This window comes from Emys orbicularis, chromosome 13, assembly GCF_028017835.1.
Source record: "Emys orbicularis isolate rEmyOrb1 chromosome 13, rEmyOrb1.hap1, whole genome shotgun sequence".
Lineage (NCBI taxonomy): Eukaryota > Metazoa > Chordata > Testudines > Emydidae > Emys > Emys orbicularis.
Window position 1 is genome coordinate 23,533,771 of NC_088695.1, and position 71,532 is coordinate 23,605,302.

The 71,532-nt window shown below is 48.6% G+C and overlaps 1 protein-coding gene and 1 pseudogene across 1 annotated transcript; both read right to left on the bottom strand.

Annotated features, from left to right (window-relative positions):
- Positions 1-14,834: 14,834 nt before the first annotated feature.
- Positions 14,835-52,095, bottom strand: LOC135887690 (E3 ubiquitin-protein ligase TRIM39-like). Its single transcript, XM_065415416.1, has 6 exons — positions 51,670-52,095; positions 27,510-27,605; positions 25,458-25,688; positions 24,538-24,560; positions 24,346-24,449; positions 14,835-15,394 (listed from the first exon to the last, which is right to left on the bottom strand). The coding sequence occupies exons 1-6, from the start codon at positions 52,093-52,095 to the stop codon at positions 14,835-14,837; spliced, it is 1,440 nt and encodes a 479-aa protein (XP_065271488.1).
- Positions 52,096-69,963: 17,868 nt separating this feature from the next.
- Positions 69,964-71,532, bottom strand: part of LOC135887591 (zinc finger protein 558-like) — a 25,210-nt pseudogene continuing 23,641 nt past the window's right edge.

The window sequence follows — 71,532 nt, forward strand, 5'->3', positions numbered from 1 at the left end:
CTGTTTAGGAAAGACCGGAACAAAGGTAAAGGTGGGGGAGTAGCATTGTATGTCAATAATGAGGTAAACTGTAAAGAAATAATAAGTGATGGAAGGGATAAGACGGAGTCTGTCTGGGCAATACTCACACTGGGTAAAAGAACTACTAGAGCCTCCCCCGGGATAGTGTTTGGGGTGTGCTATAGACCGCCGGGATCTAGCCTGGATATGGACAGAGAACTCTTTAATGTTTTTAGGGAAGTAAATACTAATAGGAACTGTGTAATCATGGGAGACTTTAACTTCCCGGATATAGATTGGGAAACAAATGCTAGTAACAATAATAGGGCTCAGATTTTCCTAGACGTGCTAGCTGATGAATTCCTTCATCAAGTAGTTGCTGAACCGACGAGGGGGGATGCCATTTTAGATTTGGTTTTGGTGAGTAGTGAGGACCTCGTTGAGGAAATGGTTGTAGGGGACAACCTTGGCTTGAGTGATCATGAGCTAATTCGGTTTAAACTAAATGGAAGGATTAACAAAATTAAATCGGAGACTAAGGTTTACGATTTCAAAAGGGCTAACTTTAATAAATTAAGGCGACTAGTTAGGGAAGTAGATTGGACTAACATATTTATGGATCTAAAGGCGGAAGGCGCCTGGGATTATTTCAAGTTGAAGTTGCAGGAGCTGTCGGAGGCCTGTATCCTGAGAAAGGGAAAACGGTTCGTAGGCAGGAGATTTAGACCGAGCTGGATGAGCGAGCGTCTCAGAGGGGTGATTAAGAAAAAACAGAGAGCGTACAAGGAGTGGAAGATGGGAGGTATCAGCAAAGAAACCTACCTTATTGAGGTCAGAGCATGTAGAGATGGAGTGAGAAAGGCCAAAAGCCGTGTAGAGTTGGACCTTGCAAGGGGAATTAAAACCAATAGTAAGAGGTTTTATAGCCATATAAATAGGAAGAAAACAAAGAAAGAAGAAGTGGGACCGCTTAAGACTGTAGATGGAGTGGAGATTAAGGATAATCTAGGCATGGCACAATATCTGAACGAATATTTTGCATCGGTCTTTAATGAGGCTAATGAAGGATTTAGGAATAGTGGCAGCGTGACGGATGGGAATATAGGAGGGGGGGTTAACATTACCGTATCCGAAGTAGAAGCCAAACTCAAACAGCTAAACGGGACTAAATCGGGCGGACCGGATGATCTTCATCCGAGAATATTAGACTCATAGACTCATAGACTCATAGACTTTAAGGTCAGAAGGGACCAATATGGTCATCTAGTCTGACCTCCCGCATGATGCAGGCCACAAAAGCTGACTCACCCACAACAAAATCTTCCAGCCTGCGACCCCTGCCCTATGCTGCGGAGGAAGGCGAAAAACCTCCAGGGCCTCTGCCAATCTACCCTGGAGGAAAATTCCTTCCCGACCCCAAATATGGCGATCAGCAGAACCCCGAGCATACAGGCAAGATTCTACAGCCGGACTCTCATTTTACCCGCGATGGCCCGTTAATGCCTATTTGACTAAAATCACATTATCCCATCAAACCATTCCCTCCATAAACTTATCAAGCCTAATCTTGAAGCCAGAGAGGTCCTTCGCCCCCACCGTTTCCCTCGGAAGGCTGTTCCAAAATTTTACCCCTCTGACGGTTAGAAACCTTCGTCTAATTTCAAGCCTAAACTTCCCCACGGCCAGTTTATATCCATTCGTTCTCGTATCCACATTACTACTAAGCTGAAATAATTCCTCTCCCTCCTTGGTATTAATCCCTTTGATATATTTAAAGAGAGCAATCATATCCCCCCTCAGCCTTCTTTTGGTTAGGCTAAACAAACCGAGCTCCTCGAGTCTCCTTTCATAGGAAAGGTTTTCCATTCCTCGGATCATCCTAGTGGCCCTTCTCTGTACCCGTTCCAGTTTGAGTTCATCCTTTTTAAACATAGGAGACCAGAACTGCACACAGTACTCCAAATGAGGTCTCACCAGCGCCTTGTATAACGGAAGCAGCACCTCCCTGTCCCTACTAGAAATACCTCGCCTAATGCATCCCAAGATCGCATTAGCTTTTTTCACAGCCACGTCACATTGCCGACTCATAGTCATCCTGCGATCAACCAGGACTCCGAGGTCCTTCTCCTCCTCCGTCACTTCCAACCTATGCGTCCCTAACTTATAACTAAAATTCTTGTTAGTCATCCCTAAATGCATCACCTTACACTTCCCACTATTAAATCTCATCCTATTATTGTTACTCCAATTTACAAGGCCATCCAAGTCTCCCTGCAAAATATCCCGATCCTTCTCCGAATTGGCAATACCTCCCAACTTTGTGTCATCCGCAAACTTTATCAGCCCACTCCTACATTCGGTTCCGAGGTCAGTAACGAATAGATTAAATAAAGGAACTGGCGCGAGAAATTGCAAGCCCGTTAGCGATAATTTTTAATGAATCTGTAAACTCGGGGGTGGTACCGTTTGACTGGAGAATAGCTAATGTGGTTCCTATTTTCAAGAAGGGGAAAAAAAGTGACCCAGGTAACTACAGACCTGTTAGTTTAACATCTGTAATATGCAAGGTCTTGGAAAAATTTTTGAAGGAGAAAGTAGTCAAGGACCTTGAGGTCAATGGCAACTGGGACAAATTACAACACGGTTTTACGAAAGGTAGATCGTGCCAAACCAACCTGATCTCCTTCTTTGAGAAAGTAACAGATTTTTTAGATAAAGGAAATGCGGTGGATCTAATATACCTCGATTTCAGTAAAGCGTTTGATACGGTACCGCATGAGGAATTATTGGTTAAATTGGAAAAGATGGGGATCAATATGAAAATCCAGAGGTGGATAAAGAACTGGTTAAAGGGGAGACTGCAGCAGGTCGTACTGAAAGGTGAACTGTCAGGTTGGAGGGAGGTTACCAGTGGAGTTCCTCAAGGTTTGGTTTTGGGTCCGATTTTATTTTATCTATTTATTACTGACCTCGGAACCGAATGTAGGAGTGGGCTGATAAAGTTTGCGGATGATACAAAGTTGGGAGGTATTGCCAATTCGGAGAAGGATCAGGATATCCTGCAGGGAGATTTGAATGACCTTGTAAACTGGAGTAATAGTAATAGGATGAAATTTAATAGTGAGAAGTGTAAGGTTATGCATTTAGGGATGACTAACAAGAATTTTAGTTATAAGCTGGGGACGCATCGGTTGGAAGTAACGGAAGAGGAGAAGGACCTCGGAGTCCTGGTTGATCGCAGGATGACTATGAGTCGGCAATGTGACGTGGCCGTGAAAAAAGCTAATGCGGTCTTGGGATGCATTAGGCGAGGTATTTTTAGTAGGGATAAGGAGGTGCTGGTTCCGTTATACAAGGCACTGGTGAGACCTCATTTGGAGTACTGTGTGCAGTTCTGGTCTCCCATGTTTAAAAAGGATGAATTCAAACTGGAATGGGTACAGAGAAGGGCCACTAGGATGATCCAAGGAATGGAAAACCTGTCGTATGAAAGGAGACTCGAGGAGCTTGGTTTGTTTACCTTAACCAAAAGAAGGCTGAGGGGGGATATGATTGCTCTCTTTAAATATATCAGAGGGATAAAAAACAGGGAGGGAGAGTAATTATTTCAGCTCAGTACTAATGTGGACACGAGAACAAATGGATATAAACTGGGCGTCGGGAAGTTTAGGCTTGAAATTAGACGAAGGTTTCTAACCATCAGAGGGGTGAAGTTCTGGAACAGCCTTCCGAGGGAAACAGTGGGGGCGAAAGACCTCTCTGGCTTTAAGATTAAGCTTGATAAGTTTATGGAGGGGATGGTTTGATGGGATAACGTGATTTTAGTCAATAGATCAATAACGTGCCATCGCTGGTAATTAGTAACAATGGTCAATGATGGGATATTACAAGTTACTACAGAGAACTTTTTCCGGAGGGTCTGGCTGGAGAATCTTGCCCGCATGCTCGGGGTTCAGCTGATCGCCATATTTGGGGTCGGGAAGGAATTTTCCTCCAGGGTAGATTGGCAGAGGCGCTGGAGGTTTTTCGCGTTCCTCCGCAGCATGAGGCAGGGGTCGCTTGCTGGAGGATTCTCTGCGACTTGAAGTCTTTAAATCATGATTTGGGGACTTCAACAGCTGAGTCAAGGGAGAGAGTTATTCCAGGAGTGGGTGGGTCAGCTTTTGTGGCCTGCATCATGCGGGAGGTCAGACTAGATGATCATAATGGTCCCTTCTGACCTTAAAGTCTATGAGTCTATGAGTATCGGGTAGACACTATGAACTCAAATCCAACACCGAGCACAAATTGGAAATTAAAAAGGAGATGGATCTTGCTCCAATCTGCTATGATAGGTTTGTTTATTTTGAGGGGAAGAAATCTAATCTGAGTAGAGGGATGTTGGGGAGGCAAAATCCACCCCCATTGTGGGGCCAGGACATAGGACTCCAGCACAGCACAGCCCGTCCACCCTAATCAGTCCCTCCACCAGCCTGTGCACTGGAGCGCTGGTTGAGGCCCTCTGCACCACTTCATGCTACAGGATTCCCTTTCCAGGGTGCACTGGGGCTGCTTCCCCTCCCTGCAGCCCCAGTTTGGGAGTTAAGGTAGGGTGGGGGTTGCGCTGGCTCTCCAGGCTGTGGGTGGGTTCCACCCAGGAGGCAGACCAGGAACTAACACTCAGGGGATCCTTCGTCCTGTGATCAGGTTGATACAGCACAATTCCTCCTGCACAGACTCAACTTACAAGTCCAAGGGAGGGGGAGATGGGAGAACTCTTTACGTACCTCCTGAATGTGCTAGAAACTCCTCAGTAGTTACAGGCTTCCTGGGATTTAAAGCCAGTCCAGAAGTTGCCATTTCAGTGAAGTCTTTCAACTTTTCTCCTAAGCAATACATTGTTTCATCTGAGTGTCTGGTGTCCCTGTGTCCTCAGTGATTTTAACTTTAATGACTTTAATCAGCAGCAGGTGAGGGTGAGTGTGGAAGAAAGAGTAAAGATCACATTCAGGCTCATCATATGATGGTGCTGGTATGAAGAGGAAATATCAGCCTTCATCATAGGAACAGAGTGATATTCTATCTGGGGTCTCATTGCCAGGAGGATCAGCCTCATCTCCAGCATGTCCCTACCGAAGAGTTTCTGCTGCTTTTTTTCATTTCCCCTCCCCCCCCTCCATTATTTTAGGGCAACAGAAGTGACATCTAGGAGCAGGGGGGAGGAGACTGGAGAGATGAATTCCTCAGTCTGTGCCATTTGCAGCTATTGGCGCCAATGTCATTATTCTCCAAATGCTCTGAACAGCAGCAGCACGGGAAGGGAGAGGGCTCTGAATCCATGCACAGAAGAAAGGAAAAACAAGTTTGAGGCAGTTACTGAGCTGGTACCTCCACCCAAGACAATGAAAAGGGGGAAAATAGAGGAAGAGCAGAGATGAGGTTGAGAATTTTTCCTCTGACTGCAACTGTCTCCTTCTCCCGTGGCCTCAGGTTCCCTAAGACCCTGGCTCCCTCTGGTCCCTTTTCTTGGCCTGGCTACTTCTGCTCCCTTGCCAGGGTCCCCACTTCTAGGAAAGTCCTGGCACTTTGCAGAGATCAGCCAGCACTGGGGCCTCTGCCCCGATACAAGGTTCAGGATAAACAGAGAACTCTAGTCTGCAAGGCTCTCAGGCTACTTGTCCATTCCAGCTGCAGGAGGGGGGTCTGGGGTCAGACTGAGGAGACCTAGGAGAGTCTGTGGAGCAGCTTCCTGGGACCAGAAAGGGAAGTTGACCATGATGGGAAGGAAGCACTGACTGGAGATGCTCTTGGGGATGCAGGTAGTTACACAGGCTGCTCTGGAACTGGCCATGAGTTATCAGTTGGATAAGATCTATTGAAGTCAATGGAATCACACTAATTGCACGAGCTGCGAAACTGGGTCAGTGTTACTGTTATTGTGTCACATTGGCTACACTGTCCTGTGCAATGTGAACTGGTCACTTAGCTGTAATTTAGCTCCCCCAGACCCTGATGCTCCAGGCAAACGGAAAAAAAATCCCCATCACTTGACGGGGGGTGGGGGAATAGGTTCAAACTTATCCACAGTTTGGACCCCATCCGAGAGAGCTTGTTCCTTGGAGCAGGTCCCCTCTCAGTAACACCCCTGAGGCCACCACAGCAATTGCTGATGTGTACAAGAAATGTGAACAACACATTGTATACATTTTAGTTGCCTTTAAAGTAAGTTCCCAACTGGAAACAAGAAGGAAGATCAGCACCACATGTCAAGCAGAGCTGCCAAGTTACTGAATTGGCGGAAGGTACATCATTTGTGCTGATTTCGGCTGCTTGTTCTGTTGCTCAAAAGCAGGCAGCCTGTCACAAACACATGTGAGAGAGGGACTCTTCTGTGAGCTAATATCCAGCAGCCTATATCAAAATGCAGCAAACTAAGAGCTAAAATCAATGAGTTCAAATATCACTGCTCCTTTTTGTTGTTTTTATTTCCATGCACACCCAACCCTTATAGATAATAAAACACCACACCCCCACCCTAGAAAACAGTCAAGTATTAGACACCATCTCCTGAAATTTATTGAGAGGCTACAAAAGGTTACTTCAGGTGGAACTGCACTGAAAACCCAGCTCTCCACTGTGGAAATCCCAAATGCTAGCCACACTTTCCTACTGCCTTTTGGGATGAATACAGAAAATAGATATGATCTGGTTACCTATCACTACCCACCACTGCACAATGGCCACTCCCTTCTACTGCCTTGCAGAATGAATGTATAAAATACAAATAATTTGGTTATCTATCATTACCCCACCCTCGGCCAGGAAGAGAACTCAGGTATCCTGATCATTAATATTCTAAACTGTCTAGTAGGCCCTTGTGTAACCCACTGGCAAAGCATCTGTCAAGTTCCCCTCCAGTGATTGGCCCTCAAACATAATAGCAATTCTTCCTGAAGTTCCAGTGGTGGAGATGAGTGCAGGAGACCAGATAGGTCATAGTACAAACCCTGTTCCTGTGGGAGTGGGGACTGATTTGGCATATATTTTAGTTTTTTTTTTTAATAGTTTTTAATTCACATGATCATTAAAACCATTATGGGCTACTGATTCTGATGTGATGAATCATAAAACCCAAGAGTCCCACATTGCAAATATCTGTCACGTATTTTGTTTGCTTGTGTCACACACCAGCAGGTTTGGGGGTTGGGAGGTGAAGTGACCAAACCAGCTCTCTCCAGCCGAACAATTCTTGACATACATGTGATATAAAGCGCATGCCCCAGAGTGTAGAGGGGATAGCAACATATTACAGTAAGGCCCAGGCTATCATGAGATTGACACACACACACACACACACACACCCTCATTGCTGTTGGGGTGACACAACCAATTGGGGGTAAGGGGGAAATCCCATGTCTGCCTTCAAAATTACAACTGGGAAATTTAAAAGGAAATATGCTTCATTTCTCTTAAGTAAATGTCAGGCTTAAAAGGAGCTGAGAGAGAATTTTCATAACCAGTCTGACTTTCTCCACCATTTTATAAATCTCTGTATTCCTCTTATGTTCTCTTTTCTTCACTCCTTTCGTTCATTTTATCCAGTTTTACACATCACTTTTTATAGCACACTTTTCCCATCTATTTCTCTGTGTCTCCTTAGCTCTACTCTAGTCGCATTCACAGATCATTCCACCTCAGGTTCCCAGTTCTCTCCCCTGAGTTTTTCCTGTCCCCTCTCTGTGTCTCCTAAGCTTTTTCCCTTCTCAGGATTGTTTTGCTTTCACTCTTCATTTCAGTTTCCCCCACTTTCCTTAGGCTTCTCCCTTTACTCTTGTTTCACTCCCCCCCCTTTCTTTTCTTCTCTCCTTTCTGGTTAAACCTGCCCTGTACTTCCCTCTCCCCCTCATAGAGCCAGCTCACATTCATCCAGATGACATCTCACCACCCCCAACTCTTCCCACAGCAGCATCCCTTCCATGATGGCTTGGAGGTCACACTCCTCAGTCCCTGGGTCTCCCTATCCCAGGTTCTCTGCTGATGCAGAGCCTCCAGTTAATCCCCCAAGCCCAATTAATTAATGTTGTGTCCCAGCCTCCCCACATCTGCCTGTCCCCCAGCACAGCTATTAATTAGGGCACTGGTCCTCACCTCTGACCTTGGACCTGCATTGGGGGGAGGGATAGCTCAGTGGTTTGAGCATTGGCCTGCTAAACCCAGCGTTGTGAGTTCAATTCTTGAGGGAGCTGTTTAGGGATCTGGGGCAAAAATCTGTCTGGGGATTGGTCCTGCTTTGAGCAGGGGGTTGGACTAGCTGAGGTCCCTTCCATCCCTGATAGTCTGATTCTATGATCAATTCCGACCATGAAGCCGCCACATCTTCCCCTGCCCCTCCAGGCATATCTACTCCTTCTGCAGCTCCAGGAGTTCTGCACCTCCTCCGATCCCTTGTGCTCCTGGGAGTGAGGGGGGAGATGAGGTACTTGGGTTTGGGAGGACAGGAGTCCTCCACAGTCAAAGAGATGAGTGAGGGGTTAGTTAGATGACAGTGCTCCAGGTCATAGACTGTGGCTAAAGAAGACTATTTTTTCATCCCCAGTGGCCAGGATCCGGGCCAGAGTTTTCTCATGGCCCAGGTGGCCAGCTGCAGGGACATCATGGGCCAGCTGCAGAACTGCACGTCGATGGCATCGCGGAACGACGAGTTGCGCTCGAGTTTCCTCGGTCTGGGGTTTGCGGGTGATCCGGTATAAGCGATCCCCCACCAACTCAAAATGGGGGTATGTGGTGGCCTGAGGGGGAACATTAACCCTAGCCAATTGCTCGTATGCCCTCCTAAGGAAGGGGTCCTCCCGTTGGTCACAACTAAAGTCCATCCCCAACACTGGGGCCTCTTTTCTGGTTGGGTCCCCTGGGTTTCCCTTCTTTCTTCCAAGGTGTCGGGTTTAGGGTTGCCCATGCCTTGGTCATCCCAGCTGGGGTCCCTCCGGGCATGGTCAGCTTCCCCTATGGGTTCACCTTCAAATGCAGCTTCTAGAGGTGAGGCTCTACCAGCCACTGCTTGCAGGAGGCCGCAAAGCCCTTCCAGCCTTGGCCCAAGATGACTGGGTACGCCAACTTCGGGGCTAGCCCAACCATCAGGGTCTGGATTTCCCCTTTCATGGTCAGGGTCGCCTGGGCCTTGGGGTTCGGCCGCACATCCCCATGGATACACTGGAGCTGCATGACCCCGAGGGGTGGGTCGGACAGTGGAATGAGACCCTGGAGGATAAGCATCTGCCCACACCCCGAATCAATAAACGGGGGCTCCATTCACCGTCATAGGGATAGTCAGTTTACCCAATAGTGCTGCTTCCAAGCCCGGGCCTCTCCCGAGCAGACCCACCCGAAATTGCAGTCCATCATCGGGCACTCTTGACAGAGGTGTCTGAAACGGCCACAGGTGAAACAGGGGCCAAGTTCAGAGCGTCATGGCTGGTCTGACGCAGTAGGTGATGGGGTGGGCGGCTCTGCGGCCTGGAGTCTCCCTTCAATGGGGTCATCTATCGGTGGCCCCCACTCTCTCCGGGGCCTTCGTCGGGCCTGGCCGACTTCCCGTCCCTCCAAGGGTCTTGGGCCAGGTCAGGGCTAACTCCTCTGGCCCCAGGTCTTCTCTTCACGAGAATGGACTGGCACGGTGGTTGGAGGACGGGGCCCTGGTCCTACAGGGGTCTCTGCCACCTGAAAGTCCTCCATCAAAGCTATGGCCTTGCTCAGCGTAGTTGGCCAGTGGCGTATGACCCAAGTCCTTCCGCATGCTGGAAGGATATGCAAAAAATCCTCAAGCGTCATTTGTTCTGCTAGCTTGGCCCCCGTACGCTTTTCCGGCTGTAGCCATCGCCAGCATGCCTCTCTCACCTGCTGGGCTACCACTCTGGACCGGGCTTCCGGGGTGTATGTCTTCTCCCGTAGCCGCCGCTTAAACATCTCAGTGGTGATCTCCAGAGCGTCGAGGATTGCAGCCTTCAGACACTCATAGTCATGGGCTTCAGGCATGGGAAGCACCCTATAGATGGCCTGGGCCAGACCCGTTAGATACGGCACCAACAAAGTGGCCATTGGGCCGAGGGCCACTTAGCTGGGAAGGCAACTCTCGCAAACATAATTAAAAATGTCTCAGGGTCATCATCGGGCCCCATCTTGGTCAGGCGTATGGGCACGACAGGATCAGGGGGGCCCATGGCCCCACTGGGGTTGGGATGCTCTGGGTTCAGCCAAAGGGCCATGAGCTGCTGCAGGCATTGCTGTTGTTGCTCTCAGTTTTGGGCCCCCAACTCCCGAATCAGCTGCTGCTGTTGACTGCTGAGTTGTTGCAGCAGCTGTTGTTGCTGCTGCTGCTGGCTCTCGGCAAGCCATTTGATCAGCCGTTCAATCTCCATCCTCTACGTACCGGGGAAGGGTGGAGGGGTCTATTGTACCTTATAGTTAGCTCATCTCCTTATCTCAGGGGAGGGGACGTTCCCCACATTCTCCACCACGTGCAATGATCCCTCACTCTCCCATGGTGAGGGAGGCCACTCAGTCCGGTCCGTCTGGCCAGGACCAGAGTCCGCAGGACAGTCAAGAGCCCACAATAGGGCTGAGTGACCAACAGTCACAGGCAGGCTTTAGCCTGGGCTTGGGCGGCTCAAGCTGCCAGCCCTTAAAGAGAGTCTATAACTGAACTGGGGCCTGGGCTTGAGGAGGCTCAGGCAGCCAGCAACAAACAGTCTACATGTGGGCTGGGGCCTGGGTTTGAGGAGTCTCAGGTGGACAGCAAACAGACCACAAGGGTGACTGGTAAGGGAGGCTCCTTCTCTAGAGCAGTGTTACCTGGGGTTCTTTAAACCCAAAGCTCTTGGTAACTTTTACTCTGTGCGAGGTGGTGTCAGGAAATAAATCAGGGGAGACATGGCCGTCCGACTGATAGATGGCTGGCACAAACAGGACAACACAAGAGTGCTTTCACTTAAAGCTAAATTTTACTTAGTCTCAAGCACTTACACACGTCCGCGACAGGTTAGTAAAACACCCCCAACCCCCCATAATTACTGAAGCTAAGTGTGGGCTCTGGAGTGGCACAGCGGCAGCCTGTCTGCTGGTGGGGAACACAAGATGCATCCAGTGGGAGAGACCAGTCCCCAAAGAGTTCCCCCACCTCAAACTTTTTCCCATTATTTATACATTAGCAATAGAATGACATGTCCCTAAAAGAAAACTTGTTAAGCAAGCAGTTTCAATATTCAAGCAAGAGGTTTTCTTCTGATTATTGATTAACCAGGTGTGGTTTTTTCCCAGAGTTTGCAGCCTTGAGACCCTGTTAGACACATTCCTGAGGGCACAGGTTTCAGGCACTTTACTGGTTTGTCAAAATCTCCCCGTACACTTTTCCTTCCTTAAAGGTCACCTTTCACACAAGGAGGCCTTTACATGGTCGCTGTCACAACTTTTCTGGATGCACCTGAGTTGAAATCCAATGAAAGCTCAAGGCTCTCAGCTGAGACCAAGCAAATGATCTTCTTGTTGGCATCCCATATTTAGTACAGCAGCATAGCAATTGACGAGCGATCATTTTAGCCTCCTTTCCCATTTGAGGGAGGGGTGACAAGTTCGATATGTTCCTTTCCCAGGGGTATGAGTGCCGGTGGCAGTAACCACTGACTCATCTCTCGGGGGGCTTGCAATTGCCAGATTTTGCGCCAGCTCCAGCATGTCAACAGGCTGGTAACAAAAACCACTACTATTTGGCACCCAAAGATTACTATGATGGGGTGCAGGGCCAAATTCAGGATGCCTGTGCCAGTGGGGGACCATCCCAATAACACTTCCCACCAGTGGTGCGACAGGTCCTGGCCAATTCTTGCAAATACCCATTTAATTTCATTGGCATTATGATGCACGGTGAACCATGACTGTGCCTTTCCTGTTTTGCAGTATCTAGCTGGTTCTGTAAATCAGGGGGTACAAGCAGTGTTTGTAAAGCAGTTAAACCCATTCCAAGGGGCACACGTGTTACAATAGAATACAAAGTATAAGACACTTTTAACTGACTATGTTTAAATTTGGGTACATGAAATTCAAGATCACATCCCCTAATTCCTAAGGATTATGATTTACTTTATGAACATAACTTCATTTGTTTGCCACTACCTCTATGTTAGTAGCATCCAGCACTCCAACGTCTAATCCAGCTCTACCCAAAGCAGTTCAATAAATTTCTTGGGAGCCTTTTCTTTAGGATACCCACCCGTCCTGGCTGCCAGACAAATTCAATAACCTTCAGTAGTTCACATTGAGATAGTATTAGGGCAGCTATACCTTCACTGGGCCTTTCTTTCATTACATTCAATTTTATACAACACCCAGGTGCATTCAGCTGGGCTTGCATGCTAGAAGTTGACAAAGTAGTAATAATTGGCACACTGATTTTTGGGACAAGTGTACCACCAGTTTACATATGATAACTTACATGACACCATTTAGATACATATTATGACAACAGTGTGTTGGAGGTAGTGAGTGTCAGACCTCTGATGAGTTACGCTGATTTCTGATTCAGTTGTCATTGAGGGACTCTCAGCATCACATGGGGTATTTCAGAAATATTTTGGCCCTGGCATTTCTACACAATACCATCCCATTGTCACTTCTCCCTGTCCCACTGTCTCTCTCTCTGATGGATGGCTTTCCCTTCAATGACTGCTACTTTTTCACCATCACTCCGAGGATCTGTTTTCCATCCAACTCCACACTCACGCCCACTCTCCCACTATGGGCCTGTATACAATATCAAACTGCCTGCCCAGGCATCTGGTTACTGAACAGAACCGCCCCAGTCCAGCTAACACCATGGTAGGGTTTGCAATAGAATAAAGTTCTGCTAAATGCTCCCCTTCCCCCAAGTCTTGCTGGGTCCCGCAGATGCCCTGTGAGGCAGTGCAACTAAGGGCACAGATGGGACCTTGATCAGTTCTGTCTGCACTGAGGATTCTGAGAGCCACATGTGCTCAGTGGCTCCCCCAAAACAACAGAGAGTGCAGGGGGCCGCCCACACCCAGGGGTCGGCACCACCATGTTGTGCGACGGACACTTGGCAAAATTATTGTACTTAGTGATGGACATTGGGGGGTTGGGGGGAGGGGCTATGTCATTCAGTCATTCAACGTTTTTTGAAAACTTACCATGGACCTTAAAATTTTTGCCACGGACACTTGTGTCCGTGAATGGACACGTTGCCTACCCCGTCCACACCTCTCCCAACCCCATTCCTCCCTTCCCTGGCTCCAGCCTTCTCTGTTCCTGGATCCCTCCCTTCTGCCCACTTAGCCCTTCCCTGGGATCTCCCCACCCACTTCTCAGAGCTCCACCTCCCCATACTGGGGTCTCTTCTCTTTCATTGTGGCCTCTTCCCCCCTCCCCCCATTACATACCCCTCCCCCAAGTCTTCCTCTTGTGATCTGGGCTTTTCACTTCCTACTGCTGCAGCCCCCGTCCCACTCCACCCTAGTGTAAGCGGGGGAATGGTCCCACTATTGTGGGGAACTTTCCTGGCTTATACACTACCCGTGTGGAATTGGCTAGAGAAAGGATCTCAGTCCTCACCCCCAGTTCCTTTACACAGAAGCCTGCCTGACCTCAAGGGCTCCCCTTCCATTCTCCTGTGTGGCAGAGTCCTTGTAACCCCAACAACGCTGGGCCCAGGATTCCTCGGGGGCTTGATCCACAATCTTGTCATGGTCACTTAGGACAAAGGCTAGAGTGTCCCCACTCTGAGGTGCTCTCTCCACTCTGGACACTTCCCTGACCCACTGATCATTACATACATTTCAAAGCAAATACAATTTATTGAACAGCAACCAATTAAAAAAATAAGGAAAAAATGTAACAAGTAACCCCACTCCGTGGCATGAGGACATCACAAACAGCAGTCTCTGCAATTTAAGGGCAGTTCACAGGCTCTTCCTCACATGTCGCAGGCCTCCTGCCCTGGCTGTGCTGCAGGGATGCTGTGGGTTGGACATTTGCCCTCAGGCTCTAGGTGGCAGAACCCTTCTCCCCAGCATCGGCCCCCAGATCAGGGTTATGGTTCACTGCCAGTTCTGGCCTGCAAGGCCTCTTGGCTGGTGGGGTCTCCCTGTGCTGGGCCCACTGCCCAGGGTCCCCCTCACTCTCCCCAGCTGCTCACCGCACCCAGCTCCGGACTGCTCCAGCTCCAGCCCCATCTTCACTCTGCCTCAGCGCTGCTGGTGTTCTGCCTCCAGCTCAGCTCTCTGGGCTGCTCCCCTGGTTCTGGCTGCCGTGGCTCTGCTCCCAGCACAGCTCTGATCCCTGGGCTGCTTCTCTCATTCTGGCTGTTGTGGCTCTAGCTCCGCCCCTCTGGGCAGACAGAGGATAGGACCCCGCGCTCCTTACTCCCTCATTGGCCTGCCTGCGTTGTCAATCAGGTTGACCTGGAGCATTTGCCTCTCCCCATTGGCCCTGGGGACTGTCAGTCCAAGGTCCTGGTTTCTCATCTGCACTTCCACTTTCTTCAGGTACTGGGAGAGGGCCAACCAAAAATCCCCACTAAGTTTCAGTAAGGGGACACCAGTCCCCCTTACATCAGCAACAGCAGCCACCCCTGACATTGTATCTACACACATCTCTGCCTCTGCACGCCCACAACCCAGCAGCCTACATCCCCCCTCTGCCCCTCTCCTCTCCCCTAGCTCACAGGCTTGGTGCTGGGAACTGGGGGGGAGGCGGTGGCAGGCAGGTGATGCCCTAGACCATCCCTATGGGAACACACCTGGGGGCTGGTCAGCGCTGGGAGGGGACAGGCTCCTCCATGGGTGTCACTGTTAGGCACAGAGATTCCCTCCAGCCTGAGCTGGGACTGGGCAGATTATCAAGGGAGATGTGTTTCTAAACCCCTCTTTGTAACCAGTATAAAAATAAGGGTGGAGCGTCCCGGAGAAGGTGTCAATGAAAGTGAAGAGATGGGACTTGTCAGTCACATTGTAAAATGAGACCTCACCCACATCATAGTCCAGGAAAATCCCCACTCGTCTAGGCCTGACACTCATGGACAGTGGAGTCAAATGGGACGTGAGGGCCTTGTATTCCTCATATCTCAGACACACTGTCCAGAACCCATTCTCAGGTGATAGGTAAATATTCCCCTTCCTTGTCACAGATTCTGTACAAACCCCCAGAGTCCAGTTTGTTTTGTCTCCCACCTCCACCTCCCAGTAATGCCTCCCTCCCGTCAAATTGTTAAAGCCCAGGACAATGGGATAAGTATCAAATCTCTTAAGATTGTCAGGCAGATCCTGTTGTTTGTCTTCGTAGGTCACAGTTTTCTGATCCTCAGACAGGATGAGGCTGGGATGAGCCGTGTCTGGATCCAGAGTCACATCCACTGGGGAGAGAGTCACAGAGTCACTGCTGGGGGCAGGGGCTGGTTACTGGGATCAAAGGGAAATTAACCTGTGTCCCCATTAATTGCTGTGACACAGGGTTGCTGACAATTTAAGGGGAGTCAGGGCCCCATCTAAGGCCAAGGGGGCAGGAGAAGGAGAAGAGAGGAGATGGGAAGGGGGGCGGGTGCTTGTGAGGGACATAGGAGAGGGGAGGGACAAGCGCCAGGGAGGGGGAGCAGACGGGAAGGGAAGGGGGAGATCTCCAGGGAGTGAGGGGAGGGAAGGGGCAGGCACCAAGGAATCAGGATATGTGTGGGGGGTATAGGGAAGGGCATCGGGGAGGGGGGGAAGGGGCAGACACCAGTGGCACAGGGGTGGGTGCCCGGGTTATGGGGGAAGGGGAGAGGCAGGGACCAGAGTGGGAGGGGAGAAGCAGGTGCCAGGGGATGGGGCAAAGGGAAGCAAGTGGAGGTGGGTGCTGGGATGGAGGGGAGGGGTAAGCATGAGGGGGGTGGGGATGAGTGGCAAGAGAAGCGAAGGGAGAAGATGCAGATGCCATGGGGATATTGGGGAATAGTAGGTTCTGGAGGTGGGGAGAGGGGACGAGCGCATGACATGGGGATGGGGGAAGGGAGGGGAGTAATGGGGGTTGGGGAGAAGAGAGAGGTAAGGGCTGGCAGAGGAAGGGGACAGATGCCAGGGAGGCAGAGGGAGGAAGGGCAGGCTGCAGGAACAAAGGTGGTGGGGGCGAGGGAAGAGGAAAGACAGGTGCCAGGGGGCAGAGGGAAGTTGCTCAGGGGTGGGGCAGGAGGTAGGAATTAGGGGCAGCAGCAAGGGACCTGGAGGGGCAGGTGCTGTGGGAGTTGCAGAGAGAGGTTGGTGCCAGGGGGACATGGAGGACATTGAAGTAGGGTCTAGAGGCCACTCAGGCTGGTTCCTTGTTGTGCCACAGGCACTGCACAGACAGAGGTGGATCTTTGCCTGTGTCTGACTGACTGAGGAGCACAGATCCCAGTGACTGTGAATAGGATGTGTGCACCTGAGTCACTTCGGGCTGCACAAAAAGAGCTTGGGCCTAAGTCCCTGGTTTCAGCTCCACTGTGATGTGATCTTTGAAAAGTCATGGAAGACGGGAGAGATTCCAGAAGACTGGAAAAGGGCAATTAGAGTGCCAATTTATAAAAAGGGAAATAAGGACAACCTGGGGAATTACAGACCAGTCATCTTAACTTCTGTACCCAGAAAGATAATGGAGCAAATAATTAAGCAATCAATTTGCAAACATCTAGAAGATAATTAGGTGATAAGTAACGTTCAGCATGGATTTATCAAGAACAAATTGTGTCAAACCAACCTGTTAGCTTTTTTTGACACAGTAACATGCCTTGTGGATGGGGGGAAGCAGTAGATGTGGTATATCCTGACTTTAGTGAGGCTTTTGATACTGTCTTGCATGACCTTCTCATAAACAAACTAGGGAAATACAACCTAGATGGAGCTAAATAAGTTCGGTGCATAATTGTGAAAAACCATTCCCAAAGAGTAGTTATCATTGGTTCACAGTCATGCTGGAAGGGCATAATGAGTGGGGTCCTGCAGGGATCAGTTCTGGGTCTGATTCAGTTCAATATCGTCATCAATGATTTAGATAATGGCATAGAGAATACACTTATAAAGTTTGCGGATGATACCAATGTGGGAGGGGTCGCAAGTGCTTTGGAGAATAGGATTATAATTCAAAATGATCTGGGCAAACTGGAGAAATGGTCTGAAGTTAATAGGATGAAATTCAATAAGGACAAATACAAAGTACTCCACTGAGGAAGGAACAATCAGTTGCACACATATAAAATGGGAAATGACTGCCTAAGAAGGAGTACTGCAGAAAAGGATCTGGGGATCATACTAGATCACAAACTAACCAAGGGAGGAGAAACTGCTTCTGTAGTTGGATAGCCATTCACAGTCTTTGTTTAATTCTGATCTGATGGTGTCAAATTTGCAAATGAACTGGAGCTCAGCAGTTTCTCTTTGGAGTCTGGTCCTGAAGTTTTTTTGCTGTAAGATGGCTACCTTTACATCTGCTATTGTGTGGCCAGGGAGGTTGAAGTGTTCTCCTACAGGTTTTTGTATATTGCCATTCCTGATATCTGACTTGTGTCCATTTATCCTCTTGCGTAGTGACTGTCCAGTTTGTCTCATTACTGTGAATGGCTATCCAACTACAGAAGCAGTTTCTCCTCCCTTGGTGTTCACACCTCAACTGCTAGCAGAGCACCTCACCCTCCCTGATTGAACTAACCTCGTTATCTCCATACTGATTTATACCTGCCTCTGGAGATTTCCATTACTTGCGTCTGATGAAGTGGGCATTCACCCACGAAAGCTTATGCTCCAATACTTCTGTTAGTCTTAAAGGTGCCACAGGACCCTCTGTTGCTTTTTGAAAAAAATGGGTTTGTTTAGTCTGGAAAAGAGAAGACTGAGAGGTAACATTATAGCAGTTTTCATGTACTGTACATAAAAGGTTGTTACAAGGAAGTGGGAGAAAATTGTTGCTCTTTACCTCTGAGGATAGGACAAGAAGCAAGGGTTTAAATTGCAACAAAGGAGGTTTAGGTTGGATGTTAGGAAAAACTTCCTAACTCTCAGGGTGGTTAACCACTGGAATAAATTGGCTAGGGATGTTGTAGAATCTCCATCATTGGAGATTTTAAGAGCAGGTTAGACAAACCCCTGTCAGGGATGTTCTAGATAATACTTAGTCCTGCCATGAGTGCAGGGGTCTGGACTAGATGACCTCTCGAAGTCCCTTCCAGTCTTATGATTTTATTATTCTATTCTATTATTCTAAAGCTCCTGCTGACCCTGTTGGCACTGAAACTCACTCAGAGCCTAAGTTTGTGCAGTAAAAGTTCCCTCAGTGCCTGTGTTTCTCCCGTCTCATCATGCACAAAGCTGGCTCCTTCTAAGCATGAAGATGCCTATCCCCTGCCTGAGCCCCAGCATGATCCACGGACTGGGAGAAGACACATGTGCAGCCACTTCACTTGTGTGCCAGGCTCAGTTTGGTAGGTGTGCTCAGGGGCTGTCTATCAGATCGGGTCCCTCAGGCGAGGTCACAGAGAACAGCTGGTGGGGAAGGGCTTCCCTCATAAATGTTAGCCTAGTGGTTAGGATGTGGGGGACCCTTGGTTTAAGCTCCACCTCTGCCTGAGGGGGAGAAGGGATTTGAATAGGGCTCAGGACAGTGCTCTACTCACTGGGCTATGCTGATATGGGGCATGCCTCAGTCTCTCCTGTTGAAGATGTTCCAAGGTGGATAACTAATTAAAGAGTCATTGGAGCAGGGGCACTAGCTCCTTGCTCTCCCACCTCACAGATGGGTGGCCGAACCAACAAGCTGTAGACTCATTCTCAAATTCGCTCTCTAGCCCAATGACCTTTAATTATTTAATCCACAATGCAACAGCTTCAACAGGGGAGAGTGAGGAAGGCCCAAAACAGCCTCTCTCATACCCAAGGGGTTAGGGCAACTCACCTAAGAGGTAGGAACCAGGATCACCCACATTCCAGGTAAGTGCTCTAAGCACAGAGCTAAAAGTTATAAGGGAGGCAGGAACATCTGAAGCTCCTCTGGCTGTTTTGAGCGGAGTGAGAAAGGCATCCAATTCATTCCCGCAAGAAATGCTGTAGGTGCCTAAGTCGCCTGACTCCAGTCGAGGTGTTCCCAGTCTCTTACCATTCATTCTACAGGGAGCCTGGGCACCTAACTAAGGCTTTGTGAAATGCAGTGTTGTTCCTGTGATTAAAAATTAGGCACTGGAAGTGCTCAGCATCACAACACTTATGTCTCTTTGGGGATCCGGGCCTTTGGGTTCAAAATACAAAACATTTCACAAAGTCAAACACTCTATTTTCTCCCTGTGCCCAGCCAGATTGGCCTGCAATGTCCAATGTTTTCTTCCCAGGCTGGAGAGCACTAAGGAAAAATTGCAGGTGGGAAGCAGTTTAATTTCACAGTCAGAGGGGGCAAGATCAGAGTTAATATGGGAAGCATCGCCATAGCTCTGAATTCACAACCACAATCAAGAAATCCTTGCTCCTCCCTTGGGGTTTAGACTCCCCGGGCTTTGCCATCAGAGTGTGTGAGTCCCCTCCATGGAGATCTCTGGGCCTAGGCGCTGAGACGCTGCCCAGTGAATCTGCAGGGCTTGTGCGCTCCTCAAACAGCTGCTCCAGGCTGGGGCTGCCCAGACGGGTCCCCACAGAGTTTACCAGGGTCATCAAGGGCGGGGTAAGTGGGGCAATTTGCCCCAGGCCCTGGGCCCCGCAGGGGCCCCCATGAGAGTTTTCGGTGGGTCTTCAGTGGCAGTGCTGCTGAACACACCCAGATCAAGTGAAGGACCCGCTGCGGAAGACCCGGAGCTTCTTCTGTTCCGGGTCTTCGGCGGCAATTCGGTGGCGAGGGCTCCTTCCGCTCTGGGTCTTCGGCGGCGGGTCCTTCACTCGCTCCGGGACCCACCGCTGAAGTGCCCCGAAGACCCGGAGCGGAAGGACCCCTGCCGCCGAAGACCCCAGGCCCCCTGAATCCTCTGGGCAGCCCTGGAGATTACAGGCTCCGCAGGCCCTGATGGGAAGAGGTTTTTCTGGGACCCTGAGCTCTGACAGCATTTCTGCTCCTGGCCCAGCTCTCCGTGCCCCTGTGGTGCTGACAGGCTGCACCCTCTAGGAGAGCTGGGTTGGCCCCTCACAGCGCATGCAGGGACTTTGTCTGTGTCCATGTCCCCTTCCCTCCATTCCTGGGATGAAGAACAGCAGCCCCAGGGCCCCTCCCTTCACTCCCCAGGGCAGGGGAGCGAAAGCCCTTGGCCTCCTGGGCAGTGGGGCCTCCCAGCACCAATTTCTGGGTCAGTGTGAAAGTGTCTCCACCCAGAGAGGTCTGCGCACCTGGCAAATGCACAGATGTTCCCCGGGGATCAGGGGCCAGGGCTAGTACTCACCCGCCTCCCACCCTGGGAGCACAGGGGATCTGGGACCCACCCATGGCCTGGATGCAGCCAGCTCAACAGGTGACAGAGCTAGTGCCCTGAGCTATCGGAGCCATCAGTGTCAAGGCAGGAGCACTGGGGGCTGTGTGCACTGCTGGGACTGTTATGCTAGTGATCTCGGTGCGAACTAGCTCGGTGCAGGACATCACAGTGGTCAGTCTTGCTTCAATCCAGTCTGACCCACACAGTGGCTGTCACGTCTCTGCACTTCTGGAAGCATGTATGTGTGGGCCTGAGCGATGGGACAGGCCAAATTTCCATGCTGCAGACAAGCAGGCTTATGAGGTCCTGGTCCCTACAGAGTCTGCTCCACTCGTGAGGGCCCCAGGGCTTGGCCACAGGAGAAAGCTTCACTGGGTTAATTAAAATCACTTTGAATACTGCTGTAGTGATCCCGGAGCAAACCCCTGTGTGACTGTCCCAGTGTCGTGCGGCTCATTGGGTTTAACTTTATAGATTCATAGATTCTAGGACTGGAAGGGACCTCGAGAGGTCATCGATACCAGTCCCCTGCCCGCATGGCAGGACCAAATACTGTCTAGACCATCCCTGATAGACATTTATCTAACCTACACTTAAATATCTCCAGAGATGGAGATTCCACAACCTCCCTAGGCAATTTATTCCAGTGTTTAACCACCCTGACAGTTAGGAACTTTTTCCTAATGTCCAACCTAGACCTCCCTTGCTGCAGGTTAAGCCCAGTGCTTCTTGTTCTATCCTTAGAGGCTAAGGTGAACAAGTTTTCTCCCTCCTCCTTATGACACTCTTTTAGATACCTGAAAACTGCTATCATGGCCCCTCTCAGTCTTCTCTTTTCCAAACTAAACAAACCCAATTCTTTCAGCCTTCCTTCATAGGTCATGTTCTCAAGACCTTTAATCATTCTTGTTGCTCTTCTCTGGACCCTCTCCAATTTCTCCACATCTTTCTTGAAATGCAGTGCCCAGAACTGGACACAATACTCCAGCTGAGGCCTAACCAGAGCAGAGTAGAGCGGAAGAATGACTTCTCGTGTCTTGCTCACAACACACCTGTTAATACATCCCAGAATCATGTTTGCTTTTTTTGCAACAGCATCACACTGTTGACTCATATTTAGCTTGTGGTCCACTATAACCCCTAGATCCCTTTCTGCTGTACTCCTTCCTAGACAGTCTCTTCCCATTCTGTATGTGTGAAACTGATTTTTTCTTCCTAAGTGGAGCACTTTGCATTTGTCTTTGTTAAACTTCATCCTGTTTAACTCAGACCATTTCTCCAATTTGTGCAGATCATCTTGAATTATGACCCTGTCCCCCAAAGCAGTTGCAATCCCTCCCAGTTTGGTATCATCCGCAAACTTAATAAGCATACTTTCTATGCCAATATCTAAGTCGTTAATGAAGATATTGAACAGAGCCGGTCCCAAAACAGACCCCTGCGGAACCCCACTTGTTATGCCTTTCCAGCAGGATTGGGAACCATTAACAACAACTCTCTGAGTACGGTTATCCAGCCAGTTATGCACCCACCTTATAGTAGCCCCATCTAAATTGTATTTGCCTAGTTTATCGATAAGAATATCATGCGAGACCGTATCAAATGCCTTACTAAAGTCTAGGTATACCACATCCACAGCTTCTCCCTTATCCACAAGACTCGTTATCCTATCAAAGAAAGCTATCAGATTGGTTTGACACGATTTGTTCTTTACAAATCCATGCTGGCTATTCCCTATCACCTTACCACCTTCCAAGTGTTTGCAGATGATTTCCTTAATTACTTGCTCCATTATCTTCCCTGGCACACAAGTTAAACTAACTGGTCTGTAGTTTCCTGGGTTGTTTTTATTTCCCTTTTTATAGATGGGCACTATATTTGCCCTTTTCCAGTCTTCTGGAATCTCTCCCATCTCCCATGATTTTCCAAAGATAATAGCTAGAGGCTCAGATACCTCCTCTATTAGCTCCTTGAGTATTCTAGGATGCATTTCATCAGGCCCTGGTGACTTGCAGGCATCTAACTTTTCTAAGTGATTTTTAACTTGTTCTTTTTTTATGTGGGTCAGGAATTGACCTGAGCTGAACTTGAGCTTTGCTGCTCAAAATCTGAGTGTCATGGGGACTGGCCCTTTGACAGGCTCCTGTAAGGGAGAAGGAGCCAAACCAGACCAAGCTGGAAGTAGTTATATCCCTGTTTGGCTGGTTGGCAGCTAATTAGCTAGTGAGTTTGATAAAGGGTTAGCAGGTCTCAGCTGCTAGAGAGAGGAAGCTGCTGAGAAAAGGGGCTCCCAGTTCCTCCCAGGAGAGCTGATCAGGAGAGTTCACCAGAGCAAGGAGCCTGGAAGGAGTGCTCCTAGAGAGAGGAGCGCCCCTAGGGTAGATGGGCTCCTAGAGCCTGTCTCTACTTATGGCTGGATCGGCACTGCTGCAATCGAATCAGTGGGTCCAGTAAAGCCCCACTAAAACGATGGCAAAGTGCTCTCCATAGACTCCGGTACCCCACCTCTCGGGGAAGCGCAAGGGAAGTCGACGGGACAACACAGCACAGTGAAGACACTGTGGTAAGTCGACCTAAGCTACGTCAACTCCTGTTACGTTATTCACTTAACTGGAGCAGTGTAACTTGGGTCGACTTACCGGGGTAGTGTAGACAAGGCCCTAGATGTGACGCCCATGGCAGCAGCAGGGCAGAAGCCTGGGTGACTGCACCTGGCTGGAGAAAGCAACTGCAGGTGAGAGCTGCAGGGAACAAAGGTACAGTCTGACCCGAGCCCAGCTCCAGGAAGGAGGGCTGAGGACTCCTGACTCAAAGAGAGGGAGGAGCTAGAATGAGAGTCGGGGCTGAAACCGAGCAAAGGTAATTATCTTATTTTGGCGTTTATTTGGGCTCAGAGTAGACGCCAGCAGGGGACTTTTGTCTCAGACCTTTTGGACTGTGTGAGGTAATTTAAGGAGTGCTGAAGAGGGGAAGCTGAGGCAGGGCACTTGTTGCAGGGTCACCTGAGCCAGCTGGGGGGCAGGGCGGGTTCATGGTCTCACCCCATAATGAGTGCAAAAGTGGCACCTGTTTAACTGAACTGTTGCCACTTCCCCATGCAGACAGCCTCGCTTTCTGCAGTCTGTCTGTGTGGGCCCCTCACCACAATATCTGACCCCAGCGGAGCCTGTATCACTGAGTGGGAACCTAGAGTGAACACTGAGCACAGGGTGCTGTGCCTCCCACCTGGTTCCCAGAGTCCCTGTTCCAGCTCTCAGGCTGCTCCTGCTCCCTGGCAGCTTCCAGCTTCCCCTGACCTCACGCTGCATTTTCCCTGCACCATGCCCTGGCCTGGGGGTACGGAGTCCCCTGCTGGCTGGATGCTGAACTGGGGGTGATGCAGGGCCCAGTATGGAGCCAACAGGGTCAGTACAGTACTCTGTCAGATCCAGAAAGGCAAAGGACAGGCCCAGGGACTGGGCGGCCTCACACTGGGACCCTCACACCCATCTCCCCCTAGCATTTGCTGCTCCCCCTGCTGAGCTTTGTCTGCACTCAGACTAGGAGCCCATCCAGGTCTGGCAGCCCCTGGCTCACTCATGGGCACTATATCAATAATAACACTCACTGCCCAGCCCCTAAGGGCTGTGTGACAGCGAGGGGCCTTACCCATTGTAGATGGGGACCCTGGGGTATAGGGAGTGTGGGGCGCTTGGGAGAGGGGGCAGAGAAGGGCAAATGGGGAGGCTTGGAACAGAGTATGGGAGGCGGGGTCTCGGTGGGGTGGGGCCATAGTCTGGGCACTGTTGCCCCCGCTTCTAGGGAGCTTCCGGTGCTTGCGTGTAAGCCACCCCAACTGGAAGACTCAAGCACTGCCTGTGTCAATTCTCCTCCCCACCCACATGTAAAGGAAACCAAGCACAGTAACTTTCACTCACCGGTGAATCTCTCCAGCATTTCCTTCATGTCAAGGCAGATTTTATACACATTCTTCAGGGCAGGAGAAACAGCTTCTGGTTCCTGGAGTGTCACATTTTCACTCCTGTGAAGAAAACATCCCGTCATCACTCGGCTGCTCTGCGCACACATCGCTCACGGGAATAGAAGGAGAAATGGAAATGGAAACACACCTGATCAATGTGCTTTTCACATCCTGAAAGGAGACAGAGAGTCAGTGAGCTGGGTTAACACAACGTGCGAAAATACTGAGTGACTTTCCACACGCGATCAGATTTAATTCACAACATTTAACACATCAGGGCCAGACTCTTTTGTGCAGGATATTCAGCAGCGATCACTGATTTCAGGTGCCCCGTCTACCCTGGTTTTGATTCCCAAAGGAGCTAGGTGTCATGTGACAATGGCGAAGACTGGAAGAATGTTATTGTTTTGTGAACACTGAACAAGGAGCTTTGTTGGAACAAGAAAAGCAGCAACATCCCTAACATGCCTCTGCCTGTCCCTCCACTTCCCTGCAGAGCTTCCACCCAAACTGTCTCCAGCCTCCCTCCTGTCCAGCTTCCTGCTGTAGATCTAAGGAGACAGTGTACAGATCCTCACCCTGAGCAGCTTCAGCTCCCACTGCTTCAGCTGGATGTGTGGGTGCTCAGCACTTCCCAATATCAGGCCCCAGATGTCTCAGGCTGGCACCCAGAGATGGAGGCCCCCAGCATTAATTAATTTGAGATCTCACTCTGGGTTGTGGTTCCCGCCTCTGCCGCCCCTCCTCCCCCGCCTCTGCACAGCTCAGAATCTCTGATCATAAGCCACATTGGGCCTAGTTCCAGCACTCACAGCAGGGACCACATCAGCCCCTTGCTCCTTCTGTTCCATCCCTTTGACCGACAAAGCCCCCACTGTCTCCCTTTCCCTCTAACACAGACTGTGCGTGTCAGTGCTGACAGGGCCTCATGCCTGGGCTTCTGTTTGTGTTGGGAAACTGTCAGACTAGGCACTGGAAATAGGATTTGTCACTAATTCCTGGGATCTAGCCACTGACTGGAGAGTTTAATGCTGCAGGGATGGATGGGGAGATTGTTAACAGTCCCACCTTCAGCAGCTCAGCAGCTGGTTGCAGGCATTTCTCTTCTACCTCTGTGATCAGCTGCTGCAAAGTGGCACTCTGCTCTGAGAGCTTTGTTATATTGTCCTGTAGTTTCTGCAGAGTCTCCCTCTCCTCCTCCGCCAGTCCTTGCAGTAACAGCTGCTCTTCCTCACTCAGAAACTGGTGCAGTTTCTTAAATTGACATGTGATCAACTGTCTCCGATTCTCTACTTTTTCCTTTGGTAAAAAATGGAAAAGGAACAAAGTCCAGAAGTCAGAGCTGGGCACACAGCATGCTGAGTCTGCCTCACAGATTAGGGAGCAGGGTTGCTAGAGTCATGAGCTGCAGGGATCACGAACATGGGTAAATTTTCAGGGTAATGGAATTGCAAAATCCCCTTCTTGCAAAAAGCAACTTGGTCCCACCCCAACTATTGCCCCTGTATCCCCTTCCCACCTTCAGCCCCTCCTGCGCTGTGGGGTCTGAGCAGCAGGGTGGGCAGATTGTGTCTTTTGTTCTGAAGATCCCAGTGCTCTCACTGGATTAGGGCAGGCAGTAACCCCTTGAACACTGATGCTTGAGTCGGAGCATCTGGCAATTCCCTAAAACCCACTGTCCTGCCCCAGAAGACCCCTGTGGTAAGGGGGATCTGGGGGTTCAGTAGGGGGTCAGATCAGGGGAGAAGAGGGGCCAGTACCTGGAGGCAGAGATACATGGCGGGTAGCGGTCAGTGCCTGGAGGCAGTGGTGCGGGGCAGAGGGGAACCAGCACACAGAGGCAATTGTATGTGGGGGGACAGGGGGCAGCAAATGGGGCAGCTCTTTACGTACCTAGGAAGAGGGAGTTCTACCTGCTACACAGGCTGAGAGACCAGGCAGTCCATCACTATCAGGCAGGGGGAAGGCAGCCAATCAGAAGGGCTTTCCCAGCAGACTGGGTTGTTCCCTTTAGAGTTGGCAGGTCTCGACAGGTCCGACGAGGGGGGGGGAAGCCGGTAAAAATTACCAGGACCCGGCGGTCCAGAAGGGGGCCCGGGGCCCAGCTTCCCCCCCCGTCTCGTTGGCCCTGTTTAGCCGGTCCGCCCTTGCTGGGGGACCCGAAAAAATTCCGGGCCCGACTCCCCCTCCGCCCCCATATTGGCCCTGTTTAGCCGGTCCACCCTTGCTGGGGGGCCCGAAAAAAATTTTTCACTGGGGCCCGAACCCACTCTCGGCGGCGCTGGGTCTCGCAGCGTAAGGACTGTGACTCTGTGGGGTGGGGGGTGGGGGGGGTGTATACAAAACAGTTGTGTGTGGGGAGGTGTAATGACAGTGGGTGTGAAATGAGTGTGGGTTGGGTGTATGGAACAAATGACGGAAGTGGGTGTGAGTGAACAAATAGAATATATATATTCTATACAAATGCCAGCCTTCTACAACCTACTAGTATCTGCTTTGTGAATATTGGCAGGCCGGCTGGCTGCACACAGCCATGTAGTTATAGTTGTAGAAGACAGCAGCTAAGGATTAATGAGTCAAGGGGCCCCATGATGGCTGCAGAGGATGGCAGAGGAGAAGGGCTGTCTCTGTCTGCTCAGCTGAGTAACTCCCAGGGCTGCCCTGAGCTCTGCTCCCTTAGGGCCAAACTCCTAAAGGCCAGTGCAACGTCTGCCCACACTGAGCTCGGTGCCTTGCGTGTGGATGTGCAGAGAGTGCCTCTGAGGATCTGCACTCCTGAGGGCTGTCTGTGTCTGCAGTTACCCAGCATGGTTCGAGGGTATGATGAGGCAATGGACTCACATGCAAACACTGCACCCCCTATTGTAAGAGTGTTTCATCTCCTTCCTGCCCCCAGAGAACTTGGAGGTGAGTCTGTGCCACTGACCACAGGACAGGAACTGTCCCCTGGTCTGCTTTACTGTGATCCCCTCAGAGACATTTCCTGCTCCTGGTACCATGGCACCATCTCAGGGCAAACAGCTAGAGCAGGTTATAATGTCAGCCTATAGCTTTTTGGCCCCTCACCCTAGGAACACTGAAGGGAGAAGGGCTCAGGGAAGGATAAACCCAGACACCCACTTGCCACTCTGTGGTTTTCTCCTCCTCTTCAGATGTCCGCTCCAGGGCCTCCTCCAGCTCCTGCCTCAGAGGGCCCAGAGCTTCCTGGAGTTTCACCTGCAGGGGCAACATGTGTGATAAACAACCATTAATCTGCACTTCCTGATGGGTAGAGATTGCAGGAGGCAGGGCCAGATGAAACAGAGGCACTACAAACCCATGTTTAGGCCCCAGCTACTGGAGTCGTGATAAAATCCGGCTCTTGGCTTCCATTAAAAAGAGAATGTTTCAAACCCTCTGGGTTGCAAAGAAAATATTGAAAACATGCCTCAAATGTGACAGATACAGCGATTCCTGCCTGAGTCTGTAGAGAGCCTGAGCCCAGTGCCCTGAGAGGGGACTGCCCCATTTATGTGTATGGGACATTGACACCAAGCCTCACTGCTCCGGGGGCCAGCCAACCCCCCCAAAAGTGGGGCTTTGTGTGGTAGCAGGGGGTAGCTCATATGACTCAGCTCCCCCATCCAATCATAGACACCCTGGCTGCTGGATTGGGGGGGCTCCCTGACCCTTTTCGAGTATCTCTCTCTCAGTGGGAGGGAGGGGATTCCTGCTATTGGTCCTGTGGGGACAGACAGCCCTTGGGTGGGTGGCCCCTTCCACAGCCACTGCTAATGGGGCCAGAACCACGACAGGGCCTCTTGTCAGCATGTTGTGCCTGGAGCCCTGGGGTGCCTCAGTCCAGCCCTGTGCAAAATGCACATTTCAATAACAAAGCCAGGAGAATAACCTGGGCAGAGGCAGCAGGGTCAGAGCTACACATTCTGGGGCATTGTCTGGCTGAGACACTGATCCTGGGGGAGACTCTTCCCCACTTGTCTGCTATGCTCCAAGATTTCTCAGGAATGGAGGAGTTTAGCTGAAGTTTGAGGACACTGAGCCAAGCTGCAGCCTTGCAGAACCTAGTGCTCACCTGGGCAGGGGAGGCCTCAGAAGGGAGATGAATGTATGTTTATGGGCACTACCAAGCAGTCATCATTGGGCCCAGGATCTGGCCCCTTCTTGTGGTGTGCTGTCCCTTTAAATGTTTGAGCACTCCCCCATCCCAGTGCAAAGCCTCACTTGCATGTTAGTTTCAGTTTTTCAGCAGTGCTTCTATATCCTGGGAAATTTCCCAAAATCTGGGAATTTTTGAGTAAAATGTTTCAACTTGGGAAATTGGGAATTTTCATTCAAAAGCTAAATAATCCTGGGAAAATTTAATAAAAAGTAAAAGACTTTACAAATCTCAAAAATCCTGGGAAGTTTTCATAAAAAGTAAAATATTTGCGCTTCTTTTAAATTTCCCTCAAAATGCGTTCTTCAATATTTGTCACGTGATTTTCATAACTGGGCTGTGCTGCTCTCCCATTGGTGGTGCTTCAACGTACTATATCATGACGGCACAAGTGAAGTGACAAGTGCGCACATGCACTCACAACAAACCAACCTCAGCAACAGCTGGCTGGCGGGTAATGAGGAGATGGTTATCAAATTTATCTTCTAGGTAAGGTTTCTTCCAATAATTAAATATATTGCAATACTTACTGATTATGATTAGTTTCTCGATCTGTCATTAAATCTCTAAAATTTTGTATTTCGTGCTTGCAGTTGCACAGAGAATGTGGACCAGAGTGTTCGGCTGTTCATAAATTTGTAACGGCACCTGCCTCCAGGCAAATATTAAATATCTTCGCCTACTGTGTTAGGTGATAATATATAATATGTTCCCTTCTTTGATTTAAATATAAATTGAAATACACATTATACTAATTATCACATGCCATTATTTCAGAGATCTCTTTCCATTTTTTATCTAACGTAAAAAATGAATAAAGAGACTGGTAAGGCTGGTGAGAAGAGGAAGAGGACTGCAGGAGTAGACAAAGATCCATCCACGTCGAACGGAAACAACAGGATAGCACCCCCGACAGAGTATTAAGACTCGGAGTGAACTTCCACCAAAAGAGAAGCCATCTACTTTCAAAAAAGCCTTTCAAGACTCGTGGCTTCAAGAAGGTAAATACAAAGACTGGCTGCAGAAAGTTGAAAACAATCTTTTTTAGCTTATTGCAAATGTTGTGATGTAAAAATCCAGGCAGGTACTAGTGAGTTAGATAAACACGCTAATGGTAAAAAACATAAACAAAAGGTTGAGACAGTATCTAATACAAAGAAAACTGATGATATGTTTAATAAACAAGATTGTGAAATTAATAAAGCAAAAACATTTGAAAAGCAAGTTAAAAATGCAGAGATTAGAATGCCTGTTACTTTGCTTAACACAGTATCAGTATTCAATCTGTAGAACACTTGACTGAAGTAGTTAAAAAATGTTTCCAATTCCAAAATTGCTGAGGCTGTTGCATTAAAGAAAGATAAATATACTGCTATAAATAGCAATGTTTTGGCGCAAACTGAGATGGAGGAACTTGTAGAAAAATTGAAAGTTAATGAATTTAGATTATTCAGGTCAATTCATGTTTGCAAATATATCTGAACTGGCTAAAAGGGTTTTCACATTACCGCATTCAAATGCAGCATGTGAAAGAATTTTTTCCATGATAACTGACATAAAAAACAAAAAAAGAAACTGTATGACAACCAAAACATTCAAGTCTAGTGTAGTTATAAGGTCAGCTTTGAAAGCAAAGCAAGAGAAATGTTCTAATTTTGTAATTACTATTAAGCACTTGTATTTACATTGTAAAAATATGTACAGTAAAAATGACAGTGATAAAACTAGTAAAAATATTAATGGTGGTAATGATGTTCCTAGTGACGACTCAGACCATGAGTCAGAAAATGGATAAAACTCAGAGATTATAATAAGGAAAATTATGTAAAAGTGTTATTTGTTCTGTTTGCTTTTTTATCTTATTTTATAATCATATGTTTTACTTTGAAAAAATAAAAAGTACTTTGATGTACAGTACACTGCAGGGCACATGCTGTACTTATTAATACTTTTGTTTTTAAAATAGTGAAATTTGTGTAAAATACATTGTTTTCTATAATTTCAATCCTATTTCTCATGTGTTAAATATTTTATTTACTGTATATGTAACAACTGAAAATTGAAAAACATGTCTATACGTATAAAAATTATAATAAATGTGAAATATCTCGAACGAATAAGAATAATTTGTATATAATATATATTATATAGTTATTAAAAACACACATATTACGTTCCTTTGAGATTTTGAAATAAAAAACTTTATCTGGGAATTTTTCAGCAGATTTGGGGAATTTTTAGCACTAGGTTGGGAAAAGTTGGCATCACGATATAGAAGCACTGTTTTTCAGATGACAAGAAAACCACCAGGACAGAAGCTGTTTTTCCATCAGCTCACTTTTAGTGTAAGAGGACTGTTGTCCCCTTACTAAAACTCAGTGCGGGTTTTTGGTTGGCTAGCTCCCAGTACCAAAAGAAAGGGGAAAGGTCGATGGGAAATCAGGAGCCTGAGACTGACAGTCCCCAGGAACAATGGGGAGAGGCCAATGCTCCAGGTCAGCCTGATTGACAGGGCGGGGAGACTAATCAGGGAGTCAGGACAGGAGGCCGGGGGGGGGGGGGGGTCCTGTCCTCCATGTGAGCTGGAATTGCCTGGGTCAGACAGAGCGGGACCGAGCTAAGGAGAAAGCAGGGGCCTGAGCTGAGCTGGGGAGCAGAGCTGTGCCAGATCCAGAGGGGCCAGAAAAGCAGCCCAGGAAGCAGGTCAATGCTGGGAGCAGAGTCACAGAAGCAGCCCCCAGAGCAGACCTGTGCTGGGAGGAGAGCTCCAGCAACCAGAGCCGGGGGGGCCAGAGAAGCAGCCCAGGGAGCTGGAGGCAGAGCAGCAGCAGCAGCCGTGGTGAGGCAAAGTGGTGGAGCTGGAGGTGAGACATTGTGGTGGAGCTGGGGCTGGAGTAGTCCAGAGCCAGATGCGGTGAGCAACTGGGGAGAGCGAGGGGGACCCTGGGCAGCGGGCCCAGCGCAGGGTGATGCCCCCAGCCAACTTGCCTTGCAGGCCAGACTTGGAGGGGGATCCTAACCCTGACGGGGTGGATGATACTGGGAAGAAGGGTCTGCCACCTAGAGCCTGAGCGTGTGGCACCTCCAGAGCAAGTGTCTGACCCACAGCGTCTCTGTGTTGGGATCCACTAGGCATAGCTACCAGGTAACTCGGAAAAGTGGAAGGCCAAAGTGTCGATGAAGCTCTTTTGCTCTGGGCCTATCTAAAACCCCCAGACTCCATCTTGTGAACTCTCATCTACTTCTGTGCTAACTGCTTACATGTTAAAGCAGAAATGTATTGGTCAGCATTTTTAGCAGATGGCTGCAGTTTCACTCACACTAGCAGAAATAATAGAGATAAGGAGTAACAGAACAAGGGCCCACAAGTATATGCAGCTGCGTTCCCATATATCCCCAAGGTATTTAGTGCAAAGGGTCAAGGGATGTACCGTGTTCTCCCTTCAAAATGACAAATGTATCCGCAACAGATGTCTCTTGTATCCCCCCCCTTCCCCAAAATAATACATGTATTCTGTGTAACCTGTTATCTATAGGTCAGCATAGTGACGTAGAAAGGATGAGAACTGAGTTGTTTGTTACTGATTATAAAAAGGGCCCATGTCGCCCATGTAAGGTGTGTCTCCTTTGGCGTGAGCCGAGGTGCACCCTCTCAGCTGACTGACAAATAAAGGATCGGTACCCGTCTTCTTGTCTCTCCGTGCCTCCTTGGTGTAATTGGGTAAGCTCCGGGGAGAACGGGCCCTATTTGGCCAACAAATTGGCGACTCCGCCGGGACTTCTCTCCCTGTGGAGGACACTGACCGACGACCGGGGGCGATTCCGAGGAGTGGCCACCTCGAGCTGTTGGTTTGCTCGGGCCTCGGGTCGTCACAATCGGTCGGGGCGGCTGTGTCCTCTCTAAAGAGAACTCCTAACGACACGGAGATAAGACGGTACCAGAAGAAGGGGAAGGTCCAACAGCCGGACGCGGCCACTCCGGGCGGTAAGTGCGTTTACCTCTTGGGTTTGAGGGATAACGCCCCCGCAGTGTAAATTGGGCCCTTTGGGTAATCCCTGTGTGGGAAGGTATTGTAGATGGACAAATGTTTTGTGGTCATGATAACAAAGCAGGCAACGGCTAATGAATAATTTCACTAACTTCCCTAGTCTGTGGGCCGTACTGGACAATTACTGGGACGTAGAAAAGTCCCAGGGCTTGCTTTTATTCTTGGCAGGAATATTGTACTTTTTCATACTAATGATATGCTGGAAGCCAAAATTGTGATAACCAGGTCTAGGACTTAAACCGACTCTAGCCGCACCGAGACTCCTGCGAGGGGAAACCCTGTGACCAGGATATCTTGATCGCAAGGGGGGTCGGTCGAACCCGTGACCAGGTTTAATTAAAAGCGAGCATAATGGGGTCCGGACAAAGCATATATGCTGGGACACCCTTGAAATGTATGTTAAATAATTGGAAGGCGTTTAGACGCCAGGCTGATTATGGAATGGTATTATGTAAAGATGATCTGATATTTTGTTTAAGTGCCATTTGACTCCGACAGGCTCGGTAGTAACGGCTGCTAAACCCCAGAATCCTCCCACTGTTGTAATGCCAGAATCGGTGTCCCCTTCGGCTCCTTCACCCCCACAGGCTTTAGAGAGTACCCGCCCCTTGGTGGGATTGTATCCGTTGATTACTGAGAGTGTGGTAGCTCGTCCAGGAACACAGGATCTTGTGTCATGTTGCTTTTAATATCTGGCTGCTTTTAAGGCAGAGGCAGGAGAATTCTCAATGAATCCAAGCAAGTTCATTTCTATTTTTGAAGGTTGTCTAGCTAGCCATAAGCCTCACGAGGGAGGACTCGGGTAGCCTTATGAGTAAGAATGTTTAAGGGAAGAGACCAGGAAGGGTGGGGGCTAGTTGAGAAACCCACCCTCCTAGCTAAATTGGTAGTGAAAAAAAAGCCGGTGCCCATGGAAGGGACGGTTCAGCGAGAAAAGCAGGATCGGGCCCAAGCAGGAAGGCAACAGACAGAGAGATTGGAAAATAGGTTGGAAACTTTGAGGGCATAGTGGAAGGAAAAGAGTAAGTAATTATAAGCATGGGGATTTCAAATCCCCAGGATAATAATTGGAATGGTAAAATCTGAGTTGATTGGGTGTTGTTTTGGGAGACAAGCAAGTGATTTAAGAAAAGAGAGTGAGAAGTTAACTCTGTAGTTGCTAAAGGGAATCAAGCAGTGAAACTTGGTAGGAATGTCTGTAAGTAATTCAGGCAAGAGGTTATTTAAGTGGAATTATTCGACTATGAATACGTTAGTCTAATTTGCTGAAGAACACTCCTGCTGTATACAATCTGTGTTTTATAAGTTTGAGATGAATTGGTATTGTTTTAAAGTTGCAAAACTGAGAATACTTTTGCCAGACACAGGAAACTAGTGTTGTTTAAGGTATTTAGCATTTAATCCCTAAGGTGACTTAACGCTTTACAAGATTTAAAATGCTTTAACTAAAGACCAAAAGTTGTGGCTGCAGCAGGGTAGTCAAAGCCAGGAGAATAAAAGATTTGAATTTGTTTTTGGGTAACAAAATAGCAGATAAAAGATCTGGTAAAGAGAGAGAAGGCATTTAAGGTTTAAAAAGGGAAAGCTATTGGACACCAGAGATTGTACAGAGTGAAATCCTCAGAAGTGAGTGTGCTTGTCCTGGTTTGTTGCTTCAAAGCTTTGCACAGAAGTTATGTTACTGGAAAGATGTATGATGGCAATGAGTATGTGTTAATGGTTGGAGAAAAGGAGTATGAGTGAAGAGTGGAAGGTTCCTTTGGAAGTTAGAAGAAGCCGAGAAAGGGAGAAAAGGAAAAAGCACAGAATAAGTTAACTGAGAGGAAAATACAGCTGGCCTCAGTCCAAGGACATTGTTCATAGCCAAGACTTTGCTGACAACCAAGAAAAAGGGCGGGGCCTGAATGTGCCCAAGCAACTAAGATCTGCAAAATACTGCAAGGCATAATGAGGACAACAGAAGGGTTAAAAAGCAGCTTGGTTGGACAGTATTGGCTCAAGGATTACAAAGCCCTCCTGCTGCAATATGTAAATGACTTGTTAATTGCTGCTGTGGGTCTAATCCCTTGTCTCAGAGCTACTGTGAGTCTCCTAAACTTTATTGGACTGCGAGGATACAGGGTATCTCAAAGCAAAGCCCAAATTGTTCTTTCAAAGGTTCAATATCTGGGATTTCACATCAGGCAGAAAGAGAGACAGCTCTCAAACGAAAGAAAGGAGGCTATCTGCCAAGTTCCCATCCCCAGCAACCGTAAACGGCTTAGGGCATTCCTGGGCATGGCAGGTTTTTGCAAAATATGGATTCCAGAGTTTGGACTGTGGGCTAAACCTCTGTATGAATGTGTTAAGGGAGCGGAACAAGACCCCTTTCACTGGTCCCCAGAAGCGGACAGGGCATTTCAGCTATTAGGTGCCTAGAAGCGTCCTGTGGCATACTCCTCTAAACAACTGGATCAAGTTTCAAAGGGATGGCCAGCCTGTTTGAGGGCGGTCGCAGCTACTGCTCTAGTGCTTGGGGAAGCGGAGAAACTGACACTGGAAGGAACTGTGCAAGTGTGTATGTTCCCCATATGGTCCGAGCCTTGCTGGACACTAAGGGTGGTCTTTGGCTCACACAGGCTCAGGTTGCTCGGTACCAGGCGAAGCTGTTAAAGAATCCTGAAGTCACCCTACAAATCTGTCCCTCCCTTAATCCAGCTACACTGTTACCAGAGACAGAAAAGCAGGAACATGACTGTTTAGAAATCATAGATGTTCAGTATTCTAGCCGCCCAGATCTAAAAAGATCAGCCACTCCCAAATGCTAACTTGAAATGGTATACAAATGGAAGTAGTACTGTTGTGGATGGGCAAAGGAGGGCTGGTTATGCTATTGTGTCTCTTCATGATACCGTGGAAGCTGAAAGTTTACTGGCAGGAACATCTGCCCAGCTTGCTGAACTAGTGGCCCTGACTCGGGCACTTGAGCTGGCAAAAGACAAACGGGTTAATATTTTTACTGACTCAAAGTATGCTTTTGGGGTATTGCATGCTCACGCCGGCTTTTAGAAGCAGTACAACTCCCCTCAGCAGTAGCAGTGGTGCATTGCAAAGCCCATCAAAGGGAAGATCAACATGTAACCAAGGGCAATGCCAGAGCAAACAGGGAAGCTAAGCGAGCTGCTATCCTGAAATCACCAACAAAGAATAATGCCCAAATGCATGCCCTCATCCCATCAGTGGGTGAGCTTGCAGCCCCTCAAGACTCCCAAGAGGACGGAAACCTGGCTGACAGTCTCGGTCTCCAGGAAAAGGAGGGATGGCTTTATTCCACAAAGGGAAAAATCCTCCTGCCCAAGGGCCTGATTCGACTGGTATTGCAGAAACTGCATCAAACCACACACGCAGGCAAAGAGGCTCTTGCCCAGCTTATGAATAAATATTTTCTAACCTCTGGACTTAAACCCCTAGCATCATAGGTACAAGCTGAATGTTTAATCTGCCAAAAGAATAACCCTCGACCAGGAGTAGCAGTGCCACCAGCCACCCTGGAAACTACCCCAGGCCCAGGATTGGTGTGGCAAATAGACTTTACTGAGTTTCCCAGGACCCAAGGATACAAGTACCTTCTTGTCTTAGTGGATCGATTCAGCGGATGGCCTGAAGCCTTCCCATGTCGCAACAACATTGCCAAGACAGTGGCTCTTAAGTTTGTCAAGGAAATCATTCCTCGCTTCGGCCTTCCTCAATGGATGGAATCTGACAATGGAACACACTTCACATCTCAAGTGGTTCAAAAGATATCAAGTGCTCTGCAAATCCCCTGGAAACTCCACACACCCTGGCAACCACAAGCCAGTGGAGTAGTGGAACGCACAAATCAGACACTCAAGCGACACCTCTCAAAGGTCTGTCAGGAGGCCTCTCTTAAGTGGCCTGATGTTTTGCCCCTTGTGTTACTTTGCATTCGTGCTCTCCCTAAGGGTAGGATAGGGTTTAGTCCCTTCGAGATTATGTTTGGAAGAGCATGGCCTATGAATGGTACCCCAGTTCTGGCAGGGGAGTGGGAGATGGGGTATGGTTTCTTGTCTCAGTACATGTGCCCTCTGTCTGCTGTTCTTTCTTTTCTTCACAGGTATACCAAAGATTCACAGTCTCTTCTGCTGGATACCTCGGGTCCACTCCCTGCAGCCTGGTGACTCCGTTCTCGTGCGGACCTGGAAGGACGTGCCTCTCCAAAAGAAGTGGAAGGGACCCCACACCATCCTGCTTGTCACCCATACAGTGGCAAAGGTCGAAGGACACAAGAACTGGATTCATCACTCTCGACTGAAAGCGGTGCCCATTCCTAAACAGTGGACTGTCCAGCCTGCGGAAAAGACTGTTAACGACGATTTGGGACTTAAGCTGCTATTCAAAAGACAGTAAGGGTCACTGGGAATGCGTTGTGATCTTTCTGAACGGTCACAGCATACTCCCCGCGAGAACCCTGAGCATTGGTTTTATTTTCATTGATAATCCTAATTGCATGGAGCTTGATCGCATTTTGTCTTTAAAGTATGAGAAAACTCTGACAAAGGTTTGTTGAGTGTTCTCAAAGGGGGGATTGTTGGGATCCACTAGGCATAGCTACCAGGTAACTCGGAAAAGTGGAAGGCCAAAGTGTCGATGAAGCTCTTTTGCTCTGGGCCTATCTAAAACCCCCAGACTCCATCTTGTGAACTCTCATCTACTTCTGTGCTAACTGCTTACATGTTAAAGCAGAAATGTATTGGTCAGCGTTTTTAGCAGATGGCTGCAGTTTCACTCACACTAGCAGAAATAATAGAGATAAGGAGTAACAGAACAAGGGCCCACAAGTATATGCAGCTGCGTTCCCATATATCCCCAAGGTATTTAGTGCAAAGGGTCAAGGGATGTACCGTGTTCTCCCTTCAAAATGACAAATGTATCCGCAACAGATGTCTCTTGTATCCCCCCCCTTCCCCAAAATAATACATGTATTCTGTGTAACCTGTTATCTATAGGTCAGCATAGTGACGTAGAAAGGATGAGAACTGAGTTGTTTGTTACTGATTATAAAAAGGGCCCATGTCGCCCATGTAAGGTGTGTCTCCTTTGGCGTGAGCCGAGGTGCACCCTCTCAGCTGACTGACAAATAAAGGATCGGTACCCGTCTTCTTGTCTCTCCGTGCCTCCTTGGTGTAATTGGGTAAGCTCCGGGGAGAACGGGCCCTATTTGGCCAACATCTGCAGCACAGTCAGGGCCTGAGAAGGGGCCTGGGACTTGTGAGGAACAGACTGAACTTCCCTGACATTCCAGAGACGCTGGTTATGATGTCCCTGTGCCACAGAGCAGGGTGATGTGTTTTCTTTTAACCTTTCCCATTTTTTCCTTATTTTTAAAAATTGATTGCTGTTTAATAAATTGTATTTGCTTTGAACTGTATGTAATGATCAGTGGGTCAGGGAAGCAGCCAGTGCAGAGAGAGCACCCTGGAATGGGGACACCATAGCCCCTGCCCTAAGTGACCATGACAAGGTTGTGGGTCGAGGCCCCCAGGAATCCTGGGCCCAGCCTTGTTGGGGCTACAAGGACTTTGCCACACAGAAGAGTGGAAGGGGAGCCCTTGAGATCAGGCAGGGTTCTGGGTAAAGGAAGTGGGAGCGAGGACTCAGATCCTTGCGAGCCCATGTCACCGGGGTAGTGTATAAGCCAGGAAAGTTCCCCACAATAGTGGGACCATTCCCCCGCTTACACTAGCATGTCTATTTAGCTGCTTCTCCGCTGGCTCCAAATATAACATTTAATGGCTAGGAACCAACAATCCCTAAGTGTCCAGTTCTCCCATTGCCTGACCAAGAAGAAGAAAAAGCCAGCAAATAATACTATATAAAAAGGGGGGGGAGACAGCAGTTCATCTAGAGGCACAATATGACAGTCTGCTGCATTTTGCTGCTGCAGCAGCATGAGAAAGTCAGCTAGAGAAGGGAGAGTAAGCAAATAAAGATAGAACAAAGGAAAGAGACAGCTGCCTGAAGCTATTGCAAACAAAGTAGAGATGGGGAACTTGGCAATTCAGGGCAGAACACAGGAGGAGTTTTCTGCTGTTGCTGCCTAGCTGCTGCAGAGACAAAGCACTGAGGAGGAAGAGGGTGGTCACAGTGCTAGCAGAGACAGCCCAAGATTGCTAGCAGAGAGAGCCCAAGTGCAGCCAAAGGCAGAATTTTGCAGTTTGCAGTGTAGACACACAACCAGCAGAGGGGGTTCGAGCACAGACAGTGCAGTAACAATGAAAGAATTTATTTGTGGCAGAAAAGGTCATCCAGGAGGCTTGAAGTCCAACAGGAGAGCAGAGAAATGGCACCTTTTGTGGGCAATGATGATGAATTTGATGAAAAATACAAATCATGGGTGATGTGCCTCAAATGTTTTGAGCAATTTGTAGCTTGCAGGGCAATTTGTAGTTTCCCGACAGACAATGAATTTCAGTCTTGCTGACAGTGACTGGTCTGAAGCCATATGGACTGCCACATGACTTATTGTCTCCAACTGTGCCAAGAACTGCCAAGTACACCTCTACCTCGATATAACGCTGTCCTTGGGAGCCAAAAAAATCTTACCGCGTTATAGGTGAAACCACGTTATATTGAACCTGCTTTGATCTACCGGAGTGCGCAGCCCCGCCCCCCTGGAGCACTGCTTTACCACGTTATATCAGAATTCGTGTTATATCGGGTCGCAGGTGTATGCCACAATTATTGCCACAACGTGGGAACACTTTTCTCCTACATCATCAGTGATAGCAGAACAATTTCAGTTCCATCAGCGACATCAGGGAATTGGAAAATCAATAGCACAGTTTGTTGCTGCTCTAAGGGTGTTGTCAGAGCATTGTCAGTTCAGAAAAACATTAAGTGATGCCCTGTATGACCAATTTGTCTGTTAATTATGCAATGACCAGGTTCAGAAGAAGTTACTGACTATGTCACCGTTTACATTCAAAAAGACTGTTGAAGTGGCTGTTGCCATGGAAACTGCAAAGAAGGATTTTCTGGACATTAGTATGAACCGAGGAGTTCATCTTCTGAATTAGTGAGACAGAGAACCATGGGAACATGAAGAATTTTCATGGGGCTATAATGCACAAACTACACATGCTGAGAAGGATTGCTGGACATGCCAGGTCATTTATTAGAACTGTCAGAAGAAAAGACACATCACTATGACCTGTCACACAGTTCAAAGACCAGCAACACAGAGTAACCGTACATCCAAGAAGACACCTATGAAGACTGAACCTAAGAAATGATGGAAGTTGGAAATTCATAATGTGGAAAAGACAAGAGCTACAGGGACACTGATCAAGATTTAGCACTTCATGTTTTATCGGAAGCTGGAGTCAAGGATGGCATCTGACTGAAGGAGTTCCCACAAGAATGGAGCTTGATACTGTGTCATTGATTTCTGTATCTGCCTATCACTAGATTTTGCCACAAGTTCTTCTGGAAGAAATGTCCACTTTAAAGACTTATACAGGGGAAAAATTAGTCCAAAAAAGGGATATGCCAGGTGAAAGTTCAACTAGATGATCAATCAGTTGTTTTACCTTTTTATGTGATTGAAGGAAAGTATCCACCATTATTTGGAAGATCTTGACTTGAGAAGCTCAAGATGAATTGGATCAAGATCTTGACTTGAGAAGCTCAAGACGAATTGGATCAAGATCAAAGTGATCACAAAAGTACCTCAAAATCTTCAAGAAATACTGGACAGACATGCTAAAGTTTTTGAAAAAGAACTTGGACAGATGAACAGCATGTCAGGGAAGCTTATTGACAGCCAGCCAAAATATTGCAAGCCCAGAGTTGTACCTTATACTCTGAAGCATCTGGTGGAAGCTGATTTGGACCATTCAGTGAACATTGGAGTCCTGTCACCAGTTTCACACAGTGAGTGGTCTACACCCATTGTACCAGTGATCAGGAAGGACTCAGTCTGAATATGTGGAGATTTCAAAGTGATGCTTAATACAGTTTTATGTGCAGATTAGTAACCACTATCTCACACTGAAGATTTGTTTGCTACTTTTAGTGGTAGACAGCATTTCAGTAAATTGGATTTGCTCAATGCATACCTACAAATGGAGATTGTGAGATATTTGCAAGATGCTGGCTCAGTCAACACACAAAAAGTCTTATTTTGTTATAAAACGTTGCTTTTTGGTATCACATCAGTACCTGCCCTGTTCTAGAAAGCCATGGATGAGATTCTGAAGGGACTGAATGAAGTTCAGTATTATTTGGATGACATCTTTGTTACACAAAAGGCTCAAGGTGGGGAGGGATAGCTCAGTGGTTTGAGCATTGGCCTGCTAAATCCACAGTTGTGAGCTCAATCCTTGAGGGGGCAATTTGGGGATTGGTACTGCTTTGAGCAAGGGGCTGGACTAGATGACCTCCTGAGGTCCCTTCCAACCCTGATATTCTATGATCTGTGAAATTTGGGTTCTGCTTTGACACATTTGGAAGACCATGGACTGAGGATTTTTCAAGACAAATGTGAGTTTTTCAAACCTTTAGCTGAATACCTTGGATATGTAATTGATGCCATGGACTTAAGGAAATCACCAGAGAAAGAGGAGGTGGTTCTTGAAGCACAACTGACAGAGAACATGTTACAGTTATGTTCATTCTTAGGACTGCTTAACTGCTACAGTAAATTTCTTCCTAATCTGGTGACAGTTTTGGCATCTTTACATGTACTGTTACAAGCAAAGAAAAAAATGGAAATGGACTAAAGAGTGTGTGCGTGCATTTAATGAAGTAAAGAAACTGTTGACATCAGCTGACGTTCTAATGCACATTGATGTTTTGATTCCATCGCAAGTGGTTTGTGATGCTTCACCGTATGGAGTGGGTGCAGTTCTCTCCCACATTTTTCCTAATGGTATAGAGAAACCAATTGCCTTTGCACCACAAACACTCATCACTTCTGAGAAGAGCTATGTGCAAATACAGCTAGAATCTCTCAGCATTATCTTTGGTATTTGGCTGTTCCATACCTACCTATATGGTAGATTGTAGTTGGTTAGCAGGGGTCCCTCCCCATCTGGGTCAGTGGGAGGCCACTTCGCCTCACTAAATAACTGAGCGTCACCCACAATCAGGGAATTAGCAGAGCATGGGGCAGGGGTCGCTTGCTGGATGATTCTCTGCGACTTGAAGTCTTTAAATCATGATTTGGGGACTTCAACAGCTGAGTCAAGGGAGAGAATTATTCCAGGAGTGGGTGGGTCAGCTTTTGTGGCCTGCATCATGCGGGAGGTCAGACTAGATGATCATAATGGTCCCTTCTGATCTTAAAGTCTATGAGTCTATGAGTCTATGAGTCATTCCACGGATTATATGGCTCTGGCCTGCAGTCTGGGCAGATCCACAAATGAGTCTCGGGGCCCCAGACCCCCAGGCAGGGCGGGACAAGAAACTGTCTATACCTCTGGTCTGCAGTCAGGGCAGAGCAGCAAACAGTTATGAGCCCAAGCCCGCAGTCAGGGTGGAGCAGCAAGGAGTCTGTGGCTTTGTCCTGTACTCTGTGTAGAGCAGCAAGAGGGTTGGGTATCTGAGCTCCAGCAGATGGCCAACAAATGCAGGCCTCTTGGCCTAGCAAGGGGAGACTGCCACCTCAGGGTGAAGTGGCAGCAGGGCCTGGGCCCACCCAACTCCATCAGGCCCCGACCCAGGGCCTTAACAGTGGTGGACTATTCCGCCACTGGGTCAGCAGGGAATCCAGCTGCAACTTGCTGACCAGGTCTCCGGCAGCAATGCAGCCAGACGGGGTCGGCTGCCTCTGGGCCACTTTCTACACTCCCCTTGGGGTGTACTTGGATCCACGGGTGGTCCTCCAGTTTGTTGGGGTAGAAGTCCAGTGGCAGTCCCAACGACTCTTCAATGCCTTGGTCAGTGCATGGCTCCAGAAGCTCTGGTCACTCCTTATCTCGGGAGGGGTCAGCTGAAGTCTCCCAGCTCAGGAGTGATCAGGAGGCATATGTCCCCTTTGGCGGTTGCAGCCCAACTGAGCTCCAGGACCAGCCCTTTATACTTCCTGTCCTGCCTCCTGACTTCCAGTGGGAGGGGAGAGCATGGCCTGGCTCTGCCCACCTGGGTTCAGAGCGTGATCCATCTGCCTCTGGCTCAGTGGGAGGCCACTTCACCTCACTACACACACACACCCCTTAAGTCCATCTCCCGGTCTTCATGGCTGCCATCCTGACTCCCCCCAGGCCAGACAGAAAATCCGCATTAGTGTTATCCTTACCTGCTGAGTGTTAGACAGTAAAGGCAAATTGCTGGAGGATGTGATACCATCTCATCAATCTGGCATTGGTACTTTTCATGGTATTTAGCCATTTTAAGGGTTTGTGGTCAGTGATCAATACAAAAGGGGCCCCGAGAAGATAGTATCTGAGGGTATCGATAGCCCATTTAACAGCCAGGGCCTCCTTCTCTATAACTGAATAGTTACATTCTTGGGGGGAAGAGCTTCCAACTGATATCGAGGGTGGGATGCTCTTCTCCATCCACCTCCTGGGAGAGGGCTGCCCTGAGCCCCACCTCTGAAGCATCCATTTGGATCAGGAACTCAGTTGAAATCGCAGCTGAAAAGCACAGGTTCCCTACACAGAATGGGGGCTCAGAATGTATCTTCACATTCTGTCGACCAGCGTACCGACGTGGGCTGTCCTTGGTTAAGAGTGCCATGAGGGGTGCTGCGAAGGATGCAAACTGGGGCACAGAGTGTCGGTAATACCCACCTAAGCCCAGAAACTGTCATACCTGTCACAACAAGGTACACACCTGACAGATCAGCTGGGAAGTGAAGTTGGTCCCTTGATCCATGAGAATCTCACGGGGAAGGCCCACACAAGAGAATACCTTCACCAGTTCTACTGCGATGGAAGTGTTCCATAGTGGGATGGCCTCGGGGAAGTGAGTGGCATAATCCATCAGTATGAGGCTATCCTGGAACCCCGCATTACTCTTCAGGAGCGGGCCCACCAGGTCCATCGCAATTTGCTCAAAGGGAACCCCGAACATGGGTAGGGGGACCAAGGGTGCTTTCGCCACCCCCAGGGAGGCAGCTAGTTGGCACTCAGGGCACGAGTCCTTTACCTCCCGATGGACTCCAGGGCAGAAGAAGCACAACAGAACTCAGGCCAGGTTTTTCTCTTGTCCCAGATGGCCAGCCATGGAAACGTCATGGGCAAGCTTCAAGATAGCTTTCCGATCATAGTGGGGGACAACAACTGGGTCCAGACTTCCTGAGTTTGGGAGTCCTGAGTAACATGGTAGAAGTGATCGCCTGTAGCTTGAATTGGGTCCACTGTGCAGCCTCAGGAGATCAGTCACGGCTCTGTTGACCTGGCCTACCTGTTTGTAGGCCCGGCTCAGCGTGGGCTCATCCCTCTGGTTGCAACAAAAATCTGTAAGGGGGGGGTCATCGTGGGACTCTTCACCGGAAGGCCCAACATCGTCATTGGGACTAGGGGCTCATCAGGGTGTTCCCCTTGGGGTTCTTCAGCCTCCTCCTCTTCTTCTGAAGAAGGCTGTCTCATCCCAGGATGACTGGATAGGTGAGGTGGGAGCCAACTCCAGTGTCAACCCCCACATCAGTCTGTTAATGGTCAGAGAGATCTGGGCACTGGTGTACGATTTTACATCCCCGTGGATACATTGGAGGTATATCTCTCAACACGCTTGTGTGAGGTCAGGGGCGAATTCCTGGTGGATGAGGTTTTGCCTACAGCCTGAGTCTATGAGGGCTGTGACTCGTTTTCACCAACCTCCACAGTGGTTGTTTGCCAGCCCGAGACTCTCCAGTATAGACTTGGCCGAAGACGCAGTCCATCTCAGGACACTTCTATGGTAAGTGCCCAAGCCGGCTGCAGGAGAAGCAGGGTCCAAGCTCTAGTTGCCCTGGCCAGGGGATCACCTCCGTGGAGGGATTTGGGTTGTGGTCTCAACTCTTCTTGTCAGAGGTGTCGGAGCATCTGTGCCATGTGGGCCCAGGTCACCGAGAGGTGTTGCTGGCCCCATCGTCATGGGTTTGGAATCCAGGGTGCCGTTCGGCCTTCGGCCTGGGCTTCCTTGCCGGGCCATGGAGCATCAAGCCGGGAGTTGAGGCCAGGGCTCAGGCTCCTGGCCCAATAGGGTTCTCAGCGGCCAAGAAGTCCTCCATTAAGGTGACGGCTGCACTAAGTGTTGTGGGTCAGTGCCAGAGTACCCAAGCCCTCCCCTGGGGCAGGAGGACATGAACAAACTGCTCTAGGGTGATCTGCTCAGTGATCTTGTCCGCTGACCATTGCTCAGGGTGCAACCATCACCAGCAGAGGTCTTTTATCTCCTGAGCGATGACCTGAGGCCAAGCACCCCGCGGATAGGTGTTAGTCCAATATCGCTGGCGGAAGGTCTCCAGCATGATGTCCAAGGCATCTAAAATGGCCAGCTTCATGCATCCATAATCTTGTGCCTCATTGATTGGGAGCCCCCGATAGGCGATCTGGGTTGCCCCAGTCAGATAGGGGGCCAAGAGGGTGGCCCACTGCTCTGGGAGCACCGGGCAACCAATGTGACCTGCTCAAACATCACAAGAAATACTTTGGGGTCATCTTCAGGTCCCATCTTGGAAAGCCATATGGGCAACGGGAAAGCGGGGGATTCATTGTGCCCCTGGGAGGTTGCCCGCTGGGTCCAGGCAGCAGGGTCACAAGCTATTGGAGACACTGTTGCTGCTCCTCATGGTGTTGGGCCCCAAATCCCAGAACAGTTGCTGTTGTTTGGCCCCCAGCACCTGTACCAGTTGTTGTTGTTGCTGGAGTTATGACACCTGCTGCTGCTGTTGGCTCTTGGCCAGATACTTAATGAACTTGTCAAGCTCCATCTCTCCAATTAGGGATATCTAAGGTATGGCATACGCAGGATCTGTTACTGCAGGGGTCGGGTTGCTGCCCACATTCTCCACCAAGCAGGTACCTCCCCCTCTGGGTCAGTGGGAGGCCACTCTGCCTCACTACATAGACATGTTACTTTGCAGACGGATCATTGCCCTTACTTTCAATATTTGGTCTGAAACATGGAATTCCTTCATTAGCTACTGCTCGCATGCAATGATGGGCATTGCTACTTTTGGCTCATTCCTATACTATTCAGTTCCATAAAGGGACTCAGCATGGCAATGCTGATAGGCCATCACACAAGCCATACCCAAACTCTCATTTACCCAAAGAAACTTCGGATGAAATGTTCTATCTCAGCTTGATGGATAGGTCACCTATTACTAGCACAGGAATCATCAAAGAAACTGCTGAGGATGATGTGCTTTCTATTGTGAGGGAATGGTACTACAAGGTATAGGATTGGATTATAAGAATCCCCAGTTTACACAATTCATGTCATGTCAACGTGAATTATCTGTGAATTACAGGTTTCAGAGTAGCAGCCGTGTTAGTCTGTATCAGCAAAAAGAACAGGAGTACTTGTGGCACCTTAGAGACTAACAAATTTGGGTTGTAGCCCACGAAAGCTTATGCTCTAATAAATTTGTTAGTCTCTAAGGTGCCACAAGTACTCCTGTTCTTTTTTCTGTGAATTACAGTTGCATCTTATGGGAAATGTGAATGATCATTCCAAAATCAGTTCAGTCTCAGGTTTGGCAGCTCTTCACAAAGCCCATCTTGGAATCGTACAGATGAAGTTCATAGCCTGGAGTCATGTCAGTTAGCCGGGATTGACAAAGGTATTGGAAGAAGATGAAGTGCTATACTATGTGCCACCAAATTCAACATGATCCTGGCTAGGTTGTTCAAACACCTTGGTTGTGGACTCAGACACACTGGACACTTAATCACGTGGACTTTGCAAGATTTTTAGAAGGTTACATGTTTTTGGTCATAGTCAATGCCATTTGAAATGACCAGTAGTTTTCAGCATGACTCCTACTACTGCTGCTAAGATCATTGGACATCTTTGCACCTTGTTCAGATAATTTGGTTTACTGTTACAGTTAGTGAGTGACAATGGACCTCAATTCTGTTCTGCAGAATTTCAGAGGTTCCTAGCTTCAAATGGAATTCAGCACATATGCTCTGCTCCATATTATCCGGCTTCAAACTTACTAGCAGAACTCTTTGTACAGACACTTAATCAACCCTTAAAAGCTAACAAGTCTATTTTGAGTCAGAGACTGGAAAATTCCTTGCTCATCTACAGGCACACACCACATGCTACTACCCAGGAGTCAACTGAAACTCTTTTCTTGAAACAATCTTTGCGTACCTATTGGGACCTGCTACATCCTGATATTGCCGCACTTGTAGCCAAATCCCAATCTATGCAAACTGATTGATTATGTGAGACTCATCATCATTCTTTTCAAGTTTGAGACTTAATGTGGAGGCTACAGTTGTGGAGAGAAATGGGTGCCTGGAGAATTTGTAAAATGCACAGGACTTGTATTGTTTTTGGTAAAACTAGCCAATGGTATTTTATGGAGATCACATATGGACCAGTTGCAGCCTCAACAAGTACCGGAGTCCGGGGATGTCCCACTAAGACTTTCTGTTCCTAGATTGAATCTCCTTCCATTACAACTCCTAGTTTTAATGACTTGTTAAGAAAAACTTTGGTACCAGATCCAGGTGATTGCATACCAGATCCAGTTGATTCCTTGCCACTGACTGTTCCTGTAGTTCAGGACACTGCCACACCACCATCACAAGAGAATACAATAACGAGCTGTGCACCTGAACTTATACATTGTTTAGTTACAGTGTTGCTATTCCACAGAAGAATGATCCCTTGCCATTTAAAAGTATGCGGTTGTCCTCCTGCAATGATTACTTAGGTTATACAGTGTTTCATGTTAGACATGTAACACTGCTCTACAGCCAAAATGCTTCTGAAATAAATATAGTCAAAGTTTACTAATTCTGGGTCACTGAGAACGAAAATGATGCTTAAAATTGTTGATTGGCTCTAGTTTTCAAGATATGCTATTGGGTCAGTATATACGACCCTTGACTTGGGAATGGCGGAGGATAAGTGAGTTATAAAGGGAAGGGATCTCAATTTAAACCAGAAATGACTAAAATACATCTTTGACTGGATCTATGAATAAATCTATGACTGGGTTTGGACAGTACTTGCTTTTTAGGCAAAACAATGAATGATGCAATCTGAAGCTGGTATTGCGTCATACATGATATGAATTGCATCATGTTATTCCTAGAAGCCATGGATGATGCAATCATAACAAAGCTTACATCACTCTGCTGAACAAATTGCCCTATATCAGCTCTAGAAATCATACAGTGTCATGCTCTCTTATTTGTCAGTGTTTGATTTTGCAAAGGGACACAGTTCTGTTTAGCCAAAGTGAGCAGAGATGCCTCGTACTTGTGTGAACAGTGCAGATAACTTCTGCTATGTTTGTGGTGAAGTGACTTTTGCATCACAAAAGCGCAGTATAACCACTATGGTTAAGAAAGCCTATCACCTTTATTTTGGCTGCAAAATTGGAGATCAGGACAAGAGGTGGGCCCCACACATATGCTGCAACACTTGTGCAACAAATCTTTGCCAGTGGTTGAACAGGAAAAGGAAATCTATGCCTTTTGCAGTGCCAATGATTTGGAGAGAGCCAACAGATCATACCAGCAATTGTTACTTCTGCATGGTGCCTCCAGTTGGGAAAGGTGTGTCAAAGAAGAAAAAGTGGACTGTGCATTATCCAAACATTCCATCAGCTATACGCCCAGTACCCCACGGAGAAGGACTGCCGGTTCCTGATGCACCAGAATCATTCTCACTTGAGTCAGACGAGGAAAAGGAAGAGGATGAAACTTCTGGTCCTGAACCATCAATGTCACAGGACCCACATTTTCTCCCATCCTCCTCCTCTGAACCACACCTCATAACACAAGGTGAACTGAATGACCTTGTCAGGGATTTGGAACTACCCAAGAGTAAGGCAGAGCTGTTGGGCTCCAGACTACAGCAGTGGAATCTCCTGGCAGGTGATGTTAGGGTTTCCATGTTCCGTGACCGTCAAAAGGACCTTGTCCCATTCTTCTTCATGGAAGGTGATCTTGTAGCCTGCAACAACATCGATGGTGTGATGGCAGCCCTCAACATCGTTCACGATCCAGATGAGTGGAGACTGTTCATTGATTCATCGAAGACGAGTCTTCAAGCTGTTTTACTGCATAATGGCAATGTTTTGCCATCAATTCCAGTTGGTCATGCAGTCCATATGAAGGAAACCTATGACAGCATGAAACAACTTTTGAGGTGCATAAACTATGACCAACAACAGTGGCAGCTTTGTGGCGATTTGAAGGTTGTTGCTCTCTTGCTTGGTCTGCAGACTGGATACACAAAGTACTGCTGTTTTCTCTGCGAATAAAATAGTCGTGCAAGAGATTCCCACTACATCAAGAAAGATTGGCCACTCCGACAGTCATTGGAGCCTGGGAGGAAAAGTGTTCAGCATCCACCACTTGTTGAAGCAAGGAAGATTTTGTTACCACCCTTACACATCAAGCTGGGTCTGATGAAGAACTTTGTCAAGGCCATTGACAAAACACAAGCAGCTTTCAAGTACCTCCGTGGAAAATTTCCAAGGTTAAGTGAAGCTAAGATAAAGGAAGGTGTCTTTGTTGGTCCTCAGATTCGTGAACTTCTTCGAGATGATGCATTTGACCATGCACTGCGTGGCAAGGAAAAGACGGCATGGAAAGCCTTCCAGTTAGTGGCAATAAATTTTCTCGGAAACAACAAGGCAGACAACTACAGGTTGTTGGTGGAAAACCTCCTCAAGGCATACAAAAGCCTTGGTTGCAACATGTCACTAAAGATACATTTTTTGCACTCTCATCTAGATTTTTTCCACCGAACTGCGGAGCAGTGAGCGACGAGCACGGCGAGCGATTTCACCAGGACATTGCAACAATGGAGAAACGCTATCAGGGCAAATGGAGCCCATCAATGCTTGCAGACTATTGCTGGACAGTGACAAGAGATGCTCCATTTAATGAATACAAGAGACAAGCCAAGAAGCGCCGAGTAGACACTGAATAGGACTAAACTATGTACATAATAGTTTTTTGCCTTTTGTTTCATAATAAATTTTATTTATATAACCCTTTTGCTGATTTTTAAAGTGTTACATAAACAGGACAGGTGAAATATTATCATGTAAAGCAACCATAAACACATGAAAAGACCTAGGTTTACAATTTATGATTAAAACTCTACTATCTACACAATATACATAGACATAAAATGTAAAAACTTAAATATCTTAGAAACAGTAGCCAATCAGTTGTTTTAATTGTCATATTTGAATTCAGCACATCAAAATACATAATAAATAGCACATTTTATCTCTGAAGCAGACGACTTCTCAAAAATTGTAGACCAGTGTAATTGATAATGTATATGTGTTTGGAAAGTTTTTTAAAGCAGGGTGGACGAATGTGATGAATTGTTCCTTTAAATATTTGAGCACTCCACCCTTTCCAGTGCAAACCCTCGCTTTCATGTTAGTTTCAATTTTGCAGCTGAACAATAAAGCCACCACAGCAGAAGCTGTCTATCTGTCAGCTCCCTGTGTCTATCTATTGCCTTCTCTGCTAGTCCAAACATAACACTTCTCTATGTCCCTTCTCCCATTATAGAATAATAGAATATTAGGGTTGGAAGAGACCTCAGGAGGTCATCTAGTCCAATCCCCTGCTCAAAGCAGGACCAACACCAACTAAGTCATCCCAGCCAGGGCTTTGTCAAGCCGGGCCTTAAAAACCTCTAAGGATGGAGATTCCACCACCACCCTAGATAAACCATTCCAGTGCTTCACCACCGTCCTAGTGAAATAGTATTTCCAAATATCCAACCTAGACCTCCCCCACTGCAACTTGAGACCATTGCTTCTTGTTCTGTCATCTGCCACCACTGAGAACAGCCTAGCTCCATCCTCTTTGGAACACCCCTTCAGGTAGTTGAAGGCTGCTATCAAATCCCCCCTCACTCTTCTCTTCTGCAGACCAAATAACCCCAGTTCCCTCAGCCTCTCCTCGTAAGTCATATGCCCCAGCCCCCTAATCATTTTCGTTGCCCTCTGCTGGACTTTTTCCAATTTGTCCACATCCCTTCTGTAGTGGGGGGACCAAAACTGGACATAATACTCCAGGTGTGGCCTCACCAGTGCCGAATAGAAGGGAATAATCACTTTCCTCAATCTGCTGGCAATGCTCCTACTAATACAGCCCAATATGCCGTTGGCCTTCTTGACAACAAGGGCACACTGCTGACTCATATCCAGCTTCCCGTCCACTGTAATCCCCAGGTCCTTTTCTGCAGAACTGCTGCTTAGCCAGTCAGTCCCCACCCTGTAGCAGTGCATTGCCTCAGCTCTCAGGTGATCCTTGTTTTGGGGAAGTCACTCACCTCAGGGCCAAAGCTACTTATGTCCCACACTGACTGGATCCCCCTCCTTTGCCTGCTCCCCACAGGCTCCAATTCCCCTCCATTTGGCCCCTCCTCAAACAACTTAATGGATCTCCACAAGCCACACACACATCCTGCCTAGGCTGGGGAAAGCTGCACTGGGACATGTCTGTCTCACTGGGAGACATCCATGTAATGCAGAATCCATGGTGCCACCTTCCTGATGTTGCAAAGGTGCCAACAAGCCCCAAACCCACTGTCTGAGCCAACCCCTCGGGCCTCACCCACACACTGAAGAGGGAAGGGTACAAGTCCTGGTTTCCCCCACTCAGGTTCCCTAGGTGGCTGTGGTCACCTGGCACTGGATGCCCAGCCTGGCACAGAGATGGACATGGCTGGCTCCACTCTTCACTACCTGTCTGGCAGGGGGTGGGGGAGGCAGCCGGACCCTTCACTGCTCAGTTTGGCAGCACCTGGATCCACTTCCCTTAAGCCATGTGAGTTCCCACTCAGCCCCCAGCAGCTGGCTCTGGGGAGAAACACAATGGGGCCTTTAAGGGGTTCCTTCACCAAGAGCAGCAGTGATTCTCACCTTGTAATCCTGGGCAGCCTCCTCTATGGGGACCACAGCATGAGTGCGGTGAGCCCGGGACTCCCTGCAAATCACACAGATGGCTTCTCCGTCCTCCTCACAGAAGAGTTGGAGCTTCTCCTCATGTCTCTCACAAAGATTCTCCTTCTGCGCATTCTCTGGCTTTAACCCCAGTTTTTTTATGTTCTCTACAATATCAGCCAGCTGCCTGTTGGACCGGAGTTTCCCTTTCTGGAGTGGCTCTCGGCACTGGGGACAGAGGATCATTGTGCCTGATTCAGACTCCCTGTGCTCACTGTACTGGGTGATGCAGGCTCGGCAGAAGTTGTGCCCACAGTCTATGGTCACCGGCTCTGTCAGATACTCCAGGCAGATGGAACAAGTGGCTTCTTCTAACATTTTCTCTATGGGAGCTGCTGAGGCCATGGCTGTCTGTGTCTTGTTGATGGCTGGTCCCCTTGCTGCTTGGATCAGCTCTTCACATGCACAGAATGAGGTGAGGGAATGGGGGTGAAGGTGGGGGGGAGTGTCACAGAGTAGATGGGAAAGTGAAATGGGGTGAGATGGAGAGAACAGATGAGAAAAGTTTATTGACCTTCTGTAGGTTATTGGAGCCTCATATGTGTGTGTATATACACATATGAGGCTGTAATAAAAATCACATTGGTAGATCCAATGGATTTTAGAGCACTTTGTGACAATCAGCTCTTTATTGCTGAGGGAGAGCTATATCTGAGCAATGCCTTCACCAAATGACCACAACTTGCACCATTAACTCTCCCCTGCCTAATATGACACAGCAATATTTAAAGGATACACATGGATTTTAGAGAACTTTGAAATATCGGCTCTTAAAGAAAAAGCTCTGCCCTTCAGACAAAGTTTCCAACAGAAGCCCATTTCCTGAGACAGACAGCGTAATAGCGCACAGCAGACAGGCAACTTCAGTACTTCGCTAAGGAAAGGACTCCAAGTTAAAGTCTCTAGGTAATTGCTCTTCTCTGATTCCTGCAGCATGTTGCCTTGAGCTACCCAGTGACTAACACCAGCTGTGCTTCTACACACTCTCCTGTGACAGAACAGCAGCCCTGCTGCACATGTCTCTGCAGCACCAACACCCAGGCTTGAGACAGTTACTAACTGGAGCTAACTTTAACAATTATTAACTTTTACAGTATTGCTTCCCCAAAGGGGCACTGGGTGCCAGGCATTAGCTGAGATCAATCCTCAGCAGCTGGTATCAATTTGGGTAAAATCAGAGCAGTAGACTGAGCCCCAAGTTTGTGCAAAAATATTATAACCAGAAAATAGAACGAGGAGTACTTGTGGCACCTTAGAAACTAACACATTTATTTGGACATAAGCTTTCGTGGGCTAAAATCCACTTCATCAGATGCATGCAGTGAAAAATACAGTAGGAAGATATATATACACAGAGAACATGAAAAAATGGGGGTTGCCATACCAACTCTAATGAGACTAATCAATTAAGATGGGCTATTAAGGCAGGAGAAAAAAAAAGTTTTGTAGTGAGAATCAAGATGGCCTATTTCAAACAGTTGACAAGAAGGTGTGAGTAACAGTAGGGGGAAAATTAGCATGGGGAAATAGTTTTTACTTTGTGTAATAACCCATCCACTCCCAGTCTTTATTCAAGCCTAATTTAATGATGTCCACAGCATCAGAGACTCATTCTCCTGCACATCTACCAGTGTGAGATATGCCATCATGTGCCAGCAATGCCCCTCTGTCATGTACATTGGCCAAACCGGACAGTCTCTACTCAAAAGAATAAATGGACACAAATCAGATGTCAAGAACTATAACATTCAAAAACCAGTTGGAAAACACTTCAACCTCCCCAGACACTCAATTATAGACCTAAAAGTCGCAATTCTTCAACAAAAAGACTTCAAAAACAGACTCCAACGAGAAACTGCAGAACTGGAATTAATTTGCAAACTGGACACCATTAAATTAGGCTTGAATAAAGAATTTCCCCATGCTAATTTTTCTCCTATTGTTACTCACACTTTGTCAAGTGTTTGAAATGGGCCATCCTGATTCTCACTACAAACGTTTTTTTTCTCCTGCTGATAATAGCTCACCTTAATTGATTAGTCTCGTTAGAGTTGGTATGGCAACCCCCATTTTTTCATGTTCTCTGTGTATATATATATATATATATATATATATATCTTCCTACTGTATTTTCCACTGCATGCATCTGATGAAGTGGGTTTTAGCCCACGAAAGCTTATGTCCAAATAAATTTGTTAGTCTCTAAGGTGCCACAAGTACTCCTCGTTCTTTTTGCTTTTACAGACTAACACGGCTAAAACTCTGAAACCTATAACCAGAAAATGTTACTGTCACTTGTTTGAGGGGATGGGGCCCTGCCCCCTGGGAAGCCCTTACTCAGATAACTTTACATTTGAACCATAAACACTAGCCTAGACCTGCAGAAGGCACAGCAGTTTTCAAGACAATCCACAGCAGCATTTAGATTATATAGCACTTAAAAGACCAGCTGTTAAACATAAGCTTGTCTCAACCTTATCGGTAGGGTGCTGTCACCCAGTGGAGTAAACCAGAAACAGAAGATTAGATACTGGGTGGAGTCAGCAAGATTGTCAGCACCAAGGAAGGGATTCTTAAACTGAAGCCACACCACTGACCCCAGTCCCTGCCCTCCTCTGGGAGCCACTGGCAGCCTCCTTCCATACTGGATTGCCCTGGCCATGGATCCAAGCACAGATTTTGGAGCAGAGGCCCCCAGCACCTCCTAGCAGGGATGGTTCATTGCATGATTTTGGGGAGACGCTGAGACAGGGGCGCCGGACAGGGGGGAGAGGGTGGAGAGGAGCAAGCAGGGGGCCGGGTCTTGGGGGAAGAGGCAGCGTGGTGGCAGGGCCTCAGGAGAAGGGATGATGCAGGGGCAGGGCCTTGGGGGGAATGGGCAGTGGGGGGCAGAGCCACATTTGGGTGCTGAGGGTCCCCCCACTTTTAGGGAGCTTCCATCAGTTCAGGACAAGAACCTGCAGTTCACCTTGGTTTCAATGGGAGCTGGGGCCTCTCAGCACGTCTGAGGTGCTGGGACAGAAAAGGGGGTTGTGAACTCCTGCCCCACATCTGAAGACTCAGACTGGTCAATCTGAACCAACTCAGCTTTACTCACAATGGCCCAGATTTCTAAACGTGTTTAGGCCAGTCCCAGGAAAACAAACTTCCACAAAAATTCATAACTGTTCTGGGTATCACTTATCCCTAGCCTGACCCCAATAGGGTTCTGCTGAACCCAGTGCCATTTGAGAGCATCTGTCTCCTTGGGCTGGCACTAACTCCAACCCCACTCTTTGAATGCATGGGGCTGCATCCCCCTTCACTGGCTCCTGGGAAGGAGGGAGAGAATCCTGGACTGCCACCTCTGCAATCTGGGGAATCAGCCCCAGTGACTCCAGTGGGTAACTCCTGATTTACACAAGTCCTGTGTGTTTTCCTGTCCCTGCCCCCGGACGTGTGTCTATCACTCTCTATTTGCCATGGTGTCTAGGCTTTGCTGTTCCTGCTCCTGGTGTCTCAGGCTCAGACAGATCCCTGCACGACCTTTCTGAGCCAGAGCCCCCAGGAAAGTGACTCTGCACAAACGGCCCCTCCTCACCCCACCTCTGCTTCCAGGGGTCTACAAGTCCCAGAGCTGCTGCCCTCCCTGACCCCCACAGGCTCTGCTCCCAGTCCCGAGTACCTGCAGGAGCCGAGCCAGCTCTGGGAGAGTGAACTCCCCGGGACCGGGCCAGGGACGGAGTCTCCCGGTCCAAGGGGAGAGGAGAGGGGGAAGGAGGGAGAAGGAGAGATGGAGACTTAAAAGGGTAGCAGGGGAATGAAGTGGGGAGAGAGGTTCCCAGCTCCCAGGTCTGCCTGGATCCATGGGTGATGTGATAGGGAATGGGAGGGGAGGTATCCAGTCCCTCTGTGCAGATGCCCCAGGGCCCAAATGAAGAGATGGCGGGAGTGGGGCCAGTCAGTCCTTACCGTCTGTCTCTGGACTCAATGTCTCCCCAGCTCTGTCTGTCCCTGGGAGCTGCCAGGCCCCCTGTGCTTCCGTCAAGCTCAGTGCCGCTCTGGAGTGAGCAGCCCTGTGTCCTCTCCACCCACAGGCACCACCTATCACTGGGCCTGGGGAGAGAACCGCCCTCAACCACAATAGCCCGGCCCTGTCAGGGTGTGTCCTCCCCCCACCCCCGCTCTGCACGGGGCAGCTGCTGTGCAGACTTCTCAGATAACAGGCCAGTTGGCAGCTTCCTCACGTTTGCTTGGCCTGATTCTCCTGCTTGCCCCCGTGTGAACCAGGAATGACAGGTTTTATTTCACTTCCTTGTTCCCATAAAAGTGCTGCCCTAACAGCAACCGGGCATTTCCCTTCTGCCAACTGCCTCCTGCTGCGGGGTGAGTTGGGAATAGTCATTGTGACGAGGAGCCATGGGCCATCCTCATGTCAGCCAGTTCCTGCAGCTTGGCCTCTCCTCAGCTCCAGCCAGTCACTCCAGCTGCTCTCAGCGAGGACGCTGTGGAGGGAGCAGCGGTGCAAGTGAGCATTGTATCTCTCACTCTCACATATACACACACCCACACCTGGCTATCCCCACATACACCTCCTGTGTCTATCTAGCTACAGACTCTAGTGTCCATCACCACAGTATCTCGACTGCAAAGTTACAAAGCAACCGCCCAGTCTGAGGATCAGGATTCTCCCCTTGTCCCATCATATGCTCAGAAGTGTGAGCACTAATCTCCCCCTCCCTCTGCCTCCCCTCTAAGGCCATTGTTGGGTGGGGTTTCCGGAGCTGGGCACCTGCCACTGAGAAGACCCCATCCCCAATTCAGTGGGTCCAACTGCTGCAGCAGGTCAGGTGCATGGGAGGGAGAGGGTTCTGGGAACTCGAGCCTGGTTCATTCAGGGTTGTGGATCCAGCCCTTGCAGTGGGGTCAGTGGGAGTGGAGGCAGGCAGTGGATATGGCAGGGCGATGGGGTCTCATCCCCAATGTTAGGTAGAAGATGGGCTGCCTCATGCTGCATCATCTAAAGTTTTCTCATGGTATTTACTGGCTAGAACCACCAGAATTGTGGCCTCCTTTCCCACCTCTGATCTGCATTCCCTGCATGCCACAGGCATCTGATGGATTCCCGCGGGCCAGCAGGAAAGTGAGTAGCAGAACTCCTGGGCCAATGCTTAGGATCTATAAGCTGCAGGGCACTGTGCTCAGTGTGGATTTTAAGTCTCCAGGGAACTAAGGGGTAACAATAAACACAGTGCAATAAAATGAATAATTTCCAGGGATGGGCAGGGGGTGGTTTCCAACACTTTCACCTGTTTTCTTTTTTCCACTTGGTAATTCTTCCAAAATGGAGGCAGTTGTGGTGTACCAAGGACTGTGCTGGAATTGCAGCTATTACATTAAGAACAGGGGATGGGGGTCCCCTGGTCCTGTGCGCAGGCTACTGGACTCTGTTACTATAGCAGTCAGTCAGCAGCCAGCCAGCCCAGAGGAAAGTGGGGTGTTAGCCATGCTGAGTTAGGGCTGAGGGCAAGACATCCACAAGATGTGAAAAAGACATCTTAGACTCCAGTGTATGTCAGGTGTCTCAAATTACAGCAACGTCCTTTTTCCTGCCCTTGATATATTCACTCTTACCCCACTTACATCCATTCCCACTGCTGTTGCAAAGACCATTTTCCAAACCCATTGCCCTGACCATGTCACCCCCTCTATGAATCCCTTCACTGGCTCCCCCACCTCTATTGTAGCCACATAAGCTACTTGTCTTCAGTTCAGGGCCGGCTCTAGGCACCAGCAAAACAAGCTGGTGCTTGGGGTGGCACATTTTTAGGGGCGGCATGGCCGGCGCCAGAATGCCGCCCCTACCGCCCCTAAAAACGTGCCCCGGCCGCCCTAGCTCATCTCCGCTGCTGCCGCTGGCGCGCGAAACAGCTGATTTGCGCGCCACTGCTCGCCCTCCCTCCCAGGCTCTCAAACCTGGGAGGGAGGGGGAGATCCCGAGTGGCCGCGGCGCACGAAACAGCTGATTCGCGCGTCGCTGCTCCCCCTCCCTCCCAGGTTTGAGAGCCTGGGAGGGAGGGGGAGACTCTGAGTGGCCGCGGCGTGCACGCCGCTTCTCCCGCTCCTTCCCTCCTAGGCTTGAGAGCCTGGGGGGAGGAGGCAGGGCTGGGGATTTGGGGAAGGGGCGGAGTTGAGGCGGGGCCGGGGGTGGGGTAAGAAAAAAACGGGGGGGCGGCCAAAATTGTTTTTGCTTGGGGCAGCAAAAATCCTAGAGCCGGCCCTGCTTCAGTTTCAAAGTCCTGCATGCCCTGTCCCCACCCTTTCATCTCTCATTCAGTATTGAAAAGTCGACTCCTGCCTCCAGTCATCCCATAATCCCAGCCTGCATCAACCGCTTGTTAAATATACAGACAAGCCCCTTCCAGTTCCTGCTTTCTCCTGTGGTACCCCTCACACCTGGGACAAGCTCCCCATAAACGTCTGCAAAACTAACACATTATCCTCCTCCTCCCACACTGCAAGTACACAGAGAGCAAACAGATCCATGACTTCACAGCCAGCAAATTCATCCGGCTGTGCCACCAGCATCCAGAATCTGAGCTCTCATTGAAAAAGAACTAATGGTTGGGATTCTCCCTCTTGACCCAGCCCACTGTGGCACTGTGCAAGGGCCACTTGTGACAGAAACAACCCAGCAAGGTCCCAAATATTGGCTAACTACTTAGGCCAAAGAGGGAGCAGTAACTTATGGTGTGATTTCCTCAGTGCCCCCTGCAGGAGTTCTCCCATTCTGAACCTGCATCCCCTTCTTGTGGCCCCTGCCTCCCCCAGCCCTTTGCCCCAAACAGAGCTCCCCACAGCCCAGTCCCTCAGCTGTTTCTTCTGCAGCCCCCTAGCCCCCAATCCTTCCCCACCCCACAGCCCCATCTCTCTCACAGCACCTGCAGTGACACCATACTCCTCCTACCACCCAATAGCCTCTCAGCTGCCCAGCCCCTCTGTACCCCCAGGTCTGCTGCTCCCCTCAGATCACCCAGAGCCATTCCTCTCCTATCTGGGGAGCTGGGCTCAAAACATCCAACTCTGCAGTAGTGAGAGTACAGGAATTTCTCCAAACAATCCAGCCCAGCAAGGGCAGGGTTATTCATTAACTCTGTATTTACAGGGGGAGGATTCAGTCTGAGGGAGAGCAGCAATGGCCTTGTTAAACCAGTGACAAGTGTATTGAACACACAGTTTGAACTGGAGAGAGCAGTTGATAGACCTGCTCTCACTTTAAACAAGAGGGAGCCCTAGCCCCTGGGTGTGGATAAAGATGGGCTGGGATGACACAAACTCTAGGAGCAAAGGCTGAGTGTATTCAAGGGTCCAATCCTACAGTGTGGTGTTTTCTACATTTCCACTGAGCTCAGTAGATGTTGTGACTCACATGCAAGGATTGCAGGAGTAGGGCTTGATCCTCCACCCACTGGAGTTAAAGGCAAAGATCCCATCGATTTCAGGGGTGCAGGATCCAGCCATTCATACCAGCAAAATTTGCACATTTGAGCAGCATCTGCTGGTGTTTCCAAAGCCACAGGTCAGGGGGTTTCCCCTTCCTGCCAGGTTAGGAGTGAGTGGATGTTAAGTGAAGAATGTGAAGGGCCTTTAATAAGACAGGTTTCAGGAGTACCTGGATCCCGCATTGCTGGGCACTTCAGAAATACAGGTGGACAGAGAATTCCCCTGACAGAAGCAGGAGTAGAAGAAAGATGGTCACTTTGCTATTATTACATTGTTTGATTTTACATGAGGTTTTCTAACTTTTCTTCCTTCTCTTGTGAAGAATAAAACTTCCCAAGAGCCTGAAATCTAATGTGCCCATTTCCATCAACCTACCTTTGCCCTGATAAGGGAACATTTTATGGTGCTACCATATTATTTATTTCTGTAAAGTCTGAAGGTTACAACAATTCCTGCCTGCAGAGACAAGGAGCCTTTCAGCATAAAATAGTGTGAAGAAAAGTTACCAAGTATGGGGGTGACTCATGTCCCCTTTCCCAGATCTGCTCTCGCAACAAACCTCTGCACCAGGGTCTCCCTGCTCCCATGTGAATGGGGCTGTCATAACTATAAAGGGAAGGGTAACAGCCCTCCTGTGTACAATACTATAAAATCCCTCCTGGCCAGAGACTCCAAAATCCTTTTACCTGTAAAGGGTTAAGAAGCTCAGGTAACGTGGCTGACACCTGACCCAAAGGACCAATAAGGGGACAAGATACTTTCAAATCTTGGTGGGGGGAGGCTTTTGTTTGTGCTCTTTGTTTGGGGGGAGTTCGCTCTTGGGACTGAGAGGGACCAGACATCAATCCATGCTCTCCAAATCTTTCTGAACAAGTCTCCCATATTTCAAACTTGTAAGTAAACAGCCAGGCAAGGCGTGTTAGTTTTATCTTTGTTTTCTAAACTTGTAAATGTACCTTTTGCTAGGGTGTTTACCTCTGTTTGCTGTAACTTTGAACCTAAGGCTAGAGGGGGGTCCTCTGGGCTCTTTAAGTTTGATTACCCTGTAAAGTTATTTTCCATCCTGATTTTACAGAGATGATTTTTACCTTTTTCTTTAATTAAAAGCCTTCTTTTTAAGAACCTGATTGATTTTCCTTGTTTTTAGATCCAAGGAGGTTGGATCTTGATCCACCAGGAGTTGGTGAGAGAGAGGAGGGGGGATGGTTAATTTCTCCTTGTTTTAAGATCCAAGGGGTTTGGATCTGTATTCACCAGGGAATTGGTGAAGAATCTCTCAAGGCTACCCAGGGAAGGGAATTAGCACATTGGGAGTGGTGGCAGTGGACAAGATCTAAGCTGGTAGTTAAGTTTAGAAGTTTTCATGCAGGCCCCCACATCTGTACCCTAAAGTTCAGAGTGGGAAAGGAGCCTTGACATGATGGCAGAGCGGTGGGATCATTTTAAACCAAAAGCCAGTAAGATTTTTTTTTCTCCTTTCTAGCTGCTTAGAAAGCAGAGCTGAAGGTAGATGCATATCTTATCTCTCCTTGCCTGAATGCAGAGGTGTTAAGGTTTTTTTAACAAGGGTCTTTGTTAAGAGAAGAGTTCAAGCAGTGAGCAAACAGCTGGCAAAAGGAATTTACAAGCTGAATTGTTTTTTTTTTCTTTCTTTCTACCTCTCGGGGATAGCTAGTTAGAAAGTCTCTGTTAACTAAGCCAGCCCTGAGCTGAGTGCATCCCAGTTTCAGTGAACTGCAGAGGGGTGTGGCCCAGCACAAGAAAGCAGGAAAATGACTACCAGTGAAGCAGCTAACAAACTAGAACTGGCTAGACTGGAAGCAAAAGAGAAAGAAAATGAACATAAGAGATGGATGGAACTAAAACAATTAGAAATTAATGCAGAAAAAGCCAGGGAAGAAGCTGCCCACAAGAGATCTATGGAGCAAAAAGAAAAAGAGATGGAGGAGAGAGAAAGAGAGAGGAAGCATGAACTGGAATTAGCAAGGGTTAGGCCGGATATACCAGCCAACCCTAGCAACCCCTCTCCAGGTACCACTTTCCATCCCAGAAAATTCCCCACTACAAGGCAGGCGATGATACTGAGGCCTTCTTAGAAAATTTTGAAAGGGCATGCCTTGGGTACAGCATCACTACAGACCAATACATGGTAGAGCTGAGGCTGCAGGTCAGTGGACCCTTAGCAGAGGTGGCGGCTGAAATGCCTAAGGAACACATGAACAGTTATGAACTTTTTTAAACAAAGCCAGAATCAGAATGGGGCTAACACCTGAGCATGCCCGTCAGCGGTTCAGAGCCCTAAGGTGGAAACCAGACGTGTCATTTACCCGACATGCCTACCACATTGGGAAAAACTGGGATGCCTGGATATCAGGAGCAAGTGTTAAATCTACAGAAGAGTTGCCCTTCCTAATGCAAATGGAGCAGTTTTTAGAGGGTGTTCCTGAGGAAATAGAAAGGTACATCCTAGATGGGAAGCCCAAAACTGTAACCAAGGCGGGGGAGATTGGAGCCAAATGGGTGGAGATGGCAGAAAAGAAAAAAACTAGTAGCAGTTGGAGCGAATATCAGAAGGGGCAAGCCGAAACAAAACCTTACCACCGGGGACAACCCAAGGCCCCACCTACATCCCAAGGGAAACCCCAGACGCCTTCTCACCCCACCACACCAGTCTCCACCAACCAACATCGCCCCGGTGATACCTTACAGGGCGATGTTTTCAATGTAATGAACTGGGACATATAAAGGCCCACTGCCCCAAGAACCCCAACCGATTACAGTTCATTACACCACAATCACACCAAAGATCCCCAGGCCCAGATGCCTCTCAAATACCCTCGGAGCGAAGGGAAACCTTGAGAGTGGGCGGAAAGAAGGTTATCGCGTGGAGGGACACTGGGACACAAGTGTCGACTATCCACCAATCCCTAGTGGACCCCAAACTCATCAACCCGGAGGCTCCGGTGACAATTCAACCCTTCATGTCACACTCTGTAACCTTGCCTACAGCCAAGTTACATGTCCAGTACAAGGGCTGGTCAGGAATGTGGACTTTTGCAGTCTATGACAATTATCCCATCCCCATGCTGCTGGGGGAAGACTTGGCCAACCATGTGAAGCTAGCCAAGAGGGTGGGAATAGTCACCCGCAGTCAGGCTAAGAAGCTTTCACCCCCATCCCTGTTCCTGAGCCGTCCACCAGGGCCCCGTCTGTGTTACCAGAGACCCAGACAAAGGTGGTGGAACCGGATCCCCTGCCAACGACTGCAACAGCCGTAGTGGATCCAATCCCAGAGACCCAGCCAAAGCCAGTCCCAGAACCGGAACTGGCAACGCAACCAGCGCCAGAACCATTGCCAGCACTGAGTACAGAGTTTGCAAACCCGTCTACAACTCCAACGCCAGAGGGCACCAGTGAGCCTGAACTGGCAGAAGCAGCAGATAACCCTCCCCAAGAGGCTCAGCCAGAGCCTGAAATACAACATAGTGCACCAGCGGACAGCGGTTCACAGTCAACGGAAACAGCCCCAGCACCTGCATCGCTTCCAGAGGGACCAAGCCTAAGTCCACAGTCCAAGGAGGAACTGATGTCTCCAGCATCAAGGGAACAGTTCCAGGCCGAGCAGGAAGCAGATGACAGCCTTCAGAAAGCTTGGGCGGCGGCACGGAGCACCCCACCGCCTCTCAGCTCTTCTAACTGATCCCGGTTTGTTGTAGAACAAGGACTTTTATACAAGGAGACTCTTTCTGGTGGGCACCAGGAAGACTGGCATCCTCAAAGACAGTTGGTAGTTCCCACTAAGTATCGGGTAAAGCTCTTGAGCTTAGCCCATGATCATCCCAGTGGCCATTCTGGGGTGAACAGAACCAAAGACCGGTTGGGGAAGTCCTTCCACTGGGAGGGAATGGGCAAGGATGTTGCTAATTATTTCCGGTCTTGTGAGGTGTGCCAACGAGTGGGAAAGCCCCAAGACCAGGTCAAAGCCTCTCTCCAGCCACTAACCATAATTGAGGTCCCATTTCAGCGAGTAGCTGTGGATATTCTGGGTCCTTTCCCAAAGAAGACACCCAGAGGAAAGCAGTACATACTGACTTTCATGGATTTTGCTACCCGATGGCCGGAAGCAGTACCCTTAAGCAACACCAGGGCTAAAAGTGTGTGCCAGGCATTAGCAGACATTTTTGCCAGGGTAGGTTGGCCCTCCGACATCCTTACAGATTCGGGAACTAATTTCCTGGCAGGGACCATGAAAAACCTGTGGGAAGCTCATGGGGTGAATCACTTGGTTGCTACCCCTTACCACCATCAAACCAATGGCCTGGTGGAGAGGTTTAATGGAACTTTGGGGGCCATGATACGTAAATTCATAAATGAACACTCCAATGATTGGGACCTAGTGTTACAGAAGTTGCTTTTTGCCTACAGGGCTGTACCACATCCCAGTTTAAGGTTTTCACCATTTGAACTTGTGTATGGCCGCGAGGTTAAGGGGCCATTACAGCTGGTGAAGCAGCAATGGGAGGGGTTTACGCCTTCTCCAGGAACTAACATTCTAGACTTTGTAAGCAACCTACAAAGCACCCTCTGACACTCTTTAGCCCTTGCTAAAGAAAACCTAAAGGATGCTCAGGAAGAGCAAAAGGCCTGGTATGATAAACATTCCAGAGAATGGTCCTTCAAAGTAGGAGACCAAGTCATGGTCTTAAAGGTGCTCCAGGCCCATAAAATGGAAGCGTCATGGGAAGTACCATTCACGGTCCAGGAGTGCCTAGGAGCTGTTAACTATCTCATAGCATCCCCCACCTCCAACATAAAGCCTAAGATATACCATGTTAATTCTCTTAAGCCCTTTTATTCCAGAGAATTAAAGGTTTTCCAGTTTACAGCCCAGGAAACAGATGACGCGGAGTGGCCTGAAGGTGTCTACTACAAAGGGAAAAGTAACAGTGGCGTGGAAGAGGTGAACCTCTCCGCGACCCTTGGACGTCTGCAGCAACAGCATATCAAGGAGCTGTGCACTAGCTTTGCGCCAATGTTCTCAGCCACTCCAGGACGGACCGAACGGGCATACCACTCCATTGACACAGGTAATGCTCACCCAATTAGAACCCCACCCTACCGGGAGTCACCTCATGCCCAAACTGCTATAAAAAGGGAGATCCAGGACATGCTACAGATGGGTATAATCCGCCCCTCTAAGAGTGCATGGGCATCTCCAGTGGTTCTAGTTCCCAAACCAGATGGGGAAATACGCTTTTGCGTGGACTACCGTAAGCTAAATGCTGTCGTCCTGACAACTATCCAATGCCACGCACAGATGAGCTATTGGAGAAATTGGGACATGCCCAATTCATCTCTACTTTAGACTTAACCAAGGGGTACTGGCAAGTACCACTAGATGAACCCGCCAAGGAAAGCTCAGCCTTCGTCACCCAGGCAGGGGTGTATGAATTTAATGTGCTCCCTTTCGGGCTGCGAAATGCACCCGCCACCTTCCAAAGACTTGTAGATAGTCTCCTAGCGGGATTGGGAGAATTTGCAGTTGCCTACCTCGATGATGTGGCCATTTTTTCCGATTCATGGACAGAACACCTGGAGCACCTGGAAAAAGTCTTCGAGCGCATCAGGCAGGCAGGACTAACTGTTAAGGCTAAAAAGTGTCAAATAGGCCAAAACAGAGTGACTTACCTGGGGCACCAGGTGGGTCAAGGAACTATAAATCCCCTACAGGCCAAAGTGGATGCTATCCAAAAGTGCCCGGTTCCAAAGTCAAAGAAACAGGTCCAATCCTTCTTAGGCTTGGCCGGATATTATCGGCGATTTGTACCACACTACAGCCAAATCGCCGCCCCACTGACAGACCTAACCAGAAAGAAACAGCCAAATGCAGTTCAGTGGACTGATGAGTGTCAAAACGCCTTTAACCAGCTTAAGGCGACACTCACGTCTGACCCTGTGCTAAGGGCCCCAGACTTTGACAAACCGTTCCTAGTAACCACAGATGCATCCGAGCGGGGTGTGGGAGCAGTTTTAATGCAGGAAGGACCGGATCAAGAATTCCATCCTGTCGTGTTTCTCAGCAAAAAACTGTCTGAGAGGGAAAGCCACTGGTCAATCAGCGAAAAGGAATGCTACGCCATTGTGTACGCGCTGGAGAAGCTACGCCCATACATTTGAGGATGGCGTTTCCAACTACAAACCAACCATGCTGCGCTAACGTGGCTTCATACTGCCAAGGGGAATAACAAAAAACGTCTTCGGTGGAGTTTAGCTCTCCAAGATTTTGATTTTGAAATAGAACACATTTCAGGAGCTTCTAACAAAGTGGCTGATGCACTCTCCCAGGAAAGTTTCCCAGAATCAACTGGTTAAAAATTGTTCTTGGAATGTGGGACATATTGTTAGTTTTTATATAATCAGTAGTATGTCTAAAGGTGCATGTGTCTTATTAACTCTGTTTTCTCCTAGAGCTCCAGGAAGAAATCACAGCCAGTGTGGAACCGGCTGTCCAACACTATCTGTGATTTGGGGGGCATGTCATAACTATAAAGGGAAGGGTAACAGCCCTCCTGTGTACAATACTATAAGATCCCTCCTGGCCAGAGACTCCAAAATCCTTTTACCTGTAAAGGGTTAAGAAGCTCAGGTAACCTGGCTGACACCTGACCCAAAGGACCAATAAGGGGACAAGATACTTTCAAATCTTGGTGGGGGGAAGGCTTTTGTTTGTGCTCTTTGTTTGGGGGGAGTTCGCTCTTGGGACTGAGAGGGACCAGACATCAATCCATGCTCTCCAAATCTTTCTGAACAAGTCTCTCCTATTTCAAACTTGTAAGTAAACAGCCAGGCAAGGCGTGTTAGTTTTATCTTTGTTTTCTAAACTTGTAAATGTACCTTTTGCTAGGGTGTTTACCTCTGTTTGCTGTAACTTTGAACCTAAGGCTAGAGGGGGGTCCTCTGGGCTCTTTAAGTTTGATTACCCTGTAAAGTTATTTTCCATCCTGATTTTACAGAGATGATTTTTTACCTTTTTCTTTAATTAAAAGCCTTCTTTTTAAGAACCTGATTGATTTTCCTTGTTTTTAGATCCAAGGGGGTTGGATCTTGATCCACCAGGAGTTGGTGAAAGAGAGGAGGGGGGATGGTTAATTTCTCCTTGTTTTAAGATCCAAGGGGTTTGGATCTGTATTCACCAGTGAATTGGTGAAGAGTCTCTCAAGGCTACCCAGGGAAGGGAATTAGCACATTGGGAGTGGTGGCAGCGGACTAGATCTAAGCTGGTAGTTAAGCTTAGAAGTTTTCATGCAGGCCCCCACATCTGTACCCTAAAGTTCAGAGTGGGGAAGGAGCCTTGACAGGGGCTCACTGCCCCCCCCCCGGTAGAGTGTGCTCCATGGATCCTGCAACAGATGGTGAGGGGAATGTGTGGGCCAGGGCTGGGGACACCCATCATCCCTCCCTCAGCCTGATGGAGATTCCTTGGAAAAGACAAAATTGCTTGGGGCTGTATGATATTTTCTGCACCCCATTGTTCATAGTGGGGATCCCCCTTTCAGGGGTTCCACCAGGGGCAGCTGTGATCACAGGGGACTCCCTGCTAGTGCTGCTCCCGAGGTGCTGTGTTTCCAAGGAATGGCCATGGGGACTGCCTGGGGTTTGGGGCCTCCTGACTTCCTGCTGATCCTCCTGCACTGAGAGTTTTGGGGCAAGTCTTTGGCTCAGTCTGTGGGAGAGCACCCCCAACCAACTGACAGAGCTGTGTGAAGGGGACTCCTGTATGGGAGCCCCACAGAGACTTCCTCCAGCTGCAACCCCTGCAGCAGGTTTTACCACAACAGGGGGTGATCCCTTCTGTTCTATTCAGGGTCTTATATTGCACCCATCACCATGGTCTCTGGACCCTTATTATTTATATATTAGTTCATTAATTTTGAAAGAATTTCATAAGAAAAAGAAAGAAACCTGCCTGGGAAGTAGAATACAAATGTTCCAAGCAATAATTTGTATGAAAAATTCTGGGGAAATGCAGGGGAGATATTGAGATATCAAACTCAGAAATCAAAGCAGCTGGAAAGACAAATGTCATCCAAAGATCCTGCTTCAAAAGATTTCTGTTACAGAGAAGTGGCTGGGCATAGGCACACACATGGCTTTCACCACTAGGGCACTAGTCAGTCAGTAATAGCACAGGACAATGATACGTGGAAGATGTCTGATGACCTGTGTGAAGTGAAGTGAAGTGAACTGTTGGATCTTAATGTATTTCATAAGGAAATGGTCCCACATCACCTCATCCACCATCACAATCGGCACCGATATAGAAGCTGTTTGGAGTCTCAGCAGAGAATCTAAACATCCACTGGACATGGAGAGTGACTGACTCAGATCCCTAGAGGGGCCCTGCCCATGGGGTCTCAGCCTGTGCAGCTGCATGAAGGGAATGTGCCAAGGATTCTGGCAGGTTGTTTTATTTTGCTTGCACCAGGAAACCTTTGAATGAAACTGACACCGTGGAGATGGTTTTCTGTGCTCACCTTGGGCTGCTGCTGAGCTTCTGTCCAGCTGTCTGCCCTTATCACACTCCTCATAACCTCAGAACTTTGTAGTTGTTTCTCTCTAGTGCAGCAGGAAGCCTGGGCAGGTGGGTGTTATGGAAACATTATTTCCTTTAATACAGCCTGGCCTAGTGTATTCCTCAATTCTTAGGCTGCAGAATTCACCTCTTGCTGCAGAACTGTGCTCCAGAATTTCAATCTGCATCTTAAAAAAAAACATGGGTAGGATTTTCAAAGCCATATAAAGGATTTGGAAACCCACTTCCCATTTGAAATTAATGAGAATTGGGCACCCAATTTATAGATTCATAAACTTCAAGGCCAGAAGGTGACATCATCATCATTTAGTCTGACCTTCTGCACATTGCAGGCCACAGAACCTCACCCATCCCCTGCTGTACTAGACCCATAGCCTCTGGCTGAGTTACTGAAGTCCTTAAATCATGGTTTAAAGACTTACAGTAACAGAGAATCCACCATTTACTCTGGTTAAAAATAGCATGTGACCTGGGCCAGTGGCACCGGAACTGGGGGCGAGGGCCAGGGCCCATCCACTTTTTGCTGGGGTGGACCCACCCCTTTCCCCTCCTCTTCCCCCTGAAGCCTCACCCTTCATCCAGGCCACTGTGGAGCCCAGTCAGGGAGCCTGGGAAGTTGTGGTTGGGAGTCACATGTAACCTCCACCTGCCCACGGTGGTGGGGAGAATTGAGAGCAATCCCCAGCTCATATCCCCACCCTCCCATGGCCCAGGGCAGATGGAGGGTCCGTGACTCCACGCTGGCTCCCCACAGCTGCCTGCACAGCTCTCCCCGACCTGATTCCAGCAGGGCGGGACCTGGGAGCCACAGCCTGGCCATGATAAGAACTGCACTGGGGGCAGCTGTGGGGAGCTGTGGACCCTCAACCAGCACTGGGCAGGGAGGCAGGGGGGTGAGGACACGGGCCAGGGGATGCTCGGGCCCCCCACACTGCAGGCAGGTGGAGGGTCCGCCGTGGCTCCCCACAACTGTCTGCATAGCTCTTATTATGGCTGGGCTGTGGCTCCAAGGCCCTCCCCGGCCAGAGCCAGGAGCCGCGTGGGCAGCTATGGGGAGTCTGGGTCCCTCCACCTGGTCAGGGGACCCGGGGGGTGGGGACACTGGAAGGGGCTGCTTTCAGCCCATCCTGGGCAAGGGGGCGGGCTTCCTGGCCCTGCTGTGGCTTCCAGCTTGGCTGGGGGCGGGATCTCAGGGGGAAGAGGAGGGGCGGGGCAGAACCATGGGGGGGGGCGGCCCTCCCACTTTTCGGAAGGCTCCAGCACCCTTGACCTGGGCCCCATGCTGCAGAGGATGAAACCCCCCACAGAGTCTCTGCCAATCTGACCTGAGAGAACATTCCTTCCTGACCCCAAATATGGCAATCAATTAGACCATGATCATGTGAGCAAAACCCACCAGCTACACACCTGGGAAAGAACTCACTGTAACAACTCAGAGCACTCCTCATCTAATGTCCCATCTCTGGCCATTGGAGATATTTACTAATAGCAGTCACAGATGGGCCACATACCACTGTGGGCAATCCCCTCGTACCATCCCCTAGGTGGCTTTGAAATCTCAACTTATATTTCTAGCCTTATGGTTGCAAAGATAACCTTGAAAATGATAACAGATGATATCTGCCTGAGTCTGCAGGCAGCCCGAAAAAGTAGCTCTGAGAGGAGTGAACTGCCCCAGGCATCTGAGCCAAGGTCCCATGGAGCTTATGACTGTATGCTATATCATATGTTGTATTCATTTGGATGGTGTAGGTGTAACCCTGAGGTTTTTTTCAGGAGTTAAAGTCCATTTACAGACCACGAAGAGCCAATAACTGTCCAATCCTGTCCACTGATGGCACCACCCTCCTGACTGAGCACAGTAGGATACTAGAAAGATGGAAAGAACATTTTGCAACTCTCCTCAATCATGAGTCAAGTGAAAATGATCAAATAGTAGACTCAATTGAACAAAGACAGTTTGATTTGAACTCGAAGATCTGCCAACTTTGGAGGAGACTAAGAATGCACTTATGGAAATGACAAATGGAAAGGCAGCTGGAGTTGACAAAATCCCAGCTGATGTGCTGAAACACGGTGGTCCTACACTTCACAAAGCTTTGCTAGACCCATATAATTTCTGCTGGGAAAATGAGATTTTACCCCAGGATTTCAAAGTAGCCAAAATCGTAGCAATCTGCAAGCGCAAAGAGGACAGACATGACTGCGGCAATTATCGTGGCATTTTGCTCTTCTCCATCACTGGTAGGCTCCTTGGTAAGCTGTTGCTGAAAAAGTTTCAAGTCATTGCAGATGATGTACTCCCTAAATCCCAGTGTGGTTTTCATTCATCACACAGCATGGCCGACATGATATTTCCCCTATGCCAGTTACAGGAGAAAGCTGCTGAACAAGAAATGTCCCCGTATGTTACCTTTGTCAACCTTAGTAAGGCATTCGACTATGTCAAACACTCCGCTGTCTGGTGCCTTCTTGCAAAGTTTAGCTGCCCAGACAAACTAATCAACCTTATATGCTGCTTCCATACCAACATGCAGATTCATGTATCAGTGGCTGCCAACTCATCTGATCCCTTTCCTGTAGCCCATGGGGTTAAACAGGACTGTGTCCTTGCCCCCACATTATTTACTTTGTTCCTGGCTGGAGTGCTAGAAGTCACCACATGTACAACCACTACAGATGTCACTCTAACAACATAATTCAATGCCAGATTTCTAAACCTCTGCTCATTCAAGGCCAAAAGCAAATCCCAGAAAAGTGAAGTAAAGGATCTACTGTATGCCGATGACTCAGCGTTTGTCACCCTTTCTGAGAATGACCTGCAACATTTGCTGAATTCCTTTGCCCGTGTTGTATCCGTTTGGCCTCTGTATTAATGTAAAGAAAATAGAAATCCTGTACCAACCATCTCCTGGCAGAAACCCATTACTTCCACCACCACCAGAAATAAAATTGAACAGCTGCCAATTAAACATCAACAAGTCCTTCTGCTGCATAGGTAGCACAGTTACCAAATACACTAACATTGACAAAGAACTTTCAGCACACTTAAAGTCAGCTGCCTCAGCTTTTGGTCATCTACAAAAAGGACTATGGACAAGACGGGGGGTGAGGGGGGCTCAAAGTGTCCCCCAAATGCCAACTTTACAGAGCTGTTGTGCTCCCTTGTCTTCTATACTCTTTAGAGACCTGCCCCCTTTATTGTCGCCATATCCAAAAACTTCACCAATGTGCCCTGGCAAATCTCCTGAGCCCTACATGTGGAAACTCATTTCCAGTCATAGTTGAATACAAGCAACAGATGGAATAAATGAGCCCAAAGAGTCAAAGGTGTTAACATGACCTTGTCACTGTCTAACATTAAACAGTGTTAAACAAGGTTTGGGGGTTGGTTTTCAGATACCTCAGCCAGCTTTGTCTCATGGCAAACACACCATTGAAAAATCCCTTTAACCTTTTATTAAAGATATAAAAAAGAAGGATAAACAATTGAAATATTTGCAAAAGGAGAGGGATTGGACAGAGAAAAAATAAGGTAGGAAAGGCGAGCTGGGAGGGGGCAGGAGTGACCGTCGAGCAGTGGTGGAGGGCCCAAGTGGGGAGGAGGGGGGGAAGGAAAGGAGGGACACCCACAGTGAGCTGGGAGAGGACAAGGCCTGGGGCAGAGAAGGGGCGGGCCCTGGAGTGGGGTGTGGTGGGCAGGGCTG

What these genes read in the sequence shown, in the direction of transcription:
- LOC135887690 (XM_065415416.1), bottom strand. Translation starts at nt 52,095, where the DNA reads ATGGCCTCAGCAGCTCCCATAGAGAAAATGTTAGAAGAAGCCACTTGT. An exon ending in GTGAAAAGCACATTGATCAG is followed by an intron (nt 24,450 to 24,537) that starts GTGTGTTTCCAT and finishes TTTTCTTCACAG; the next exon opens with GAGTGAAAATGTGACACTCC. An exon ending in AATGCTGGAGAGATTCACCG is followed by an intron (nt 15,395 to 24,345) that starts GTGAGTGAAAGT and finishes CTCTCTCCCCAG; the next exon opens with TGGATGTGACTCTGGATCCA.